General features: G+C 45.0%; 1 protein-coding gene across 1 annotated transcript; it reads left to right on the top strand.

Moving 5' to 3' along the window:
* The first annotated feature begins 805 nt into the window (after window positions 1–805).
* Window positions 806–36873, top strand: CHMP4B (charged multivesicular body protein 4B). The gene is made up of 5 exons (XM_068263783.1): window positions 806–1095; window positions 18586–18763; window positions 21943–22057; window positions 30543–30669; window positions 32061–36873. The coding sequence occupies exons 1-5, from the start codon at window positions 912–914 to the stop codon at window positions 32123–32125; spliced, it is 669 nt and encodes a 222-aa protein (XP_068119884.1). The 5' UTR covers window positions 806–911; the 3' UTR covers window positions 32126–36873.
* Window positions 36874–60948: the final 24075 nt, after the last annotated feature.

Below are 60948 nucleotides of genomic sequence, written 5' to 3'. Positions count from 1 at the left end.
AAAGGTGCCCCAGGACCCCCAACACCTTAATCTCTAGTCATCTGGCTTGCAGTCACTGCCATGTATCCCCTTTTCTTATTTCTCTCTTCTTCAAACACAATAGCGGAATGATAGCTGAGTGAGTTCTGCACCCCCTCCAACGCTGCGCCCTGAGAGTGGAGCCTCTCTCGCCTCTGCCTAGCCCTGCATTTACACATACATTTTCTCTCCCTCACCATCTCATCTTTACTTGAAATCAGACAGATCTTTTTCAAGACATCAGAAAAAGTCAGGCAAGACTAGCACGTGTTAAAAAAATCAATGAAACTTCCTTCTAGCTTGTGACGTTATAACTGCCTGATTTAAACAGCCTGAAAGTATGACTTTCTAGCCTCATGACACTGACTCTCTGCTTCCAGGTGTAGTTATCTCTACGTCACAGCTCATCCTCACACACGCCCTGCCTCCACTGCGCCTGCGCACCACTCTACACGCCTACTATTGCCAAACCCTGCTGTGACGTCACGCACGACAACAAACGCTAACCTGGGACGCGTTCTGGACGTCTACCTGAGGCGGCGGCCATTTTTGATACTGGCAGAACCCTCAAAAGGAACTTGAACGTCATTCAGTAGTTCAGTTACTTCAATTTAACTTGTTATACTTACTATTGCACTAAAAAAATTAAAATAAAAAAGAACTCGCTGCTCGTATTTAATGCAGAAAATAAACCGAGGTGATTTGAGCACAAATACCCAAAGTCAAAATGGCCGCGGCGCCTTCACTCGGCTGACCTGTGACTCAGCCTCACTACGCCGCGTACAGACGCGTGACTCGCTGACGTCAGGTCGCGGGGATTGACGGGAGGAGTTCGGTTCTTGTCGTCTTGTGGAGTCCGTCGCCGTGCGGGGCTCGCTGCGGACACCGGGGAGATGTCGGTATTCGGGAAGTTGTTCGGCACCGGGGGGAAGGGAGGGAAAGGCCCCAGCCCCCAGGAGGCCATCCAGAAGCTGCGGGACACCGAGGAGATGCTAACCAAGAAGCAGGAGTTCCTGGAGAAGAAGATCGAGCAGGAGCTGACCACTGCCAGGAAACATGGCACCAAGAACAAGAGAGGTGAGGAGGGGAGCATGGTGCCAAGAGCAGGAGAGGTGAGGAGGGGGGCATAGTGCCAAGAGCAGGAGAGGTGAGGAGGGGAGCATAGTGCCAAGAGCAGGAGAGGTGAGGAGGGGAGCATAGTGCCAAGAGCAGGAGAGGTGAGGAGGGGAGCATAGTGCCAAGAGCAGGAGAGGTGAGGAGGGGAGCATAGTGTCAAGAGCAGGAGAGGTGAGGAGGGAAGCATAGTGCCAAGAGCAGGAGAGGTGAGGAGGGAAGCATAGTGCCAAGAGCAGGAGAGGTGAGGAGGGAAGCATAGTGCCAAGAGCAGGAGAGGTGAGGAGGGGAGCATAGTGCCAAGAGCAGGAGAGGTGGGGAGGGGGGCATAGTGCCAAGAGCAGGAGAGGTGAGGAGGGGAGCATAGTGCCAAGAGCAGGAGAGGTGGGGAGGGGGGCAGCCAGGGAACATAGTGCCAACAGCAAGAGAGGTGAGAAGGCTACAGCCAGGGAACATAGTGCCAACAGCAAGAGAGGTGAGAAGGCTACAGCCAGGGAACATAGTGCCAACAGCAAGAGAGGTGAGAAGGCTACAGCCAGGGAACATAGTGCCAACAGCAAGAGAGGTGAAAAGGCTACAGCCAGGGAACATAGTGCCAACAGCAAGAGAGGTGAGAAGGCTACAGCCAGGGAATATAATGCCAACAACAAGAGAGGTGAGGAGGGGAGCAGCCAGGGAGTATAGAGAGAGGTGAGGAAGGGAGCAACCGGAAGCATAGTGTTCCAAGAGCACGAGGGGTGAGGAGGGGAGCAACCAGGTAGTAGAGTGGCAAGAGAGGAGATGCACAAGCAGGGAGCATAGTGCCAATAGCAAGAGGGCTGAGGAGGGGCACAGACAGGGAACATAGTGTTAAGAGCAGTGAGAAGGGTACATCCAGGGATCATAGTGCAAAGAGCAAGAATGGAGAGGAGTTGCACAGCTAGGGAACATAGTGTCTAGAGCAGGGGTGCCCATTAGGTAGATCGCGAAGGCCTTCATGGTAGACCCCGGCCCCACTACATTTTCCATTCTGTATATACAAGTGTGCTCCTAAAATTGTACATAGGTAGATCACTTTGACTTGATAATTTTTGAAAGTAGCTCACAAGCCAAAAAAGTGTGGGCACCTCTGGTCTAGAGCAAGAGAAGTGACAAGGGGCACAGCTAGGGAACATGGTGCCAAAAGCAGGAGAGGTGAGGATGGGCACAGCTGGGGAGCATAGTACCAACAGCAAGAGATGTAAGGAGGGGCACAGCCAAGGAATATAGGGCCTGATTCATCAAGCTGTGCTACTAAACCATAGTGCCAAGAGAAAGAGACATGAAGAGGAACACAGCTAGAGAACATGGTACCGAGAATAAGAGAAGTGAGGAGGGGCATGGTACGGAGAGCAAAAGAGGCAAGATGGGCCAACAGTTAACAAAACGCCAAGAGCAAGAAAGGCAAGAAGCACAGCTGGGGAACCTGGCAACTGTAACTTAGAGATGAGAGGCAACTGGAACTTAGAGATGAGAAGGAGCACAGCCACGGAACTTGGCATGAAGAACATGAGTTTAGGAGGTTGCACTGCCAGGAAACTTGGCTCAAAGAACAAGAGAGTTGGAGAGGGATTCTGCTAGGGCACCTAACACCAAAAAAGAGAGGTGGGGGGGAAGGGGGGTCAGGTCATTGACAAGGAACACAGCACCAAGCACAACAGAGGTGAGGAGGGGCATTGCTAGGGAATGTGGTACCAAGAACAAGAAAGATGAAAAGTGGAACTAAAGAAGTGAGAGGGTGCTGCCAGCAAACGTGGCACCAAAACCAAGTGATGTGAGGAGGAACATATACAAGGATCATGAAAAATGGGAAGTTTAGTAGAAACACCGCCAGGAAAATCTATAACCAGTCACAATAGAGATGGAAAGGAGCACTGACAGGGAGCACAAAAGGGTGGAACTTGAGGAGGGGCACTGCCGGGGAACATGGCACTAAGCACAAGAGGATGGCATTTTTAGGGAAAATGGTACCTTAATAAATCCTAAAATAAATCTGAACTGTTTGTATGTATATATATATATATATATATATATATTATCATCCTGTGCTTTTAAACTAGCTTATCTGCCATCTCTGCCATGACAGTCATGTGACAAGGGAGAGGTCAAATTACAACTTGTGATTAGACACAAATGAGGGTGAATTAAACCGGCTCTCTAAATACATACAGGGTGAATTTCTCCTATGTTTTCCTTCTGTCCTGTGCAAGAGTTCAGGTACACTCTAAGAGTGGCCTCAATTCACAGAGATTTATCAAACACTTTATCAAACGTTTGATAATTTTCCTCATGGGTAAAATCTAATTTTGAATTCACTAAGGTGTTATAGATTTATTGAACATTTCATCGATAAAACATTCGATAAATCTATAACACCTTAGTGAATTCAAAACTAGATTTTGCCCATGAGGAAAATTATCAAACGTTTGATAAAGTATTTGATAAAGCTTAGTGAATTATTATTATTAATTTATAAAGCGCCAACATATTCCGTGGCGCTGTACAATGTAAGAAAACAAACAAGGGATACATAATGATACAGACAATGATATACATCAAATATGAACACTGATACAAGATACAGCACTGCTGATTACAATTTGATTTAACATGATGACTAAGATGTATAAATGTCTAACAGTGTGCAAGCAATTAAATTAATAACAGTCCATGACACAAAAGGGTGAGAGCCCTGCCCTTGCGAGCTTACAATCTAAAGGAATGGGGTGGAAACATGAGGTGGGGATGTATACAGTATATGTACAGGCAGTGCGCAATTAGGTTATTTAGTGGGTGCATGGCCTAAGCTAGAGAAGATGCTTGTCGAAAAAGGTGGGTTTTGAGGGAGCGTTTAAAGATTTCAAAGGTGGGAGAGTGGTGGATGTGTTGTGGAAGGGCATTCCAGAGGAGGGATGAGGCACGTGAGAAGTCTTGTACACGTGAATGTGAGGAGGTAATTGTAGAAGAGGATAGAAGAAGCTTGTGTGCAGATCTGAGATTGCGGTTGGGTTGGTATCTCGAGACTAGTGAGGAGATGTACAGGGGAGACAGATTGTGGAGAGCTTTGTAGGTTAGGGTTAAGAGTTTGAACTGAATCCTCTGATTAATTGGTAGCCAGTGAAGAGCTTGACAGAGAGGGTCAGCAGAGGAAGAGCGAATTGAGGCCACTGTATAGCCACTGTTGCCCACATAGATCAGAACTTGATTCCTTGTGCAACAGTTTGCAGTCAAGTCCTATACAGACTAGCGTTCAATGCAGCTTGTGTATGTAGCTGTAGTAGCCCATGCTCATTATGCCCCCTCCCCATCCCCCAATACAGGTCCATCTAGTATTTGGATTGTGGCATCCAGTCTATTAATAGACACAACAGCACAGCAGTTTATGTACAGCAGCTAATGAAGTGGCCAGGGAGATGCTAAGCCATGGTCACTTATGCTTAAGGCTCGTACACACATGTAACCATTCCGCCCAGCTATTGTCCTAATTGTTGGAGGCTAGTTGGGCATGTGAATGTGTAACAAATAACTAGACAAGCGACTGCTAACAGGTGGTCTGCCTGATCCAACAGGCAGTTCGACTTACTCAACTGGCTGATGTCGGGCTGATATCGTTCAGTTGGCTCCGTGTTTTCAATTCGTTTGAGCAATTTGGGAGCCTACTTGTTTTGAATGCCGCCATACCATACAGTCCGCCATTCCCTTGCGTGCTCAGTATGCAAATGAGTTGGTTTAGTTGGTGTGCGGATAATACCAGGGCTGTGGAGTCTGAGTCCAGGAGTCGGAGCAATTTTGGGAACCTAGAGTCTGAATTGGAGTCAGATATTTCATAAATTGAGGAGTCTGAGTCGGGAGTCAGATGATGTTTTTACAAAATCCACAGTCCTGGTAAGTATTAGACAAAGGAGTCTAGGAGTTGGAGCCATTTTGGGTACCTCGAGTTGGTGGTTTCATAAACTGAGGAGTCAGATTTGGAGTCTTAAGATTTTTGTACCGACTCCACAGCCCTAGATAATACAAGTCATGCAGTCGCTTGGTCGTGCGTTCGGTCATGTCGTCAGGTTGATTGTGTGGGAAAAGTTGCACGTGTGTACAAACCTTTTACTACAATCTCTGTGTGTGTTGGACTTGCTGATGCGTCACTCCTGTGTAAAATATATATATATAATTTGGAGCCAGTTTAGATACCGTTAGACTAATGCATTCTATACATTTTCAGTGACGATTAGTCCTTTCCCAGCTTACATCTGTAATACATAATTTCTTCTGGGTGTGGAGTTTATTCTTAGGCTGTCTGCCTCCTGCTGTCTGTTGCAATATATAAAGATTTATCTCCTCATTTAATGCATCCTGGCGTTCCCCTTTACCAGGAAGTCGGTAGTTTTTTATGTATTACACAAAGAAGTGCTGCAGAGGTCATGGAGAGCATAACCAGAATATCTCCTGACAAAGGGAAGGTAATCGCATGAGGAGGCTCAAGGCCTGGCCTCAGATGACTTTTAATGCGGACCTGAACTCAGAACTTCCTCTCTACTCTAAAAGATAAGCAACAGCATAATAACCTTTACAGAAAAACATTTCTGTGCTACAGCTGATATAAATCTGCAGTGTGCCTACTTCCTGCTTTCATGGAAGCAGACATAGGGTTAACATCCAGTGCTTACAAATTAGCTGCTCTGCGAAAGCCAGCTGTCACAGCTGAGATCAAATTACACTTTTAATAAGTCACAGAAGAGGGGGAGTTAGACAGGCTAAACTCTCTGCATACGTACAGGTTGCTTTTCTCTGCGTTTTCCTTCTGTCCTGTGCAAGAGTTCAGCTCCACTTTATAGAAGTTTTGCTTTGTTAAGCTATAAATGGGAGGACGATTGTCAAATTCTATCATTAGAGACACACCACCTACATGGGGAATTCCTAGAGCTGGAGCTATGGGAAGCAATTGCTTCATCGTAGTGGGCACTGTTATCTTATTCCCTGTCATATATGCTTTTGTGGTTACAGATAATAGTAACACATTAACCTTTCCCCACAAGGACGACAATGAGCAGATGAAACTCACAAAGCAAGTTTTGCATTGTGGTTATCTACAACTAATATTAGCACCAATCAGTGGATCGGTAAAACCTTATGAAATGAAAGGTAGATGTACAGGTTTGGCAGTGCCATGAGCAGGTGTTTTGATTTGGAAGCCAGGCAACTGGTATTGTTTAGAAGGAAATAAATATGGCAGCCTCCATATCCCTCTCACTTCAACTACAAACATTTGTAAAGCGCTTTCCTCCTATAGGACTCAAAGCGCCCTTAAATTGTCCTTTAAAGGAAACCTGAACTCAGAACTTCTTCTCTGCTCTTAAAAGATAAGCAACAGCATAATAAACCTTTTAAAGATAAACAATTCATTATTACAGCTGATACAAATCCTGCAACAAATCTGCAGTGTGTCTACCCCCTGGAAGCATACATAGGGTTAACATCCTGTTTACAAATTAGCTGCTCTGCAGAGGCAGCCAGCTGACACAGCTGAGAGATCAATTACGGTGGAGATTAGTCACAGATGAGGTGGAATTAGACAGGCTAAACTCTCTAAACACATACAGGGTGCATTTCTCTGTAATCCTTCTGTGCTGTGCAAGAGTTCAGGTCCACTCCACTTTGCGCCCCGTTTGTGATGGCAGTCAGTGCTTCTGAGGTAGCCTGCCTGTTGTGCAACATTACTTCCAGACCAATACACAGTAAACTACCACATGGTTTTTACTTTAAATAGCACCTCTGTCACAGGAGCCCTAGTGGTCAGACCGCAAATTGCCTTCCAATCGGTTTCAGCACACAGACCATGCAAGCTTTGGTCGCGATCTTTGCGCAGAAACCGACAGAAATTTGGGCAGCAGACCGACCAGAAGGAACCCTGTGGGGTTACGGAAATACAACTTACACACGATTTCAATAAATAATAAATAATTAATATATACAGACGATTATTAAAGAGGAACTGTAACATAAAAATATCCCCTGGGGGGTACTCACCTCGGGTGGGGGAAGCCTCCGGATCCTAATGAGGCTTCCCACGCCGTCCTCCATCCGTCAGGGGTCTCGCTGCAGCCCTCCGTGGAGTCCGGGCAGCGGTGACGTCATTATTTACCTTCCTGGCTCCTGCGCAGGCGCTCTGACGGCTTTCCATTCCGAACTACACGGAAATACCCGATCGCCGTCGGGTCCGCTCTACTGCGCAGGCGCAAGTCTCCTGCGCCTGCGCAGTAGAGCGGACCCGAATGAGATCGGGTATTTCCGTGTAGTTCGGAATGGAAAGCCGCCACAGCGCCCCCGCTGGAGCCAGCAAAGGTAAATATTGAAATGACAGTCGGCACAGTCGCCGGCTGTTCGGAGGGCTGCGGAGAGACCCCCGTGGGACAGAGGACGGCGTGGGAAGCCTCATTAGGATCCGGAGGCTTCCCCCACCCGAGGTGAGTACCCCCCAGGGGATGTTTTTAATGTTACAGAGTCTCTTTAAAATCAACAATTATGAAAACATTAATAGCCAGTATGAAATAAAAAGGAGAAAATACTTAGGGTTTGTGGAAATATGTTCATCTGGGAAAACTTGTAGAGTTCCTTTTGTTCAGTTTCAGCAAAGTTTTTAAAATCCAAGCAAAATGGAAAGTGTCATTTGTTCAGTTCAGACAAGATGGCCGATCAAGATGGCCGATCAGGATGGCCGCTAGCCATGTGTCCTTTGTTTCAGCTCAGACAAGATGGCCGCCAACCACATGGTCCCCTGGCTGGCAGAGTGCTTTCGTGAAGGTGGAATTTGGAGGACTGAAAGCCCGCCTGCCAGCCATGTGGTTTTGATGAAGCTGGTTTGGGGGTGCGGCAATGCTGGCCCCCTCTGAGTTACCCACCAATGACAGTTCATTCCCTCTGAGAGATTTTAGGTTTTAAACTCACAAACTGCCGTACCTCACAAACGATACACGTTATATTTAGGGGGATAACAGATTCATACTTGTCGGAAAATTAATATGACATCAGACATGACTAGGGCAGCAGATCCAGTTCTTGAGAAGGGTCATACCTCAATAACCGGACTGACTATCACAATGAATTTCATAACAGCATGATGGCCAGATTTTACCGAACAATACGATATGAATTCCATAGCTGTGCGATATACGGTTTTCGTGTACCGACAGGAAATCATACCACCCATGCTTTCTTATTCTGTTTATCTGGCTCCGGCCAGTCTGGGGAAAAAGCAGTGCTTTGAATAGCCCCCTGCTGGGATTAGCTTCCTGAACGCCAGGGTTTGTTCCTGCTCATTAGCATATCAAAAGAACCATCCTGCAGTTAAGCTGAGGCTTCTACACAATCAATCCAGATTCTATTGATCTGAAGCGCAATTGATGCAGAGAATCGAGTGCGATCGCTTTTTCTTCACGGGCGGTTCTAGGACGCGTCTGCGGCCCCACAACCGTCCGTGACAACCTCCAATGGCAGAAACATTACAGAACTGATCTCCAGGCCCAGGTGTCTGTGATTAGCCCAATTACCCTTCCCCTCGAGTTTAAATAGCCTGATGACCACTCCCCCGCCTTCCCTCTAGTATATGAAGCCAGATGACCCTCCCTCCCCCTTCCGAATAGACTGAGGACTCCCTCCTTTCAGTATAGCCTGCTGCCAACACCCGCCCTTGATCCTGTGGTGCCCTAGGCCATGGCCTATGTGGCCTTGGCTTAAATCCATCCCTGTCCCCTTGGCTATTCAGTGTACTGCCACCACGGGGAGGGGAAGGAGGACGACGGTGCAGCAGGCAATGGACTGGCTTCTGGTGTGCGGGATAAGAATGGAATTGGCCGTTGCCATTGCCTAGAGATCCGGCGATGGAATTTTCTTACCTTTTCCTTAACAGTGATTCGTGAGTTCCTGTCTACTCCTGCCCAGTGCATACAGAAGACTTTAGATCCCCGGATGGCAGTTTACAAGCGATTGCTCTACAGATGCGCTGCTTGTGTCCTGGCCTGGGGCTGTATTCTTCTCTATGGAGAGGGATGGGGAGGATGTAAGAAAAGTACCATGATGCAACAGCTTCCTTTTGAAGGTTGCTCATGGTACTAATGAGACTGGGGGAGGTGATCTGTCATGGCTGATCGCAGAAGAGGAGGTCAGCGATATTGGGATGATACCTGTACATATTATTTTTAAAGATGACCCGAACTCTTGCACATCACACAATGAAAAGTCTTTGCTCCACATACAGTTGCTGAAGAAATTAACTTCTCTGTGTTCTTTATTTGTTTAGGCAGATTAATGTGTCTAGTTCTCATCAGCAGCTGTGAATAGACTGCAGGAGCATTGCGGAGGCAGATCTCCATATAGTAAACACTGAGACTTAAAGGGCAACTGAAGTGAGGGATATGGAGGCTGCCATATCTATGTTGCTTATAATACGTTTAGCCATAGGCCCCCGAACAAGCATATGCATATCCGGTGTTTCTGACAAAAAAAAAAAAAAAAAAATAGCTGCATGCTTGTTACAGGTGTGTGATTTAGACACTAGTGCGGCCAAAGAGATCAGCAGGCCTGCAACGCAACTGGTATTGTTTAAAAGGAAATGAACATGGCAGCCTCCATACCCCTCTCACTTAAGTTGTCCTGTGTTACAGAGTACCCAGCAAGCTCATGGTGAACCTGAACTCCTAGGAGTATGTAAGGGACTGAAAGAGATCAAAAGGCCTCCTTACTTGCATGGGAACTCCTTAGGAAGGGTAAAGTGTGGCTAATTCTTTCAGTACATGCTAGTGGGGGAGGGGTTGTTCTTAGTATCATGTGACGTTCCGTTCTTATGTGCCTCTGAGTTCTTTGCATGAACACAACCAGCTCCCATTGTTTTACTTCGATAAGAGGCCATACCAGACTATTGGTTTTCTAGGGAAATGAAAGTATATCCGCATAGCCAGCCCTGACCTGTAAATAATACTCTGCTGGGCTTTCCCAGATGTCATTGAGTGTTTGGGAAACGAACAGCCCAGTCCTATAACAAACAGAAATGCTACAAAAGGATTTAAAACAAAAAATGCGCTCACTGCTTAATTAATAAATTAAAGTGGACCTTCTTGCACAGGACAGAAGGAAAACATAGAGAAATGCACCCTGTATGTATTTAGAGAGTTTAGCCTGTCTAATTCCCCTTCATCTGTGACTAATCACATGTTGTAATTTGATCCCTAAGCTGTCAGCCGGCTTTCACAGCAGAGAGGCTAATTTGTAAACACAGGATGTTAACAATATGCCTCCTTCCATGAAAACAGGAAGTAGATACACTGTAGATTTATAGCAGGATTTGTATCAGCTGTAACAAAGAAATGTTTTTCTTTAAATGTTATGCTGTTGCTTATCTATTAGAGCAAAGAGGAAGTTCTGAGTTCAGATCTGCTTTAACTAGCTTATGGTCACCTTCACACAGACACTAGATTACCGTTGCTCGAAATGATCATTAATGTTTGCCTCCAGGTGATCATTTAGGAATAATCGTTATACTGGCGGATTGTGTTCTTTCTGTTCTGTAGAAGAATGATTGAGGGAGTGGGGGACGAGCTGTCCTACTGCCAGAACTGCAGTTGTGGTCGGGTGAATATGATCCAACTCATTGGATCCCTCGGTGGGTTCAGGGACACTATTTTCACCTGAGAGTTTTTCAGATTATCATCTTGTACACACAACATAAAATCCTGTCCGTTTCCAGTGAGTCACGTATAACGATTGTGAGAAGGCTAAGGGTGTGTACACACGCATGAGTACTGTCGCCTACAGAGATCGGGGATTTGATCCCTTGGGTGACAGTTTGGAGCAGAGTGACTGTACTGTATTGTTGCTATATAGTGGGGAGAAGAAGGGCCAGAGCTTGATGGCGTGGAATAGGTAAGGAGGAGAACAATGCACTCAGCCAAGTTTATTTGGCATTTTGGATCTCCTGGGGAGGGTCGGGGGCCACCATACATCAGCAGTCTGCTGTTACTTTATCTGTACCATCTGGATCTCTCTTAAAGGGTACCTGAGGTGACGATAAAATAGACGTGCGTACAGTACCATACAAAGAGATAACTAGGCTGTGTTCCTTTTCTTGTTTTTCTGCCTGAAAGAGTTAACATTCAGGTATGCAAGTGACAATTTCTCTCCAGTCGGGAGCCAATCGGAGCATAGCACAGCCCTCACTGATGAGGTGGATAGATAAATAAAAAGGTCATTCGTTTATATATTTCCTTGGACGCTGAAAGACTGGATCATTCATATGAGACAATACAACATTAAACCTACTTTTATTTCTTGTTAGAAAATAAAACTGGGATTCGAAATAAGGTCATTTTTAGGAGAAGAGGATAGACACAATTGTTTCTCATCAGTTTGTTTTCACTTCAGGTTTTCTTTAAAGAGACTCTGTAACAAATGTTTCAGCCTTAGTTCTTTTATCCTATAAGTTCCTATGCCTGTTCTAATGTGCTCTGGCTTACTGCAGCTTTTCCTATTTGCACTGTCTCTGTAATAAATCTTATCTCCTTTCCTCTGTCGTGTCTGTCGGGCTAAGGCTTGAATGTGTGGAATGTGCAGGGCTGCTTGTGATGGGATAGAAGCGATACACACCCTCTGCAGGCCCCCTGCACACTCTGTATGACTCACACACTCTGCTTATGTGAGCCTATCACAAGCTGGTTAGTTTGTTTGTAAACACTGCCTAAACTGTTAATTACAAGCCAGGATTGCAGCAGAGAGTGGCAAAAACAGCACAGAGGGGCACAGGAGAAAATGAGGAATAGAATGGTATGCTTTTTAGTGTAAGAATATTAGAGTACAGATTCTCTTTAAGCCTCGTACACATGCTAGATGGTCTCTGCCTAGAATCTAGTGTGCATACAGCAGCCTTCAATTCTCCTCAGCAGGACTTCGAGCGATCTATCTGGTAGATTGCCTTGACCGAACAATGGCCAAGGACATTGTTCAGGGCCACTTTGTTGTGCGCTGCTCTGTTGACACTCGTTCTGCTGCATAGCAACAGGGCACATCACTAGCCTGGAGGCTAGCCACACACCTTTACAGCCTTCGCACCTGTATGACAGAATATGAGGCTTCAGAGTTCACAGCAAGTTACAGAAATGCCATGGTTTGGGCTTCCTGCTTCCTGTGTATTTGCGTATCTATGTAGGGGAAGTATGTGTGTAGTTGCGGTTATAAACCAGTATGACAGGTTCTTTTATTGGAGGGCTACCAGTGAGGAGGTAACCGCTTATTATGGCACAAAAGAAAAATGAGTGTGCAGTGGGTCTGATATGTTCATAGTGATGCCCACAGTAACTGGCTGGTAGTACACATTTAGCTAATGGCAATTGTGTAGAAACAGTTAACTGCATAAGTGGATTAGCACTTGGCAACTGTGCAGTAATGATAGACCTTTAACCTGCTGCTCAGCTGTTGTAGTGCAGAACAGGGAGGAAGGCAGAGGATGAGACACTAACCTGATAGAAATCGATCTGCAGCACTAAAGCGAATAGGGCTGTTTTAATAACCTGATTTATCAAGATACTGCATATGGGGGGGGGGGGGGGGGGCATGGCTTTTCAAAGTACACATTCATGTCACTGCCTTGCAAGGGAGCTCACAATCTAATCCCTACCATAGGCATAGTCTAATGCAGTGTTTCTCGTTGGATCTCTGTAAACAAACAGGTACAAGGAATATCATTAAAAGGCAAAATGGTAAAAAAAAAAGACAGACAAATTCCAAAGAACATTAGGACCTCTTATGGCAGAGAAGCCATGCAGCACTGGATCCCAGCCAGCGAGCACTGTTGAAACAGCGCAGGAGACTTCAGCACAGCCGGCGCCACCATAGGCCATTTTTTCTTTTGTGTGTTGCGGTTCAACGTTCCCTGGATCTGTTTATTGTGCACTGCTTGCGTTGCGTGTTTTGAGGAAAGCTAATGTAAAACGCAAGCTCTGGGAAAAGCGAGTTTTATTAAAAACATTTCAACACATGCATAACGCTATAGTTACAGTTGAAAATCAAAAAAATAATACAATCGCCTGCATTTTCCTAATTGAAAATGCATTAAAAACGCATACTCATTGTGGTAAATTGTAGCGTAATGCACCACAACGCATATGAAAATCTACATTAAAACGCATATGTTAGGGCAGCACGGCGGCGTAGTGGTTAGCTCTCTCGCCTTGCAGCGCTTGGTCCCTGGTTCGAATCCCAGCCAGGGCACTATCTGCAAAGAGTTTGTATGTTCTCTCCGTGTCTGCGTGGGTTTCCTCCCACATTCCAAAAACATACGGATAAGTTAATTGGCTCCCCCTAAAATTGGCCCTAGACTACAGTACTTACACTACATAATATAGACATATGGCAATGGTATGGATTAGATTGTGAGCTCCTTTTAGGGACAGTTAGTGACAAGATATATATTATTAATATATATATATATATATATATATATATATAATATTATATAATATGTTGATCTGTCACCAACGCCATTTCTCATGTGATAGCACTAAAGCCTATGCTGTTGTACTACTACCAGTTATTTCCCCAAATGTTTGGACAAAACATGAAAACAATAGTTATTCAGTATTTTTCTATCAAGAGGCTATAAAGTAGTAGCATTAGCATACGTTAAAAAACAAAAAAGGAACCACTTTACCAGTAACAATAGAGGGCAGAGGGGTCTCGCATGTCTGATTGCCTAGTGGTCAGGTGGCATGTAAAGAGGACATACAGGCCTGAAAAGGAGCGTATGTGTTGAGTGCCTTCAGGCCCCCTAAAGTCCCATCAGGCCCTAGGCAGTCACCTTGAGCAATCGAACTCTTGGTATGTCTGAGTTCAGTGTACATCTAACACTTAAAGGACACCTGAATAGATTTAAAAAATACATACAGTATTATGATTATTATGACAAGCTCCTGTGTGCTGGACATGTGTGGCCTCACGAGCTGGGCATACCCAGGGTTTAAATTTAAAAACAATGTATCTGAACTGGGCATGTGCGAGTTCTCTACTGCACATGCCCAAAGATAAAAAGCGCTTGTGCATGCACACTTGTTTTCAAGAGCATACATGGAAGAAAACCAAGCATGCCCAGTTGCTCACTATACACTAACGAGTGAGCTTGGACCGGGGACCCAGGTGGAAACTGACATCTCTCAGGAGGTGTCCATAGGTGACAATACAAACCACAGTTTATTTTTAGATCAGTTCTGGTATCTTAATCTGTATGGGAAATGGGGTGGACCCTTCCTCTATTTCAAATTCTTCTATGTGGCTGTTTCAAAAAAGAAATACAGTTTAGTTATTGGATGCACATGTTTGGCCTTTCCTGTTTTGATAATCTGATCACGTTTGAGTAAAGATGATGACTTTACTATTTTCAAATAATGCTACAGTTTCTTATAGGTGCCATAGCTTTTGTTGAATCAAACACTATCATGGTACCGTAGTAGCAGTAGGGCATGGTTGACACAGTCATGGGGCAAAATTGAGCAATAGCCCAGGGCCATAAACTCCTTAGCGGCTCCCCCAAGTCAGAAATCATGAACGTTGCAACTTAACTCCATTACAGTATTAAAATATAAAGGACCCCACATTCAGATTTGCTCAGCGCTTCATTCACCCTAATACGATCTCTGAACGCGGTTAACATGTGGTCAGGATTCCACAGTAAATATTCTTCTTAAAGGGCCACTATCGCGAAAAAAGTAGGCAGTTAAAATCTGACAGAACCAACAGGATTTGGGATAGTCCATCTTCTCATGGGGGATTCTCAGGGTTTTCTTTGTTTTCAACAGCATTTCCTAAACAGCAGTTTAACTACCAAAATAGTAAGATACCAGCCAGACTCCCCACTCACTTGCACACTATTTTGTCATTTAGACTTTGCAACTGCTCTTCAGGAAATGCTGTTGAAAGCAAAGAAAACCCTGAGAATCCCCCATGAAGAGATGGACTGGCCCAAAACCTGTCGGTTCTGTCAGATTTTAACTGCCTACTTTTTTAGCGATAGTAGTCCTTTAAGGTGCCCAAACGTCTACTGATTTTTGTAGCTTGATCGACCATCTGATTCGATAAATTGTGGAGCTCGTGGGTGACAATGTAGGAGAATGGGAGTCGCAGCAGTGGGAGAGGTAGAGATTTACACAGCAAGGGCACCAGGGGGAGGTGGTGTTGCTGGGCCGATTCCTCTCAGGAGTTGGCCTGCAGTGTATGAGCAGGAAACAGATCAGTCTCCGATCAGAGAGAGATCTGACTCTTGGTCGATCTGTCCATACATCGCTAGATGCACGAGTACCTAGAGCCTTCCTGTGTCAGTGAGGCTACAACCTGTCATGTCTGCAGTAACCAGGCCAGCATTTAGCCGATGTTTGCTGTCACTGCAGTCAGAAGCCCATGTTTATGTGTAAAGGGAGGAGGCGGGCTGTAGTCAGGCAGTTGCTAGGCGTGTGGCAGCTTGCTGGCTTACACACTGCACATTCAGTAACTGGCGAGTTGTGCAGACCTGAGTGGCACGCACAGACCTGTAGCAGTGATATGAATGCAGGAATGATATGAGGGAGAGTGTAAGCGAGGCCTAGTACTGGCTGCAGGCAGGATAAACCTAAGCAAAGCAATCACCACTCATTCTACCGGATGTTTCACTGGAGTCCGTTCAGCCTATTCCTTTTTTGGAAAGCCGCAGAATTTGCTTGTTTTAGCGATGGGTGGGGATTACGGCATTCCTCACTAGGTGCCAGCCAGCAGCACTATTTAAAGCTCTGCCACAATGGGCACACAATAGAGAAACACCACAGCTGCCTCAGATTGTTCAGATAGCAGGAGAACTTTTTTTTGTAAAGAGACATTTTTTTATTTTGAGGAAAACTCAGTGTTTTCAGTTTGTCTCTCTATGTATTGTGAGGATCACTACTGTCTGCTATAACATACAATTAAAAACCTGTCTTCCAACTTTTTATTGGCTATCGTTATCCAACCTGCTTTCATGATGTGTGTAATATATTGCTGAATTATAAGTAAATGAAAACCCCCGTTATCTGGTACAGGTGTGATCTGGCTCATATCAGATTACTGCGCCTGCTGCTTGCTAAAGAGCCCCTCCCCCAGCTCTGTGGAGCAGCGTGGAGAGCCCCTCCCCCAGCTCTGTGGAGCAGCAAGGAGAGCCCCTCCCCCAGCTCTGTAGAGCAGCGAGGAGAGCCCCTCCCCCAGCTCTGCGGAGCAGCGATAGCCCCTCCCCCAGCTCTGCGGAGCAGCGATAGCCCCTCCCCCAGCTCTGCGGAGCAGCGAGAGCCCATCCCCCAGCTCTGCGGAGCAAGGGCAAGAGCCCCTCCCTCAGCTCTGCGGAGCAAGGGCAAGAGCCCCTCCCCCAGCTGTGCGGAGCAAGGGCAAGAGCCCTTCCCCCAGCTGTGCGGAGCAAGGGCGAGAGCCCCTCCCCCAGCTATGCAGAACAGTGATGAGAGCCCTCCCCCGGCAATGCAGAACAGCGAAGACAGCCCCTCCCCCAGCTATGCTGAGCAACGATGAGAGCCCCTCCCCCAGCTATGCAGAACAGCAATGAAAGCCCCTCCCCAGCTATGCGGAGCAGGAAGGAGAGCCTCTGATATGTGTCACGTGACCGATTATGGGAGTCTGCTGGAAGGAAAATAAGCACAGCTATATAAGTATAGGAGTACACATCACATCAGATGCATTTAGAATGGTCTAAAATGTATCCCACTGACCTGCTCATTCAGAAGCTATGGAAAGTGACGTTCAGATCAGACACAAGAATATAGACCTTCTGCACATCAGTTTTCAGGGAACAATTGTAGCATCCAATGTAGTCTTTGTGATAGGCTGTTTATTTACAGCCTGGCCACATTAACATCTTGACGTACAATTTAAAGAGAACCTGTTGCGAGAATCACATGAATTCTAGAAAATAATATAAGCAAATCCTTTATTTAATAGAAAAGGGAAAATGCCTCTTTTTTGAGGCAGATTTCAGAGCGATTCTAGGCATGTATAGAGAGGTTTTCTAAACATGCCTAGCGTTTTTTGGAGCGTTTTTGTGTAGCAGATTTCATATATTGTTACAGTAAAGCTGTTACTGAACAGCTTCTGTAACAAAACCGCCTGGAAAACCGCTCTGACCTAGTGTTTTTCAGAGCTGTTTTCCACTTTCCTATACTTTAACGTTGAGACAGAAACGCCTCAGAAATCTTTAAAAAAATGCTGCAGCCCCCGAGTTTGCGTTTGTGGAAAAAACAAACCGCTGTGGTGTGCACCATCCCATTCACTTTCATTAGCCAAGAGGTTTCCCCCTGCAAGCGTTTTAAAAAACTCTCCAGAACCGCTTTGGTGTGCACCAGCCCTTATTGTGATGTGGTTTGAGCACTAAACATGGAAGCCAGGCAGGTTTGGGGGTGGCTGCCAGAGGGGAAGAAAAAGATAACGGGTAGACAAGTTCATGTTCAGTAAAGGCCCATACACACGGGGTACGGCCGTCGCCACAACCACGTGGCACGCGCGTGCTGCGACGACAGGTCGCCCATGTGTATGACGCGCGCGCCCCGAACCGTCGCCCGTCGGAGTTGTCGCCAGGCGATTGACATGTTCAATCGCCGGCTACAGCTGTCGCCGGAACTGTCGCTAGTCCCGCGTGAGTACGTGGGCTAGCGACAGGAGACCTACGCAAGTGAATGGAGCATCTGGCCGGGGCATGCTCCATTCACAAACAACTTCCGCCGCGTCTCTGCCTTTCTGGCGAGACGTGTGGACAGCTGTCGCTCCCTGTTCGCGTGCGCGCATGCAACGGGGGACAATTGTCCCCATGTGTATGTAGCTTTACTCACCAGGGCTAAGTGTAGCTCCATTTTTGTAACCGCAGCATCTGGGGCAGTAAGTCTTCATAGTGTTTCTCCTAGCTACCAGATAGATACATGTGGTAACTTTAAAGAGTCATTGTAGTAACTTATAGTAGAATGCAGTACATTTATTCAGTATGCCCACCTTACTGTGATTCTCCTGGTTTCCTCATCAGGCACACTTCCTGTATTTATATATTGCTGTACATTGAATGTAGCCCTGACCACCCAGTGATGTTTAGCCTAGGCTGATTAGCTATGTGGAATTCTCATCCCCCCCCCCCCCCCCAGAGCATTCTGGGAGACCAGATATATTTTCTAGGGGCTTCGGAACTCTCAGTATTCAAACATTCCGCAGAACTGCACCTGACAGATGTCACCACCAGTGATACATTTCAGAATGTAAAAACGGCAGTGAGGAAAGATTTGGCATATTTAGATATATATATTGCATACATATCCCTGCGCAGTGGGGACAGACAGAGCCAAGAATAATCACAAAGCGTAACACAGACCTGTGACATGTCCCGGCATCCACTAACTTATACTCTGCCCACAGCTGCCCTGCAGGCCCTGAAGAGAAAGAAGAGGTACGAGAAGCAGTTGGCACAGATCGATGGAACGCTGTCTACGATTGAATTCCAGAGGGAAGCCCTAGAGAACGCCAACACTAACACTGAAGTGCTCAAGAACATGGGCTATGCCGCCAAGGCTATGAAGGCCGCTCATGATAACATGTGAGTATTGTCACTCCTGAAAGGCTTGTCCTCTTATCTGAGGATTACAGAATGAACCACTGAAGCTTGTATATCAGAGACAGTGGGGAGTCATTAGACACTATTTTAGGGGATAGGTGGGAGGAGGCGCCCCAACAGAAACTTGTGGCAGTGTTATATCTTGGATAAGGCAGGGTATCCAAATACAATTTTGTTGGAAACTTAGACTACGCGTTTCGCATGTCTTATCAGCTTCTTCAGGTTAGAGTCTCAGTGCCTGTTTTAGAAAAAGGAGAGAGAAGAGAGTGCTTCTGTGGTGCCATACCTTTAATGCAGATTGCAGAAGAAATGCACATGCAAGAGCGCAAAAGTTTGCAACCGTATCTGCCCAGTGTTCTCAGATGTCGACAGTGGCCAGCAGGGGACATCAACAAGGGTATGTGGTCGGTCTGGAGTCCAGGCAAGCTCCGTGTGTCGGGTGATAATGATGACACGTTTCAACACACCAGTGTGTCTTTGTCAAGTCAGGATCTTTGACAAAGACACACCGGTGTGTCGAAATGCGTCATCATTATCATCTGGCACATGCAGCTTGCCTAGATGTCAGACCTAACATGTACCTTTGTTGATGTCCCCTGCTGGCCACAGTTTCTCCTAGGAGTGGAACATTGTGCATGTGAGATATGCTTGCAAAATGTTGCACTCTTGCACGTGCATTTCTTTTGCAATTAGCAATCTGCTTTAAAGGTATTGTACCATAGAAGCGCTCTCTCCGATACAGACCCTTGCCAAACCCCACCACTGAGAGAGCTACTCTGGATGCTCCCTTTCCTCCTTTTATTGTCTGACACTGGCATTGGAGAACTAGTTCCCTTTGGACATTCTATCTCAGTGGTCCTCAAACTAAGGCCCGCAGGCCGAATGCGGCCCCTTGAGGCTTTTTCACTGGCCCCCACACCAAATGTATTACTTATAGATGTCACCCACTTCATTTTTAAATATTGGTGGCCCACATATTGCATAGCAGTATGAAGAAAGAGGACGGATTCCGGCACTCCAGTTGCAGAGGTAATTAAAGCACGGAAAAAAGGTTACAACAGGGTAGAAACACGCCTGTGTGTATAGCATAGCAGTGCTGGCACAACTCTTCCTCATGGAAGCCAAAAAGCCGTGTTGGGGGGCATACTATCTGCACATGCTGTGTTAGTGGCGTAATATCAGCTCTGGATAAATGGGAGACATGAGGGCTGCCGATGTTAATAGGCACTGTCTACAATACCTAGGTTCAATGTAAAGTTTTTCTACATCACCTTATGTTTTCTCCGTCCCCCCCAGCAGTCTGAAGTATGTTGACCAGGCCCCTTGATCAAAAAAGTGTGGGGAGCCCTGTTCTATCCTTTAGTCCTGGTTGTAACGTGAAGTGCACATATATATGTGTCCGTTAGTCACAGTGTCTGAGTAGAACTCTGCCAGCGCCTAACACTGTTAGATTCTTAATGTCATCATCGTCCCTTTTGGGGTAATTTACTCTCACTACCTGAACTATTGGCAGTGACAGCTGTACGCCATGCATGTACTCTGTATAGTGCCTACTAATTATAATCCCATGGAGAGTCCACAGGGACTGGTGTTAATTCCACAGGTTCCTTAGTAGATACCCTATAGGGATATATGACAGTGGGGCTACATAAAACAAGTGCAGAAAGTACACTCCCCGAACAATATATACAAGTAGTTTAAAGTGAACCTCCGGACTAAAAATTGACTCAACAGCACTGAAAAGACCTGGTGTTTCTTTAACAGTTTCACAGCATCAGAACTTTGTTTCTTTTATACAAGCCTCATTTTTAGCTGCACAGAAGAAAACTGCCCGGGCTTTTTTCCCCTGATGCTGTGCAAAGCATGATGGGATTTCTGATGTTATTGTTCTCGTTCTGCTGTTTTGGTGCAATTTTTTTTTTGTACATTTTGAATTTGACATTTGAAGCCTAGCGTGTGCATCTGGGAGGGGTTATCAGGACACAGGACAGTTGGAACTGTGTCTCCTGCTCCTTGTCACCTCCTTTCAACCAAAAAGATGGCTGCCCCCATGACAAAGATGGCAGCTCCCATGAATCACAAACATTTGCCTGTTCTTTTAAAACAGGGTGGGTAAGAGATTATATTACCTATCTATTCTAATTAACATAACTAATATAACTTGATGACAGTATGTTTGTTTAGGCTGAAGTTCCCCTTTAAAAGCAGACTGGCTTCATTTTTGCATTATGTGATTCCTGCCCTGCACAGTGCAGTGAATGCATTGTCACTGAGCATGGATTCCTTGTTGACCGACTCCATTATGTCCATTACATTGTACATATCATTTCCCGAGATGCCAGAAACATTACTGTAGTAGACTTATAAATTCTCAGGAAACAATGTGCAGGCATCCCTGGTTTTCTGCACCCAGTAAAAGACAAGTGACTAGCATTTGGCTACAGTGATGTTTTCCTAGGGTTTTCTCCCCGGACACTGTGGGGAGCCTCCTGCTTCTCCTCACCCCGACTTTTTTTTTTATGGAACAGCCTTTGATGAATTGACACCGTTGGCCCCATCTTTTGCCCACTGAATCACATAATTTAATTATGCCATAATTACACTGGTGTGCGTGAAAAGGGGCGGAGCTACAGCGCACAATATCCATTTATCATTTAGTCAGTGTTTGCCTATTGTACAATCTTTAATTTCTCGCAGGTGGCGACATCTTCAGTCCTGTCAGGAGCAGTATGTGATTTAAATCTATACCCTGGCAGGAATAACGGGCAGTAAACAGGGTGTAGATTTCAGTTACGTAGGTCCGGATTGGTTTAATAGAAGGTATTTGTACCTTGTCCTCTGTGCATGGTTTATAAAACTACCTTTTAGTCTTTGTGATGCCCCTTATCTTACAGTGCGTAGAATGCACAATTACTGTCACCTGCAGGGATCAGGACTTGGTCCCTCGGGCGACAGTTCGGGGCTGAGTCCTGCGTTTCTTTGCTATGGAGGTGAGAGGAGGGCCCAACAAGGCGCACCAGGGGCGGTCACGGTGAGTGGGGGAACAGTGGGCCTGCATGCCATGCAGATTCAGGTGCTGACCCTTTTCTCAATCCCCCCCCATAAAGGCAACATCAAGTTGTGTGTACTGTTCTTTAATGATGCCGTGTGTTTCTCTGCAGGGATATCGATAAGGTTGACGAGCTAATGCAGGACATTGCTGACCAGCAGGAGCTGGCCCAGGAAATCTCAGATGCCATTTCCAAGCCTGTTGGGTTTGGAGAGGAATTTGATGAGGTGAGTAGAACTGCAACACAACATTTGAAACGACACTCATTTCATCTTTGTGTTACTTTCCGACTATGTTTTGAGTGTAGGGAGTGTATTTTTCCAAGGTTGCAACTTAGAGCACACCTGACCCGAGGCAAAGCTACCTGAGGTAAGCACAGATGTATGTTCACGCTGGATCCACAAACCTCTGTGCATTGTCAGTTCCTCTTACCATTTTTATCTGATCCCTGTAATCACTTTTTTTTTAAATGTGACTTTTAGCTTTTCAGAGAGGAAGAGACAGTGTTGCCGTGTGGTGTTCCTTCCTATTCCCCGCCCCATTCACTCCCCTTAAAGAGAGTCTGAAGCGAGAATAGATCTCGCTTCAGACCTCATATATAGCAGGGGCACGTGTGCCCCTGCTAAAACGCCGCTATCCCGCGGCTTAACGGGGGACCCTGTCCCCCCAAATCCCCTCCGTAATGCGGGGGAGCGCTTCCGCATTGGGGCAGGGCTAACCCCTGCAGCCCTGCCCCACGCGCGTCTGTCAGCGTGTATCTCCGCCTCTCCCCCGCCCTTCTCAGTCTTCCTTCACTGAGAGGCGGCGATGCGCGTCTGATAGACGCACTGGGAGGCAGGGCTGCAGCCGTTAGCCCTTGCCTCCAAGAAGCAGAATCTGCGACCAAGAAGACGACCAAGGTTTGCGGGGGGTGGGTTGGGAGATCAGGGACCCTCGTGCAGCTGCAGGATAGCGGCGTTTTAGCAGGGGCACACATGCCCCTGCTATATATGAGAGCTGAACCGAGATTTAGTCTCGCTTCAGTGTCTCTTTAAGAGGAGGGGATGGGAGGGTGATAGGAGGGAACATCGCAGCAAGCCTGCCTCTTCCTGTCTGAAAATTTGACTTGGCAAAATGTCAGATTTTTCAAGGCGTGATTACATGGACAGGGGGAACAAGGAGAGGAATGGACAACACAGAGGTATGTGGAACCAGCATGAACATACTTCTCTACTTGCCTTAGGTAGCTTTGCCTTAGGTCAGGTATGCTTTAAAACAGGGGTCCCCCACCTTTTTGAGCCCGGGGCCCACTATCCCGACCAAAATTTTCTCCGGGGCCCCCCTGGGGGCGGGGTGGGGGGGGGGTGGGAGGGGTGAGTGGGCGTGGCTAGTGTTAGCGGCAGCAGCCCCCCCTTTTTTCTTAGATTCCACAGTATAGCAAGTACAGTTTCCACAGTATAGCAAGTACAGTTAGCCTAGTATAGCAAGTATAGTTACCCCAGTATAGCAAGTACAGTTACCACAGTATAGCCAGTACAGTTAGCCTAGTATAGCAAGTACAGTTAGCCCAGTATAGCAAGTACAGTTACCACACTATAGCAAGTGCAGTTAGCCTAGTATAGCAAGTATAGCTACCCCAGTATAGCCAGTAGTTACCCCAGTATAGCAAGTACAGTTAGCCCAGTATAGCAAGTATAGCTACCCCAGTATAGCAAGTACAGTTAGCCTAGTATAGCAAGTATAGTTACCCCAGTATAGCAAGTACAGTTACCACACTATAGCAAGTACAGTTAGCCTAGTATAGCAAGTATAGTTACCCCAGTATAGCTAGTACAGTTACCACAGTATAGCAAGTATAGTTACCCCAGTATAGCAAGTACAGTTAGCCTAGTATAGCAAGTATAGCTACCCCAGTATAGCCAGTAGTTACCCCAGTATAGCAAGTACAGTTAGCCTAGTATAGCAAGTATAGTTACCCCAGTATAGCAAGTACAGTTAGCCTAGTATAGCAAGTACAGTTAGCCTAGTATAGCAAGTATAGTTAACCCAGTATAGCAAGTATAGTTAGCCCAGTATAGCAAGTATAGTTAGCCCAGTATAGCCAGTAGTTATTCCAGTATAGCAAGTATAGTTAGCCCAGAATAGCAAGTATAGTTAGCCCAGAATAGCAAGTACAGTTACCACACTATAGCAAGTATAGTTAGCCTAGTATAGCAAGTATAGTTAGCCCAGAATAGCAAGTATAGTTAGCCCAGTATAGCAAGTATAGTTAACCCAGAATAGCAAGTATAGTTAGCCCAGTATAGCAAGGATAGTTAGCCCAGTATAGCAAGTATAGTTAACCCAGAATAGCAAGTATAGTTAGCCCAGTATAGCAAGTATAGTTAGCCCAGTATAGCAAGTATAGTTAACCCAGTATAGCAAGTATAGTTAACCCAGAATAGCAAGTATAGTTAGCCCAGTATAGCAAGGATAGTTAGCCCAGTATAGCAAGTATAGTTAACCCAGAATAGCAAGTATAGTTAACCCAGAATAGCAAGTATAGTTAACCCAGAATAGCAAGTATAGTTAGCCCAGTATAGCAAGTATAGTTAGCCCAGTATAGCAAGTATAGTTAGCCCAGTATAGCAAGTATAGTTAACCCAGAATAGCAAGTATAGTTAGCCCAGTATAGCAAGTATAGTTAGCCCAGTATAGCAAGTATAGTTAGCCCGCAAACAAGCCAGCAAGAGGTGGATCAAAAACTGCACATAACTATGATCACTGCATACTTGTTAAATTGCATGTGTAACAATCCCAGGCCTAAGGCCTGACCTATGCAGCACAGAAGTATCGGAACAGGTAGTGAGGCTAGATTCAAAGGTGGAAAAACGCTGGTATATAGACAGCCGCCTTACCGAGAAGAGAATGTATTTTGAATACGGTCCACCACGGCCACGCTATCACGGCACGCTATCCCCCTCTCTCGCTGCCTCACACTGCCCGGGAAAAGCGCAGCTGCATAGGCTACACACGCTGACGCCGAGAAAGATGGGCTGGGCTGGGCGTCACTTCCGGCTTCCGCGGCTGCGCTCTAATGCGTGCAGGCGGAGATGTAGCCGCATGCACTCGCGGCTAATGAAGGAGGGGGCGGGACGGTAGTCACCAGCAAAAAAATCATTGTGAGGCAGGGGATTTGCCGCGGCCCGGTGCGAAACGCCCCGCGGCCCGGTATTGGGTCGCGGACCGGGGGTTGGGGACCCCTGCTTTAAAAGACAACTTAAGTTAGAGGGATATGGGGGCTGCCATATCTATTCCTTTTAAAATTAACCTCTACTCATAACTGCCTCTCTGCTCTAAAAGATATGCAACAGCATAATAACTTTAAAGAAAAAATATTTCTTTGTTATAGCCCACAGAACTCCTGCAGTTTGTCTACTTCCTGTTTCATGGAAGCAGGCAAAGGGTTAGCATCCTGTGTTTACAAATTAGCTGCTCTGCTGAGATTTCTGTGCTGACACAGCTGAGAGCTCAAAGTACAATGTGATTACTAGCAGCTGAGGCAGAATTAGACAGGCTCTTCACTCTAACATGGTGCATTAATCTGTGTTCACCTTGTGTCCCATGCATGAGTTCAGGTTCACTTTAAGCAATACCAGTTGCCTGGCTATCCTGCTGATTCTCTGCATCCAATCCAATAGCCCCCAGAATCAGAAATATTTTAACCACTTTACGACCAGCGGTGCGGATATCTCCGTCCCTTTTGCCACCCTGTCAACACCAGGGATGGAGATATCCGCCGCTGTCCACGCTCCCATTCGCCTAATGCGCGCGCACGCCGCCGCCCGCTTGCCCGGAGATCAATGAACGGGAAAAACCGTTCCTGTTCGTTGATCTAAGCCCCCCGCAATGATCAGCTGCTTCTATGAGAAGCAGTGTGATCATTGTAAAAAAAAAGTGTTTCCCAGCCTCATACCACTTCCTGCAAGCTTACTTCGCATAAACAAAAAGTTACTGTGGCCAAATAGTAAAACTACAGCCTAAAGCATTTTTCATATACAAATACATTAGTTTTACACTAAAAATTAACTCCTTACCTCCCACACTCTCCAATTTTTATTTTATTTTTTGTAATTAAAAAAAGAAAAAAAATTACAATTAAAAAAAAAATATAGTTACCTTAGGGACTGAACTTTTTAAATATGTATGTCAAGAGGGTATAACACTGTTACTTTATAAACTGTGGGCTTGTAATTCGGGATGGACGCAAAACTGAAAAAAATGCACCTTTATTTCCATTAACCTCCTCGGCGTTCTATTGAGATCGCCAGGGAGGCTGCGGGAGGGTTTTTTTTTTAATTAAAAAAAAACTATTTCATGCAGCCAACTGAAAGTTGGCTGCATGAAAGCCCACTAGAGGGCGCTCCGGAGGCGTTCTTCCGATCGCCTCCGGCGCCCATAATAAACAAGGAAGGCCGCAATGAGCGGCCTTCCTTGTTTTGCTTAGATCGTCGCCATGGCGACGAGCGGAGTGACGTCATGGACGTCAGCTGACGTCAGCCGCCTCCGATCCAGCCCTTAGCGCTGGCCGGAACTTTTTGTTCCGGCTGCGCAGGGCTCAGGCGGCTAGGGGGGCCCTCTTTCGCCGCTGCTCGCGGCGAATCGCCGCAGAGCGGCGGCGATCAGGCAGCACACGCGGCTGGCAAAGTGCCGGCTGCGTGTGCTGCACTTTATTTGATAAAAATCGGCCCAGCAGGGCCTGAGCGGCAGCCTCCGGCGGTGATGGACGAGCTGAGCTCGTCCATACCGCTCAGGAGGTTAAAATATTGGCGCCAAACATTGTGATAGGGACATAATTTAAACAGTTTTATAACTGGGACAAATGGGCAAATACATTTCATGGGTTTTAATTGCAGTAGCATGCATTATTTAAAAACTAATGGCTGAAAACGGAAAAATAATGAATTTTTTCCCATTAACACACATTTAGAATAAAATAATTCTTGGCATAATGTCCCACCAAAAGAAAGCCTAATTGGTGGCGGAAAAAAAAAGATAGTTCATTTAATTGGGATAAGTAATGACAAAGTTATAGATGAATGAATGAAAGGAGCGCTGAAAGGTGAAAATTGCTCTGGTGCTCAAGGAGTAAAACCCATCAGTGGTGAAGTGGTTAATCACCAAGCATGACTGGGTTGTGCCCGGAATTGGGTTTGGCACAAACTAGAGATAAGAAATATAGATAATAGAACAGGCATAACAGGAGTACAAATTAATAAACAGGAGTACAAAAAAAGGAGACCTGCGGGGTACAGTTTTGAACACAGTGTTATGCTGGATAGTGTATTCATCTGATGGGAGGGGGGTAAAAAGTGATGATGGGGGTGAGCACTGCCGGAGGGATGGCCTAGACCCTGAACAAGCATGCAGCAGATCATGTGTTTCTGACATTGTCAGATTTGACAAGATTAGCTACATGCTTGTTCCTTGTGTGATTCAGACACTACTGAAGCTAAAAAGATCAGCAGGGCTGCCAGGCAACTGGTATTGTTTAAAAGGAAATAAATACAGCAGAGCCTCCATAAACTTCTCACTTTAGGTGTCCTTCAAAAAGAGCACTGTCAAAAAAATATTCAGAAGCTGCAACAAAGCAGTAACACATCAGACCAGGCAAAGTGTTAAATGTTGTTATAAACATCAATAAGCATTTGTGGAGTCAATTAAAGTAACTCCACAGTCAGTACACTACTTCCAAACAGATTAGTCAAAGAGAAAAACAATTAAGCATAAAACCAAGTTTTATGAATAAACAATGGGGGGGGGGTGAATTTATTGCGATACGTGCTTCCGCTAGATCCCCTCCCCACTTATCTTCATTGTTTATGCATAACATTTGGCCATGCATTTCATTATTGCTCTTGTTAAGTAAGGTATTCTAAAGCAGCGTGGAGTTAGTTTAATTGACTTGCATCGTAAACAGTCAGCGTTGTTTATTCTGTTAATGCATCCTAAGTGGAAGCAAATGTAGCTGCTTAGTTAGGCACTGGCTTTATATGTGGTTTATACCACTTTTATTAGGATACAATATATGTAAAGGTTGCCAACATTTGGCAGGGTTTAAAAACAAACAAACGACAGTGGTGATAATTGGATCAGTACACTTTAATGCTGATGATCCTTCAAAGGTCACTGTGTGCTTTTTGAGATTTTCATCCCCCCCCCCCCCCTTCTTCCTCAATTCCAAAAATGTAAACATTAAAGATGATCTGTGTTCCCCCCCGAAGGGAACACATATGCTTGTATATCCCAAAACATAGCAGTATTCATAATACATATTAAGTGTTTTTGGTTTGATCATAGACTTTTTCTAGTTATTCCCCATAAAGCTGAAAGGTGGCGCTGTGGCATTTCATCTTAAAGCGGACCTGAACTCTTTCACAGGAGCAAAGGAGAACAGGGAAATCCACCCTATGCCCACCCTGCATGTGTTTATAGAGAACAGCCTCTCTCATTCTCCTTTATCTGCACTTAATGAGTAATTTGAGTTGTCAGCTCTGTGCCAAGTCTGCAGAGTTGTGAGCTAACATGTAAACACGGGAGGTTAACCCTTTCTGTGCTCCCAGAATACCAGGAAGAAACCGGGCAGCATCTCTAAAGGAGCCGTATAAGCTGTAGCAAGAAAATGTATTTCTTTAAAGGTTATTATGCTGTTGCTTATCTTTTAGAGCTGAGAGTAAGTTCTTAGTTCCGGTCTGCTTTAAGAGGATTGTTTCGTACTCTAATCTCAGGGAGTAACCAATAACATATGCCACAGAGATAACACATGCAGAGCTGAATCTAGAGGAGGTTTCCTCAGACTTGCTCTATTCAGAGGATATGCAGGCAGGGAAAGGGGTCAGACCACAGAGATTTGTACAGTATTTGGGGATCACTAGTTTCAGGACACAATCAAAACCATATCTAGTCATAATAGCTTACATGCCTGGCTACATTTATCGCAATGCTGGCCTGTATAATTGGAGTTACACTTTAGCCAGCACTTGAAGTAAAACCCATTTGTGACTCTCAGTGGCTTGCGTTCTGGACACATTGTAACTGCAGGCAGGCTGCTGATTGTGTTGTCAGGGCTGCTGTAACGCTGTGTGAGCACACTGCTCCAGAAAGCCCATTTAGTGAGCAGCCATTTGTCATGTCCAATTTATATGCTGAGGTCAGCCCAGGATAACCCTGCACTGGGCTGACACTGATGAGCTCAGCGACAACTACAGCTGTGTAATCCAGGCTGCGGCCTAGTCACACAAAGATGCCCAAGAAGAGAAAGTCTCTGGATCCTGCAGAGGTTTCCCACGTCCTCTTGTCCCCACCATTGCTGCGACGGGGCCTCCCGAAAGTAATCTTGCAAGAATTTGTCAGATTACTGGCTGCAAGATAGTTTCTCTTCTTGCTGGAGCACAGCCGCACTGCTCCTATGCGAGTATGCCTGCGCAGTAAGCCAGAGCTGCTCATTGAGTGGCTGTGAGATACTGCCCAGGCATGGTTGTGCTCACGCGTGTGCAGCATAACCACGCTCGTGCATGAAGAGATACATGAGGGGCTCTTAGATACTGCCCAGGCATGGTTGTGCTCACGCGTGTGCAGCATAACCACACTCGTGCATGAAGAGATACATGAGTGGCTCTGAGGTTCTGCCCAGGCATGGTCGTGCTCACGCGTGTGCAGCATAACAACCACACTCGTGCATGAAGAGAAGCATGGTCACAATCGTTAGGAGGGTCCTGGTGAGCCGCGCTAGGAGTGAAGAGGATGTGGGAAGCTGCTGCAGGATCCAGAGGCTTCCCTCTTAGGTATCTGTTTTTTACACATAGCTTCACCACAGGCTCACTTAAAGGACAACTGAAGTGAGAAGAATGAGGGCTGACATTTATTTCCTGTTAAACAATACCAGTGGCCCCGCTGGTCTATTTGGCTGCAGTAGACTCTGCATAACACCAGAAACAAGCATGCAGCTAATCTTGTTAGATCTGACAATAATGTCAAACACCTGATCTGCCGCATGCTTGTTCAGGGACTTTGGCTAAAAATATTAGAGGCAGATGATCAGCAGGGCTGCCAGGCAACTGGTGTTATTTAAAAGGAAATAAACATGGCAGCCTCCATATCCCTCTCACTGCAGGTGTCCTTTAAGGGCTATTTGCATGAAAAATGTAAAATGAAATGACCTGCGTGATAGAGTACCTACTACAAAAGAGCATATTGCTGCTCATTGTCTTCAGTGTCATTCCCGATCCCATTCTACATAACGTTAATATATACCTGCCCATTTAGTTGAATATTGATGAGCAGAAGCGCCAATTGCCATGCACAACTACATAGACACTGGGCATGTGCAAATCCCAATCCGTGCACACTCTGTAACAGGACAAGTTTAGATGACCTGTTTAGTTGGGCTTCTTCACAACCTCAGTGAGTTTCCAGGAGGAAATGGAATTGGGGGACCCTTGAGGCAATGAGCAGCACAAAGAGGTTTTGTTGTAAGTACCGTACTTTATCCCACAAGTTAATTATAATTTTAGTTCAGATTTGCTTGGAATGTTAGACTTTGGTATTTTTTCTCTAATAGAAAATTTTATGAATTGATTCATGCACTGAAAGACATTGCACATCCTTTGATAGATGAGTTGGTTTGATTTGTGGTAAATAAGCAGCTATTTCTGTGTTGGCCCTTCCTGATGACTCTCCCGCTTGTCTTTCCAGGATGAACTGATGGCTGAGTTGGAAGAACTTGAACAGGAAGAATTAGACAAGAATCTTCTGGAGGTCCATGGTCCAGAAACCGTGCCGCTCCCCAATGTGCCTGCAGCTTCTCTACCCGCAAAGCCAGGTGAGTGTCTCGTGTGCCGGAGATCCCACCGGCTTCCTGATGTTAGGATGTTGTATGGCTAGTGCTCACATAATCAGCCAGAGTAAAATGGAGGAAATGCCCTCCACTCTCATTCCTGATAGGGCCACTGCTGGCACCGCCTCTGGGTACACTGCATAGGAGAAGCGCCGCTATACATATCAGAAGCCTGACAGATGCATGGGGCACACCATTGGATTACCACAGACCAATGGGAATCCTCTTTTCCAAGGGAGGTACCTCATTGGTTCACTGAGTGGTGTACCAATTGAGGTACCTCCCATGTGGAGGAAGGATTCCCATTGGTCTGTTGCACTGCAGTGCCCCATATGCCTCTGCCGGGGCTCAGATCTGTATACCAGCGTTTCTCCCCTGCGGTCGTGGAACTAGGGGCAGGTTAACAGAGCAGGTGACGGCAGCAGCAGCAGCAGACCGGATAAAGCCCCCCAAAGTTAATTACATGCTTGCTGTCCCTTTTCCAACAGCCCACAGCGTTACCAAACCTCAATGGGAGATTTGTGTGTATACACTTTACTGTTATGGTGCTTAGTTTACTTTGACAGAGTTGCAATTATTTTCACACACTTGTACCGTCTTTCCCTGAAAATAGTACCTCCTCCGAAAATAAGACCTAGCTTATATTTCAAGCAAGCTTGAAATATAAGACATCCCCTGAAAATAAGACCTAATGGCCGGCCAAAGTCCCCCACTTCGCTCCCTCCCTCTGCAGAGTGTCGAGCGGAGCATTGCAGATAAAGCAAAAAAAAAACTCACCAGCTTCCGACGTGCCAGCGTTAACATCTCTCCTCGGCAGCGCCCGCCTTCCTCTCCTTGACAACGACTGTTCTTGTCATGCGATGCACGCATGTCACCTCACGCGCCTGGACGTGCGTGTGTCACATGACAAGAGCCGCCGTTGTCAGAGAGGAAGCCGGGCGCTGCTGAGGAGAGATGTTTATGCTGGTACGTCGGAAGCCGGTGGGTTTTTCTTTTGCTTTATCGGTAATGCTCCGATCGCCACTCTGCAGAGGGAGGGAATGGCTATACTGGCCTGGAGTGCCACTGGGGATCGTGGAGGTGTGTTACATGCTGGGGACACATCTGACTATGGGGGGGGGGGGGGGGCACATCTGACTACAGGGGGGGCACATACAGTAGTGTCACCCCTCAGAATTATAAGCCCTCCTCGAAAATAAGACCTAGTATATCTTTTGGGAGAAAAATGAATATAAGACAGTGTCTTATTTTTGGGGAAACACTGTAGTTTGTAAAGCTGATCATGTGTTTCCAATATTGACCGTGTTGATCTATGGTATAAGTTTAATGTGAAAGTGATATCTAAAGTAATTCCTCTTTGTTTTGTTTTTTTACAGTCAAGAAAAAGCAAGAGGAGGATGACGACGATATGCGAGAACTAGAAAACTGGGCTGCTGTGTAGATTGCCCGCTAGCTGCAGAGACTGATCACCTGTCTGAGTTGGGTGTACATATGCGGGGGGTGTGAAGGGGGAGGGGACACAGGAATGGACTCGGCATATCTCTCTCTCTTTCTCTTCCCCTGATTATCTCTCTGCCTGGAACGTGCATTTGGATTAACGGACTGAAAACGGTCAGAGCTCCAGTTTGCCCGATCTTACAATACGGCTACAACTCGTTCCCTTTTCACTCCAATATCAGATCTGTCACCCTCCCCCCAGCGTCTGGCTGGCCTGCGTGCAATTGTGAGACGCTCTTCATCAAGGGACGCCGGATTGTAGCTTCGCACGCTCGCGCTGTCTACGAATATCGGACTCCATTGCTTCTTTCTGCAGTGGTTCGCATTCATTCTCCTGTTTTCTCTATTGGATGCCTTGTGACTTTGCAGCATAGCAGGCTTTTAGTGCTGTGTACCTGAGATCCCACCACTATCACCTGTACTAGCCTGTTAATGCCAAACAGCTCCCCCTAGTGGCACAGTTAGCTCAGCTAGCCTAAAGTGTGGCAAATATAGCAGACTCCATATATATCTCTATTTTTCTTTTTCTCTTGAATGGGGCTGAAATGTTAGCTTGCTGTATCCAAACGAGAGAATGAATGCAACGATTCTTATGAATTGGAGTGATATTTATGTATAAATACGTAGTCAGTATGTCATGTGGCTATATTTATACAGATTCTGAAATATACAGTGCATACAATTCGTACACAGATTCACTATGTGTGTTCACTTCTGTATTCCTCTGTCGGTAAATATGTACATAAAGCAGTTCTATTAAGTGACGGCACGGGCTTGTGCTATGTGGGTTATTGGTTTCTTATTGGCAGCGCACACTTCCAGTCATTGAATCTGTTAATCTTGTATTTAATTGTGTCAACCAATCAGATTCATTTTTAGGTTTGTGACATGCTAGAAATTAAATGGCACAGCTTTGGTTACCCTTATTTTTGTATTTCTTATTCGTGGAAGGGAGACAAATCTAACCAATCACAGTCACTAGCTGATTGCAGGTCAGTTAAAAGACCACTATTGCGGAAAATTGTAAAAGTTGAAATGTATGTGTATAAGAGGTACATGTCTCCCAGAGTAAAATGCACCATAAATTACTTTTCTCCTATGTTGCTATCACTTACAGTAAGCATTTAAAATCTGACAGACTCGACAGGTTTTGGACAAGACCATTTCCACTTAGGGGGATTCTCAGTATCTTCTTTATTTTCTACAAAAGCATTCCCTAAAAAGGATCTTTACAAAGATGCCAGCCTGCCTCCCTTCTCGCTTGCACAATATTTGGCAGTTTGACTGAGCAATTACCATAAATTAAGTGCTTTGGAAAATAAAGTTGCCTCTGAAAACTCCCCATGATTAGTTCAAAACCTGTCAGATCTGACAGAGTTTTATAAGCTATTATAAGTGATAACGGAGTAGGAAAAAAACAAATTTATAATGCATTTTAGGTTTGGTTCACACATAAATCTGTATGTTTCCGGTTCAGTCCTGTTCTGTTGGTTTTGCATCAGTTTTACCTGACTGGACCGGACATGTACACCTTTTTTGTGTGAACACAGCCATAGGCGTGTGTTCACACATAAAAGCTGTACATCTCCTGTCCAGTCAGGTAAAAGAGAACTGATACAAAACTGACAGGACTGGGCTGTACTAGAAATGTACAGATTTAGGCTTGGTTCACACATAAAAATGTGCCCTGTCCTGTCAGTTTTTGACAGTTGGTATTAGTTTTGTTTGTGTTTCTATGGCTGTGTTCACACATAAAAGGTGTACAATTCTAGACCTGTCAGTTTTGTATCCGTTTTCTTATAGAAACACATGCAAAACTGATGCCATCTGTCCAAACTGACAGGACTGGACACCTTTTTATGCATGAACCAAGCTTTTCTCTGGAACAAAAGTACATTTATACACATGAAGTTTACGTTTTTCGTGACAGTGGTCCTTTAATTATCCTGCAGCTGACTGGTTACATTTCTATCCCTTCCTCAGTGAGTGGAGAATCTTCTGCTCCATGCTAAAAATTGTAAGTCTCTGCCGAGTTCCAAGGATGATTTTTACTGTAGTTTTGAAATGATGGAAAGGAGTTGGGCGCACTTTGGTTTGTCTGTAACGCCATGTACAAAAACTTACCTCACTTCCTATCCTGACAGGAAGTAAGAAAATATCTACTACATAAGTAAAGACAGCATCATCTACATTCTTTTTTTTGTAGAATGGGAAAAGAAAACCACACCAAGCAAGTTTTATTGCTGTTTCTGAATTGGAATCTTAAGGAAGCGTGATGCGTATAAAAGCCCAGGTCAACTCAAAACTGATCAAGGCAAATTCTAACAGCAGTCAGGATAATAAGCAACTATAAACCGTAGAAGCATATCTGTGGACTGAATGCATTTTCATGGGCCAAATGTATCTGAAACTGCAATGTAAACTGCTGCTTCTCCTATCTGAATTCAGTTGCAGGAAGGGACTATGAGGTGTGACCATGTGACGCCCAAAGTAGGAAGTACAATAGGTGTCAGATTACATATCACATGAAGAGGTGGCACTTGTAGCTCACAGGAAGTGAGTACCTTTAAAGTGAACCAAGCACCATTTTAAGCACCCAGAGCATCTCAATAGCACATGAAATACACATGCCAACAATGTGACTCGTTAATGAAAAAAAAAAACTTCAATTTTACATTTTTTTCTTTACATTTTAAGGTTTAGCAGAAGGTTTTATTACCTTTCTTCTGAGGCCTGTCAGACCTGCAGAAGTTTTGGGCAGATAAGGAAAAGGAAAGGATTTTATTGCACACATTAGGAGACGGATAACAAAAGTTTTGGGGTGGGGACATAGGACACTGTGCTTCAAAGAGTTTAGAGAAGTCACAGATGCTATCTTCATAACTTCCCCTGGATAAATAATGGGCAGCTAGAAGGGGATGGGGGTAACATGGCAGCTCCTATAGCCATTAGAAACCAGGGAAAAAAGTGGTGCTTGGTTCCCTTCAAGACCTCCATGTGCTAATCGGAAACTACCTAGGTATTGGAGGTCTTCATTTGTTCAGATAGATAGGCAAGTAATCTACATAATGGGTGTCTGAAATTGGAAAGTTCAGTCTCAAAAGGTTATACAATTTAAGCTAACCAACATGATTAGTTGGATAATTTGCTTTGTTCTTTTTTGACATGTTAACTTGGGCTTTATAAACCTGGAGATCTCGGGAATTATGTCACCATTAGGGACATAAATAGCAGTAAAACTTCAAGAGTGGGATTAACTCCCTCCTGCACTACTCAAAGTCAAATGAACCTGAATTGCTCTCCTTGTAGGCACTCTGTTATTCTCACCGCACTTGGAGAAATGTCCGCTCCTTTCTGCCATAGAAGCCACCACAGCTGAGGTCCTATGCCAAGTTATGCTTTTGGCGCTGTGAAAGTGGATTGGTTTTGGCATCACTACCCATAACCTGCTTTCCTTGGGTTTAATATCCCTGGGAGGGAGCAATTGTCCTCTGTTCCATTCTTTCTCTCACTTCTATGACCGGTCTCCTTTTAATTTACATGGGTGCTGATTTACTTTGCACAGCTGTTCAGTAAAGGCCGCATTAAATCAGTTGTATTTTACATGTAAAACCTGAAGGAAAACTTGTTGCTGATAGCAGCTGGTCAGAATCCATCTGTCCTTTTTTATATCAGGTAAGACATTGAGCGTAAAGCATCTGCTGGTTACTTTGACAACACACAGAGGCCTGCAGTGATCTTGGAGCAGGTAGATAGTTACCATGACAACACAGTTGGACTTGACGCTGGTCCAGGCTGCCTCTTGAACCTACATACTTTGTTTACAAGCATTTGGGAGCCTTCATTCAATCACTGCACTCCATCATAAGCTTGTCCCTGCCATGGAGTAGCAGTACGATGGGCCATAATTATCAGTGGGCTGGAGGGAAATTCTCAGTGGTTGATGCCTACAGCATCATGCTCCCATTGTACAAATGAAAGAAACGGGAAGCTTTACAAAGACGTGTGCAGTTACCCTGGAGCAGCCAATAGAATTCTTGCATTTTTGTTGCCCTTGGCAACTGTATACTTCCTGCTCCCATTAACATGAGGCTTACTGAGAATTGACTAGTCCCTGTGGGTCTTCCCATTCTCTCTGTGCAAGTGTACAACGGGAACATGAACGGAGGAATCTCATTGGTTGATTACGGCAAAACCCGCCTGGGAAGTCTTACCTTAGAAACACTGATGAATGGGTGTCTGTATAGAATGCCTGGTAGGGAGATGGAGAACAATGAACACATATATAATTTTTTTCAGGCTGTTTGTTACTTTTTTTTCTTTCACATTGGTGAGGTTAATGTTTAGCTGAAATAATGTTTCTGTATTTCTCTTTTATGTCTACAGTCGGTAATAGATTGCACTTTCTAATCTAAAATGTGTCTATATGCCTGTTTATTTTTATGGAAACGTTTCCCCTTTTAGCTTAACCGAGAAGCCCTTTTAACAATTGAATTGGTAGGATGCGAGCAGGAGGGGGCTGTGAGTAACCTATAGACCTACAATATAGTGACTGGCCAAACAGCTCCTAGCTATATCCATAGAGTGAATGTATTTTGCAATTCCTTCTTTGTCCCGTTTATAACATTTCTGATTTTACTTTGATATTGCATTTGCTCTTACTCATGAAATAAAATATATTTCCAAAAGTGATTCTTAAAAATATTTTATTTATAGATCTCTAAGATATTGAAAATGTATGTTACTTTGCAGCAGGCCTGGAGCAAAACATTTAAAGAACCACTAGCGTGAAAAATTTTAACATTTAAAATACCAACATACAAAATGTACATTTCTCCCAAAGTAAAACGCACTATAAATGTATTTTTTCCCTATGTTGCTGTCACTTAAAATAGGTAGCAAAAAGCTGACCGGTTTTGGACTAGCCCATTTCCTCATAGGGGATTCTCAATATTATCTTTGGTCTCCACAAAAGCGCTCTCTGGAAAGTATCTATACAAAGATGTCAGCCTGCTTCCCTACTGGTTTGTACACTAGTTTGGCAGTTGGACTGAGCAACTGCAGCGTAAATAAATTACTGAGAATCCCCCATGAGGAGATGGACTAGTCCAAAACCTGACCGATCTGTTAGATTTTCATTGCCATCTGTGACAGCGACATAGGAAAAAAATAAATGCTTGTGTTTGTATTTCCCAGAACGTCATTTCGGACAGCACCCCTGGATGAGACCTGTCTCCCTCCCCACTGTGGACAGGAAACTGTTAAAAGAAGAATTTGCATAAGCAATAGGCAGCCACATATAAGATACTACACCTGACACAGTACCTCAGTTTAGTTTCCTGTCCCGGACGGGATGCATGGGAGAGGTCTCCAGGAGTGCCATCCATGTCAGGCGGCAGGGGCAGCGTTTTCCAGGGCTCCAAGCAGCGCTGTTCAGTGAACAGTCAGGAGCCCTGCAGCGTGGAGGAGGCTTCTCCATCGGAGGCAGCAACTTTATGCGCGCATGTGCGTGCATTGGAGAGAGTTCACTTCCGGTTGAACCGGAGGTAGTCACGCGCTGGCGTCCCGCGTGATCTGAAGTCTGAGCCGGGCGGCGGTGATTAGGAATCGGCATACAGCTGATTCCTTAAGGTAAGAAGCTGATTAAGCATATGCTTAGCCGGCAGGGGCCGCATACATAATTGGATCAGCTGCATCAAATCAGCAGCACAGCTATAAGTTTGTAGAGTCCATGATGCACTTTGGTTTGTGGCTGGGATCATGGAGGACGCCTCTGGGTCAGCTCCTGCACAATCTGCTGAATCTGCCCAGGATCCCTCTCTGGCAAGTAGATGTGATTATGTTTCTTCTGCTTGGCTGGATGTACGTTATGTATAGAGGGATTTGTCTAATGGCTAGCTATCGTTTATTATGTTTTATACCCAAAAGACATAAGACTGAGAAGGTTGAAAAGTCTGAAAAATCTTCTACTCAGTCCAGTCAGCATGGATTGGCAACTCTGAATGGAAATGGTGCCAGTATTGTACAGAGAAGGTCCACAGCAATAGGAAATTATAGATTCTGCTATTGCTTCTACCGCCTCAGCTGCTTCAGATGGGCCTGGGACTAGTACTGCTATGGCTTATCTACCTGTTATAGCTAATCCATCATCTCCTATGTTGTCTGCACCTCTAACTATGCCTCCTGCTTCCAAGAGACATAGGCCTCTATTTATTGAGCATTCCTGCATGCGGTAATGCTCAAAACAGCTGACTTTACCCACCATTTAGTGTGCATTCATAAAACCTGTGTCCGCATGAAAATCTATAATTCCTGAGCAGGTGCGGGAAATTAACACCTTGTGTGGAGATTATCACACAGGTCACTGAAGGTTAATTCATAAAAATTAAAGCAGGCAAATGTGAGCAGAGAAACCCTGGCTGTTTAGAGAAGGCAATAAGCCAGCAATAACAGGCAAGCTAATAGAGAGACAGTCCTCCTGGGCAGCTGCAGTGAGAGCAGAACAAACTGCATCCCAGAATACCCAGGCTGTGTTTTTAACCCCTTAGGTACCTGTTTTCAGATAAATTTCACATCAGAAAGCCTGCATGTGTAACATTCTTGAAGTTCTTCTAAGCTGCAGCAATTAAATAGATTGTTTAAAAGAACTAGACAGATTCAGGGCAAGAAGAGGCAATTTAAACAAAAATGCACATGTAAAGGAATGCTGGGGCTGCCTCCTTTATAGTAACTCTCTCTGCACAGAGAAAATGTATCAAACTAGGAGGAGTAAAACTGACTAAGGGCCTTTTTTTCATTACCCTGCGAGTTAAGATTTGATTCTGATCACGAGGTACGTTAAACTAATGGAAACTGCAGCAACAATTTCCATTAGTGCAATCTGATTGCGATGCGATTTGGACAAAGCACAATCGTCATCCTCCTGCATTGTATGCAATTGAGCTGTACTAGAAGTATAGTAGCGCAATCGCATAGTGGAAATTGAAGTACGATTGGGATCGCAAATGTTGTTGCGATCGCATTTCATAGTGGAAAAGAGCCCTAACCGCAATGTTTTTTCCTGAATTAATGAAAGACTTACTAATAGGTATTAAGTCTGAGCAGAAATCTTTGACACCTTTGGATCAAATGTATGAGAGTTTGGCGGATCCTCATTCTCGGTTTATTCCAGTCCATTCTACTTTTAAGATTAGGATTAAGGAGTGGGATAATCCTAGGAAAAGGTTTTTTTTTGGCCCAGATCATTATCTAAATGTTGTTTTTCTCCTGAAGATCAGGGTTTTTGGGAACCCCACCTAAATTAGATCCATATTTTTCAAGGGTATCAAACAAAACTGACCTACTTTTTTGAGGATTTCTGGGAAATTTTGAATGATTTCCCTAAAGTTTGTAATGCTTCCAATTATCTAGTGGACGCTTCAGATGATACGGTTAAACTTATGGCCAGAACTACGGCATTAGTTAATTCAGCCAGAAGAGATGTATGGGTAAAAACTTGGAATGATGACAATTCTTCAAAATCAAGTTATGTGGTGTACCTTGTGAAGGGGGTCTGCTGTTTGAGTCAGTTAGACAACCCTCTAGACAGAACGGCAGACACACATGTTAAAAAAAAAAAAAAAAAAAAAAAGGAATTCTATCGATTCACATATTTTCAATTGACACAGGAATTGTTTGGGAAGTGTTGCTAAGTACTGGTGTATACATTTTTAGTAGCAACCTCTTTGTTTACTGTTATCAAAATGCTTTCAGAGTTTGTTTATTTGCTTTCTGTAGTCCGATATGCAACTCTGGCTGTGCATTGAAGCAGACACCCCTTCTGCAATTGATTTGTCCCAATATAGCTAATCCTACCCTCAGTAAATTACAGCTTTTGCCTCTGATATTTAACATGAAAGGTAGGGAAATGTTTACACAGCTACTTAGACATTATTTGTACATTGTCATTTTAGAACACTTGGGTATTGATAGTATTCCTTTAAGAAAGGACCTTTTCAAAAGAATAAGTCAGATCCCTAGTCCTCTAAGGGCAGGAGATGGGCTCTCTACAAGTCACAGAAGCCTAAGGGCCTGTTCAGACTGCACACGTTTCCAGCTGCGTTTTGGAAACGCGTGCAGAAGGCCAACACACGCGACATCAGACAGTGCATAGAGTGCACTGTCTGATGTTCACACTGCATGCGTTCCGGACCTGTGCGGTCCGGGAACGCATGCTGCACGCAGATTTAGCAAAAACCGCGCGGCTGTCCCATTCACTTTTCAGTGATAGGATCAGCCACGCAACGTCGTACGCGTTGCGTTCCGCATGCGTGGCCGTCCGCGTTTGTAATGTGAACCGGCCCTAAGTCCAACTTCACTTTTACTAAGAAGTCAGATAAGCAATGACGCTAGTATTCCAGTGAGATGGAGAATTGCAAATTTCAAAACATGGCAACTACAGTGCACAAAATATTGGTTATTTAGGCTTCTTTCACAGTGGGACGTTACAGGCGCAGGTTAGAGCAGCTTGTAACGCAGCCCAGCTCACAGTAATGAAAAATCAATGGGCTGTTCACAGTGCCCACATTGTGTTACACTGTAACGCTGGACGTCTAAAGAAAGTGCATCATGCTGTGCGTTATACACGGTTTTAGCCGCATTAGACTGTTTGCATATGCTCAATAATGTGTGTTTTTTGTTTTTTCTTGCAGGAGAGGAGGGGAGAGTCCGCTGTTGTGGCCATCCACATGACTTATTAATATGCACTGCAGTGTTAACTTCCTGGAGCGACCGCTTATTGGCTGGCAGGACCACGTGATGCGGAGTTTTCCGATCACGTGGTCTCCACAGTCTTTGCCGCATCTGCCGTTTTCGTCCGATAGTATGCGTCAAAAAGTACGCATCACAGACCCATCAGGAGACGCATAACGTGGCTCTAAATAGCATCCACCTTCAAAGCTCACATGCGTTGCGCTGGGGGCACGTTATGTGACCTTACCGTCGCATCTAACGCAACGTCTTAGTGGGAAAGAGCCTTTAAGGTGGTTTTTTTGGAGGGATACAGAATAGAGTGCAGCCAGCCTCCTTTTAAGAGCTTTTGCATTACTCCCCGCTTGCAGGACCAATTAAAGTTTTCAGCCCTACAATCGAAAGTCCTTTCCCTGTTTAGAAAGAAAAAAAAAAAAAAAAAAAAAGGGTAATTCGAGAAGTACCGAAATGTCAGAGGACAGGGATTCTATTGCCCTGTGTTTTTTCTAGTAAAGGAGCTACAGGGAAATTATCAGTTCATACTAAATTTAAAGAGTCTAAACCAGAAGGTAAAATACAGAAAATTCAGGATGGATTTGATCTATTATTCATCTTTTACAGAAGGACGATTTCCTAGCCTTTCTAGACTGAAAACATGCGTATCTTCAATTACCTGTCTTCTCAATAATGCTTAAGGTTTGCCATCCAGATGGAGGAAGAGGTAAGAATGTATCAGTTTAATGCTTTGCCCTTCGGATTATCCTCAGCTCCAGGGTTGTTTATGAAGGTAATGTCTGGGGTTCTGGCTACACTTAGACAGAGAAAGGTTAACATTTTGGGTTACCTTGATTTTCTGTTTTGGTGGACATCTCCCAATTCGGTAAGAGATCAGATTGTTACGACAAGTCTTACTACAAGATCTAGGTTGGATCATTAATTGGGAGAAATCTTCCTTAATTAAATCCTACACAGATTATAAATTTGTTTGGGCTATTTCATTAGCATATTAGACACAGGGGAAGCAATTCAATTCTATCATGGCTCATTCCACAAGAGGAATTTCGACTTCCTGGGCAGAGAGGGCAGGGGCCTCTATAGATCAGATCTGCAGAGCTGCGACCTGGTCAAGTCACAATACGTTTGTAAAGCACTATCGCCTTAATGTATCTGCCTCTGCAGGGTTATCCTTCAGAAGGAAAGTTTTGCAAGCTGTGGTCCCACCCTAAGGTTTTAACTCTTGTATATCGTCTCATCCAGGGGTGCTGTCCGAAATGACGTTCTGGGAAAGACCACTTTACTTACGGTAAAGTCTTTTCCAGTAGTCATGAGGACAGCACCCCTGCAACCCGCCCTTATTTGGGTAGGAAAGAGAAATAAGTTTGTGTAAGCATCATTAAATGTCCGTGTCATCTTTTTATTAACTGAGGTACTGTGTCAGGTGTAGTATCTTATATGTGGCTGCCTATTGCTTATGCAAATTCTTCTTTTAACAGTTTCCTGTCCACAGTGGGGAGGGAGACAGGTCTCATCCAGGGGTGCTGTCCTCATGACTACTGGAAAAGACTTTACCGTAAGTAAAGTGGTCTTTTTTCATTTTAAAAAATATTTGCAGTGATTGTTCTTAAAAATGTACCTGAGACAAAAAAAATGTACATTTGTTCCAGAGAAAAGCTTGGTTCATGCATAAAAGCCCCCTCAGGCTGATGGGTCCCTCACCATTGTCCGCCGCTGCCTGGATTCACCTCTAGATGGCCTGGTAATATTGGAAGTTAGCACAGTCTGGTCGTATGCACTCCCCCATTGTGCTCCCGTGGCCAGGCCGCACATGCACAGTATGCCCTGACTTCCCAAATTATCGGGCCACCTAGTGCAGGGGTCCCCAACCCCTGGACCGCAGACTTTTCTGAGCTGGGCCTTGCTGTCATCACACAGTGCAGAGAGAAGTGTCACTGAAGTTTGCCGGAAGCCATAGAGAAGAGCCGTCTGCAACCATTGTTACTGCTGCCACCTAGTGTCTGTTATTTGTAATGCAGCATGCTTTCTGTCTGTACAGACACCAGGTGGCAGCAGTGAGGATGACTGGGACGCTCTGGTCTCTTGCCAGCCACATAAATCAGTCTGCACAGAGGTGAGCAGCTGATGCTGGAAGCTAGATTGGGAAGAAGAATGGAAGGGTAAAAGTGAGTGTGGGAAGGGGGGAAGTGGGTGTAGTGAGGAGGAACGAGTGAAGTGGCTGAGGGGAGGAGGGAAGGGTAAAAGTGAGGGGAGGCAGATGAGGATAGGAAATGACTGGCAGTAGATAAGGAAGCTCGGGTAGTGCCCCCCTTCACACCAAATGTACCTTGTGCTGGTGGCTTATGCAGCAGCCCCAATGCAGTGCAAAGACTTATTTTCCAAAGTGCTGAGGGTGATGAAGACAGTGGTTAGGTAGGGCTGGTGTTGCCAGGACTTTTTATGTAATGATCTCCCCCCCCACACTGCGCAATTACACCCCCGCCCACCGCATACGCCCGGTCCTTAGAAAAATTGCCTGATGCTGAAGCGGTCCTTGGGTCAAAAAAGGTTGGGGACCACTGACCTAGTGGATTATCCAGGCAGCGGAGAATGGAGAGGGACCCATCAGCCTGAGAGGGCTTTTTTTTTTTTTTAAATCCGTCTTGGGTTTCCCTAAACCTCCCTGGTGTTCAATTTCCCCAGGATTTCTGTGCAAAAAGTGATCCGATTAATTTTCATAACCTTTTTGTCCTGTAACTTGCCAAAATGTGTCACGCAAAGGTCTAGTATACAGTGCAGGAGAGTGTTGACGTGTATGCACGTCAATACCGTTTGCAGAATGTTTTGTATTGACGTGCATAACTGTCAGTACGGCCAGGGAGGTTCTAGCAGATCCGAGATGAAAAACTAACTATAACAAGTAACTTGTCTATATATCTTATGTAAAGTTTAGATAGATAACGCAGCAAATCTAGCTGCAAACAGCTTCAGCAGTAGATGATTATTTCTTCCTGTGATACAATAATAGCAGCCATATTCTGCTTGTGATCATTGCACAGGCAAGCTGCTCTGCATCTCCACTCAGCCTGTGAAAACTCTACTCCTCTCTCTCTTCCCCTCTGCCTCTGAAATCTCTGGCTAGTAACCTCCTGCCCAGACTGAGCTCCCATAAGCCCTTGCCACATGGGTCTCAGAGTGCCTAGGCGCTGGAGGAGCTGTGGGCGAGGCTTGTTAATTTATAGGGAATTTGGATATTAAAACCATAAAATAAAAAGTATTTTGCTTGAGGAATGCCCTATAAACTATGTATAAGCAACACAATTATGCAATGAGTAAGTTTATCTCAGATCCACTTTAAGGCAAGATTTTCACTTGCTTTTGCAGAAAATGCACACCTATTTGTGTGTGTCTTTTACCAGACCCACAGCAACCAATATAAAACAAAGAACATGCAGGCTGTTTCTGAACTGGTGCAACAAACTGCCTTTCCACACGCGAAAATTTGCTTGCTAGGGATTGTTTACACTTGATTGTACAGAAGAAGGAACACATTTTCTACACACTGAGCATTCGTCTGCATTCAAATGCGCATGTTTTTCCAGTAGCTAATGATTCTCAATGAGGACAGCAAGGTGTGTGTAATTAAACTGCACTGCTGTGGGGTTTTTATGCGTGTGTAATTTAGTTTTTTTTTCTCCAGTGTGAACAATCCCTTTGACTTACACTGGTTTTAAAGCGGATCCGAGATGAAAAACTAACTATAACAAGTATATATATATATATATATATATATATATATATATATATATATATATATATGTATATGTATATGTATATATATATATATGTATATATATATATATATGTATATATATATATATATATTTATTATCTAAAGTTTAGATAGTTTACACAGCAAATCTGGCTGCAAACAGCTTCAACAGTTTCATGTTTATTTATTTCTGTGATACAATGAGAGCGGCCATGTTCTGTTTGTCGTCCTTACACAGGTAATCTGCAACTGCATCTCCACCTCTCAGCCTGTTAAAAATGAACTCCCCCCTCCCCTCTGTCTCTGAAATCTCTGCCTAGTAACCTCCTCCTGCCCAGACTGAGCTCCCATGAACCCCTGCTACATGGGTCTCAGAGTTCCTAGGCGCTGGAGGAGCTTGAGGCGAGGCTTGTTTAGTTTATAGGGAATTAGGGTATTAAAACAAAAGTATTTGGCTTGAGGAATGCCTTATAACCTATATGTAAGGAACACAATTATGCAAGGAGTAAAAGTTCATCTCGGATCCACTTTAAATTGTAATGGGAAAATGCATACGACTTTGACAAGTGTGAACCCTTCCTCAGATGTGAACAAGCCCATTGATTTATATGGGCTGTCAGTTCTAATATGTTTTTGCTTTGTGGAAAATTGCATTTTAATTGGGGCGTATGAACCTTGCATATTTTGATGCATACATCACCTCTTCCTTGTACAACATAATACAGGGTATAACAATGCAAAATAAACAATACAGCTTTTACCAATACAAGACAATGGTGGGTTACAGCTGATGCAATGAAGAAATCAACTACAGATTTTTACACCTATATGGAAGATATGTGCACATAATACACAGCATTGAGAGACAGAAGGGTTAAAAGAGCCCTGGCCAAAAGGTCTTAGGGCCCTTTTCCACTACAGCGTTTGCGATTGCTTAATCGCAAAACCGCAAACCGCTAGTGATTTTAAAATCGCTACGGTTTGCTTTTTAACAGGAATCGTGGTAGGTAATTTCCACTACCGCGATTCATTTTTTACTTAATCGCGATCGCGCCGCGGAGCGATTTTTGCCTCGATTTTGCTATGCAGTGCATAGCATAGCAAACATCGGGAAATGGCCGGGAATTTTTTTCCTTTTGCTGAATCGCAATCGCTAGCTTTCAGAGCGAACACTAGCGATTGCTAGTGGAAAAGGGCCCTCACAGTGTATTAGGACAGTAGGCGAAGAGAAGCTGTGTATGATATGGTAGAAATGGTGGGTAGTGGCCAAAATGTCCTAGGTAGGAGAGTATGCTTGTCTGAAGAGGTGAGTGTTTAGTTTGCACCTGAAAAGGGTACGTGTGGGTAAATGGAATTTGATTTTATGGCTGACAATCCTGCTTTAACAGCAAAAATTAATTTGGCAGCCGTTTGCTGCTTAAAGAAACATTATCAACAAGATCAAAGAAACAGTTCTATAAACCCCCACAAACCTATAGAGTTTTTAGCCAGCAACACCAGAATGCTTTTCAGAGGTCTCTCATCACAGCCTGTGTGAAAAAATGCCTTGTTTACCAGTTGTAACAATTTGTGTCGGTGTGGAGGCTAGAGCTATACCATGTAGATAGGTTCCACTTCTCTGACACTATTCACAGAGGAATAATTTACTGTTTGTTTCTGCCCTGCCTGCTTTCTCACAGATCATATGAGAACAGCTGAGGGACTTTTAGATACAGGACCTGTACTTTTTCCTTACTTGGATGCTTCTCTCACCCCCCCCCCCCCCCCCTCAGAATAAGATCACCCAGGCTGTAAACCTTATACTGCACGGCAGAAAGAGAGAGACACATAGAATCAGGGACACAGAGCTTCAGCTGATGATTATTTACTCACATTTGAAGCTATATTTCTGCTTTCTATCATTCTGAACAGATTCCAGTCACAGATTACTGCTAAGGAAGATTGTTTCTGTATGGGTGTGCTGGACGCAGTCCTCCATCCCTATTGCCCACAGTGAAAACTGTTCTCTATAAATGTAATTTTCTTCAGATAAAACATGAAAAGATGAAAAAAAATCCTTTGTATTGCTATTTGCTAGTAATTGCTGGAAATATATGTGGCATTTAGAATTTTAGTTAACTTTTATAGTTGTCCTTTAAGTTTAAAAAAAAAGTTAAATACCCACATAGAGGGAAGTATCTGGATGGTCCAGAGCCTTCCCATGCCTCTGGCCAGGACCTCCTTCTTGTTTGTGGGATAGAATACTCATTTCATGCATTACAATGCGCACCAAGCTCTGGCTTTGGGGAACAGGGTTTTGGAGTGTTCATTTTGTAATATATATATATTGTTGGTTGCTATGGGCAACAACACTACACCTTTGTTCAGCACCCTATCACAGAAAGTGTGATAACTTGGCACTCATCACAGAAACCGCACCGGAAGTAGAACTGCTTAGGCGTCTTCAAAGGTTCAGGAGTTTATGCAGAAAACAGATATACAAATGTGATCAGCAGCAATCTTATCTCTTCTTTACATGTTACCGCAGCAAAACAATCGGTCTGTAGAATCTTAAGCGTTCCATGCAGACTTGGCCCATTCCTGGTGAATGGTCCAGGCTTTATCTTATAATCTATGATACGTTGCACTTAGAGTATATACAGCATACATATAATGTAAGTTATAAGAAGGAAAGAAGAAAGTCAGAATTCAGCAGTCAGAAAGTTCTCTCTCTGGAGCCCAACGGCTGTTTTAAACTAGCCTCTAAAGAGTTAAATGTGACATCATCCAGCAGGGATGGATCAATAACTCATCGCCTGCTATTGGCTGATAAGAACACATGATATCATGACAAGCACAGTCTTTACTGCGCATGCACTGGAAAATTCCATTTTCCAAAGACCTGTCCCCTTGTTCTGAGAAGAACATAGTTTCATGTACTTGGCTATTTTTTACCTTTAGGAAATATGAAAACACTCAATGTTTATCCCTTACAAGGCTAGAAGTCTGTCTACAGCCTTAGGGAGTCAGGAGCACAATGTTCTCCAGTGCTTCTGGAAATACCTTTTAAAGGGAGACTCTGCTGAGCAAGTCCTTTTACTAGGCCTCCGAATTCAAGCATATCATACTTAAATTCTAACACATTTGTTGTTATTCTCTCTTGTATAGCTACAATAAACCTACCATAACAATTATAGACTGGTCATTTTCTTGGTCAGAGGGAAGTAAAGTAAAATTAGCAGGGGATCAAAAAAATTCATCACTGTACATTGCTAAAGAAGGCGGAGTGGAAGTGTTTATAATAGGCAAAGAATACAGGGAAATATGTTTATTTTCACATTAGAACTGCCAAATTATGAAAAACTGCCTGTTCCACTTGAGTAGATTCCATCTAATCACATGCAAAGTAGGCTTGATTTCTTTTATTTCTAATTAACCAAAGGGTCTTTATTTGTGCTTTCCAGAATGTGCACTTTTCAAAATGGTAAATAATTAGAAAAATACATCAATGCATTACATACAAAGTGTACATTTTGCTTTAACCATCTTGGGAACCCCAGATGTAGGATTCTACGCTGCACTTGTGGTTCTCCATCTCTGATGTGGCGTAGAATGTATGCCGGTGGTTTTCTCTGCTCCCGGTTGCTCGCTGCGCCCGTTGATTCAGCTGTGATGTGACAGCCGGGCTTCCTATTGGTAAGAAGCCAGTTTCTTTGGCTCCTTACCAAGTGATCACTGTGAGCCAATCACCGTGATCGCACACAAACACAAGAATGAAATGGGGTCAGACCCTTCCGGTCCTAAATGGGTTAACTACAGCTTAGAAACAATAGGCTCTCTTGCCAGTGCGGCTGTCCGGCGCCGTCCTGTTTCTACCTATAGGGTCCTCTCTGTGAGGTTTCCCTGCAAATCATTTCCTCATGTACCCTGCATGGGTTAGTGATAATGGTGGTGATCAGCGTGCCACTTGGGCCAGAGAATGTACCACCTACACAGGTATGGAGAACTTCTTTTGTGTATATACACTGTATAAAAACACACGATTGGTTCGCACGATGGCCAGGGGCCCCGGACCTCTCTCACTGGCCGGGGCCCCAAGGCCAATGCGCGATACCTGGAGGGGAGTGTAGGTGGGCCTGGACCTCTCACACCCAGGCTCTGGACCTCTCACATCCAGAAAACCCACCAACACTGCCTCCATACTGAATGCTAAATTCGTCACACACAAGCAATAGAACACAGCAATACATGCATGCAGCTACATTTAAGTCGTCAGCAGGTGCTCGTCAGCCAATCAGGATGCACTGTCATACACCCTTTACCTGCCATACCACATCTAGCAGCCATTAGCATTCAGGTGGGAGGCTTCAGTTGGACGCAAATCGCAAGATTGCGTCGCTAGCAGGACCGCCCCGTGCAGGCATCCCTCCCACAGGGGTCCCTCCCTAACCGCTCACCTGTCCGCTATGTCCTAGAGCTGAAAAAAAAAACGTTTAAAAACACACGATTGGTTCGCACGATGGCCAGGGGCCCCGGACCTCTCTCACTGGCCGGGGCCCCAAGGCCAATGTGCGATACCTGGAGGGGAGTGCAGGTGGGCCTGGACCTCTCACACCCAGGCTCTGGACCTCTCACATCCAGAAAACCCACCAACACTGCCTCCATACTGAATGCTAAATTCGACACACACAAGCAATAGAACACAGCAATACATGCATCCAGCTACATTTAAGTCGTCAGCAGGTGCTCGTCAGCCAATCAGGATGCACTGTCATACACCCTTTACCTGCCATACCACATCTAGCAGCCATTAGCATTCAGGTGGGAGGCTTCAGTTGGACGCAAATCGCAAGATTGCGTCGCTAGCAGGACCGCCCCGTGCAGGCATCCCTCTTGCGATTTGCGTCCAACTGAAGCCTCCCACCTGAATGCTAATGGCTGCTAGATGTGGTATGGCAGGTAAAGGGTGTATGACAGTGCATCCTGATTGGCTGACGAGCACCTGCTGACGACTTAAATGTAGCTGGATGCATGTATTGCTGTGTTCTATTGCTTGTGTGTGTCGAATTTAGCATTCAGTATGGAGGCAGTGTTGGTGGGTTTTCTGGATGTGAGAGGTCCAGAGCCTGGGTGTGAGAGGTCCAGGCCCACCTGCACTCCCCTCCAGGTATCGCACATTGGCCTTGGGGCCCCGGCCAGTGAGAGAGGTCCAGGGCCCCTGGCCATCGTGCGAACCAGTCGTGTGTTTTTAAATGTTTTTTTTTCAGCTCTAGGACATAGCGGACAGGTGAGCGGTTAGGGAGGGACCCCTGTGGGAGGGATGCCTGCACGGGGCGGTCCTGCTAGTGACGCAATCTTGCGATTTGCGTCCAACTGAAGCCTTCCACCTGAATGCTAATGGCTGCTAGATGTGGTATGGCAGGTAAAGGGTGTATGACAGTGCATCCTGATTGGCTGACGAGCACCTGCTGACGACTTAAATGTAGCTGGATGCATGTATTGCTGTGTTCTATTGCTTGTGTGTGTCGAATTTAGCATTCAGTATGGAGGCAGTGTTGGTGGGTTTTCTGGATGTGAGAGGTCCAGAGCCTGGGTGTGAGAGGTCCAGGCCCACCTGCACTCCCCTCCAGGTATCGCACATTGGCCTTGGGGCCCCGGCCAGTGAGAGAGGTCCGGGGCCCCTGGCCATCGTGCGAACCAATTGTGTGTTTTTAAACGTTTTTTTTTTCAGCTCTAGGACATAGCGGACAGGTGAGCGGTTAGGGAGGGACCCCTGTGGGAGGGATGCCTGCACGGGGCGGTCCTGCTAGCGACGCAATCTTGCGATTTGCGTCCAACTGAAGCCTCCCACCTGAATGCTAATGGCTGCTAGATGTGGTATGGCAGGTAAAGGGTGTATGACAGTGCATCCTGATTGGCTGACGAGCACCTGCTGACGACTTAAATGTAGCTGGATGCATGTATTGCTGTGTTCTATTGCTTGTGTGTGTCGAATTTAGCATTCAGTATGGAGGCAGTGTTGGTGGGTTTTCTGGATGTGAGAGGTCCAGAGCCTGGGTGTGAGAGGTCCAGGCCCACCTGCACTCCCCTCCAGGTATCGCACATTGGCCTTGGGGCCCCGGCCAGTGAGAGAGGTCCGGGGCCCCTGGCCATCGTGCGAACCAATCGTGTGTTTTTTAACGTTTTTTTTCAGCTCTAGGACATAGCGGACAGGTGAGCGGTTAGGGAGGGACCCCTGTGGGAGGGATGCCTGCACGGGGCGGTCCTGCTAGCGACGCAATCTTGCGATTTGCGTCCAACTGAAGCCTCCCACCTGAATGCTAATGGCTGCTAGATGTGGTATGGCAGGTAAAGGGTGTATGACAGTGCATCCTGATTGGCTGACGAGCACCTGCTGACGACTTAAATGTAGCTGGATGCATGTACTGCTGTGTTCTATTGCTTGTGTGTGTCGTGTATATACACTGCTCAAAAAAATAAAGGGAACACAAAAATAAGACATCCAAGATCTGAATTAATGAAATACTCTTGTTAAATACTTAGTTCTTTACATAGTTTAATGTGCTGACAACAAAATCACACAAAAATGATCAATGGAAATCAAATTTAGCGACCCATGAAGGTCTGAATTTGGTGTCACTCTCAAAGTTAAAGTGGAAAAAAACACTACAGGCTGATACAACTTTGATGTAATGTCCTTAAAACAAGACAAAATGAGGCTCCGTAGTGTGTGCGGCCTCCATGTGCCTGTATGACCTCCCTACAACACCTGGGCATGCTCCGGATGAGGTTGCGGATGCTCTCCTGAGGGATCTCCTCCCAGACCTGGAACCAACTTCTGGACAGTCTGAGGTGCAATGTGACGTTGGTGGTTGGAGCGAGACATTGTGTCCCAGACGTGCTCAGTTGCATTCAGGTTTAGGGAATGGGCGGGCCAGTCCATAGCATTAATGCCTTCGTCTTGCAGGAACTGCTGACACACTCCAGCCACATGAGGTCTAGCACTGTCTTGCATTAGAAGGAACCTAGGACCAACTGCACCAGCATATAGTCTCACCAGGGGTCTGAGGATCTCATTTCGGTACCTAATGGCAGCCTGGCTACCTCTGGTGAGCACATGGAAGACTGACCCACTACCAAACCGGTCATGCTGGAGGATGTTGCAGACTCTCTCCCGTCTGTCATGTGCTCAGTGTGAACCTGCTTTCATCTGTGAGGAGTAGGGATGATCAATGAGATGCAAATACTTCTGAAATTATGCAAATATATGCAGCTTGGAAAAGGGCCAATCAATTTAAACCTGGCTTTAAACGGATTGGTCCATTTTCAAACTGTATACATTTGCATAAAGTTGCATTAACTTGGAAGAGTTTGCATATCTTCGATCATCCCTAGTAAGGAGCACGGGGGCCAGTGGCGAATTTGCCAATCTTGTTATATAATTACCGTAGGGACTGAACTTTTTTTAATATGTATGTCAAGAGGGTATATTACTGTTAAATTTTAAAATCTGGGCTTGTAATTAGTGACAGATGCATTACTGAAAAAATGCACATTTATTCCCAAATAAAATATTGACACCATACATTGTACTAGGGAAATTTTGTAAGCGTTTCAATAACCGGAACAAATGTGTGGCTTTTATCCACAGTAGAACGTTTTATTTTAAAACTATAATGGCTGCAAACTGAGAAATAATGATTTTTTTTTTTTTACATTTTTTTCTTATTATTCCAATTAAAATGCAATTAGAATAAAATAATTCTTAGCATAATGAACCACCCAAAGAAAGCCTAATTGGTGGCGAAAGAAACAAGATATAGATCATTTTGTTGTGATTAGTAGTGATTAAGTTATTGGCGAAAGACAAAGAGGAGCGCTGAAAGGTGAAAATTGCTCCGGTCCTAAAGAGGAAAAAACCCTCAGTGGTCAAGTGGTTAACTATATTAAAATTTAATAATAACCATTCAGTGTTTTTTATTTTATTCACACTTCTCTTTTTTATTTTATTTACACTTTTCTTTATAACATTTTTTTACTATTTATATTATCTACTTCATTTTTGTACCATTTTTCGTGCCTGATGCCCATTAAGGGTGGCTTTAATCTACAGTGCTTCCTGTGTGGTTTGTTCTGTGCTGCACTTTCATCTCTTGTCATACAGATATAATGGTCCCGGCTGTATTACCACTTCAAACGTTTGCTTGTATCAACTCACGTTTGAAAGAGCGAGCTATAATTATTGTAAAATCCAAAGTGTATAAAATTCCAAAATGTCTAATATTGATCCGACTTCAAACAGTACAAGATCGACCACAGCAGGTCGCTTTGTTTAAACTTTCTGACATCTGAATAAATGTTTCATTGACATTTTCTTTGCTAGGAGCGCAGTGGTCTTGTTTAGCTGAGTGAAGGAACCACTTGTCATCAGTGTTCTTACTTGTTATTGGGAGATAACAAGGCAGGTGTCAGACACACCGGGCAGGAATGTAGAAGTGAGAAGGATGTGATGACGTCATTGCAATAACCAGGAACACATCGTCACCTCAACCTGTAGTTGAGCTGATGTCAAAGCTGATGTCCATATAAATGTTCTTTCCCTCACCCCCTCCCACCCCTTCTATTTCGATCTAACACAGGATCCTTAAACATGAGTACTATCATTAAAAATTGTGAAATTTAAAGGACCACTGTCACGAAAATCTTAAAATTTAAAATATTTGTTAACCCTCCTGGCGGTAAGCCCGAGCTGAGCTCGGGCTATGCCGCGCAGGAGGATTTCTCAGGCCTTGCTGGGCCGATTTGCTCACTTTTTTTTTTTTTGCAACACGCAGCTAGCACTTTGCTAGCTGCGTGTGCATTCCGATCGCCGCTGCTCCGCGCTTGATCGCCGCGCCGTGCCGCCCCCCCAGACCCCGTGCAATGCCTGGCCAATCAGTGCCAGGCAGCGCTGAGGGGTGGATCAGGACTCCCTTAGACGTCACGACGTCCATGACGTCGGTGACATCATCCCGCCCCTTCGCCATGGCGACGGGGGAAGCCCTTCAGGAAATCTCATTCTTTGAACGAGATTTCCTGATCAAAGATCGCCGGAGGCGATCGAAGGGGGCGGAGGGATGCCGCTGTACAGCGGCTATCATGTAGCGAGCCCTAAGCTCGCTACATGATTTAAAAAAAAAAATTAAAAAATAGTGCTGCGCTGCCCCCTGGCGGTTTCTAATAGACCACCAGGAGGGTTAATGAGTATCTAAAGCCTTAAAAAATATCTCTTTTTACTTGCCAGTCCTCTTCATCAATAGGATCATAGCTGAAAGGACACACTCCCCCGGCAGAACGATGCCTTTATACCCACCAAATCCCGGGGCAAAATTCGGGGATCACTTCCTGCCAGAGGCAGATAAGAAGAACATTTCTTCCAGAGTAAAATGAGCCATAAATTACTGTTCTCCAATGTTGCTTTCACTTACAGCAAGCTGAAGAAATCTGACATTACCGACCGGGGATTCTCAGGGCTTTGTTTATTTTTAAAAGCACTTAGTGATTGGCAGTTGCTCCGTCCAACTGCCAAAAAAGTGTGAAATGAGCACAGAGGCTGACAGCATCTTTGTATAAATCTGTTTCAAGGAGTTTTTTTATAAAGAATGAAAGCCATGCTGAGAATCCCCTATGGAGAGATGGAATAGCCCAAAACTTGTCGGTGATGTCAGATTTCTACTACCTACTATGTATGTATACTAAGTGACAGCAACATAGAAGAAAAGTAACTTATGGCTCATTTTACTCTGAAAGAAACTTGCTTCTTATTTGTATGTTTTTACATATAATTTGAAATTTTAAGATTTTTTTGCGACAGTGGGCCTTTAAAGAAGACCTGTAACCAAGGATTGAACCTCATAACAATCAGTAGCTGATACCCCCTTTCCCATGAGAAATCTTTACCTTTCTCAAATAAATCATCAGAAGTCGTCCGTATGGCTGATATTGTGGTGAAACCCCTCCCACAGTGTGATGTCAGGACCTAGGTCCTGACAGTTTCCTGTCTTTGAGCCTTGTTGCTTTGTGGGAAATAACAGCTATTTCAAACTGCCAAGCAACCAGTATCTCCCTCTGTGCATATTTATATCTATAAAAAAAAAACAACCTTTTAGCCTACCGCAATGTTAGGGGGTGTGGTTATAAATAATTGCATATGTACACATACTTATAACAAGTAAATGTTTCCCACAGTTAAATGCACTATATTTAACTTTTCTCCTATGTTGCTGTCGCTTACAGTAAGCAGTAAGAAGCTGACAGCTCTGACAGGATTTGAAATAGTCCATCTCCTTATGGGGGCTTCTCAGTATTCTTTATAAAAGAAGGGGGCACATATGCTACCCATATCAATGAGACTACCAAACACTGGAGCAAATCCAGCTACCTAGGCTGGGTGGGGGGAACGTCACCGCCGGATTTGTACTACCAATTGCCCTAGGCCAGCTGTCCCCAACCGCCACCCCCCCCCCTCCCCCCAATCAAATTCTGTCCAACCCTCTGAGTACCCATAACTGGTTTGAATGGGCTCCCCTCCATTTTGCTGCTCTGCCCCTCATTTGGCAAAGAAGCAGTGCATGCCCTGTCCACTCCCTGTAATTTTGCACTCCTGCCTGAATGCACAACACCCGAATTACGCTCATGTATAAGCAGCACTTATATACTCATGCCCAAAACATTCTCGGCCTCGGCTGCTGTGCACATCTGGGCAGGAGCGAGAAATTGCAAGGAGCGTGAGTAGACAGAGCATGTGCTGCTTCTTTGTCCTCTGTGTGACTGGCTACAGTAAGAGCCACAAACAGGTGACAGGGCAACGCTATTGAAAGAAGCTCATCCAAAACAGAGAACATGTAAGTAGAAGATCTAAAACTATACATGCTGACATAGATGTGCTCTAAACAGTGACAATATAGTACTTAGGGCAAGGCAAGGAAGGACAGATCTTAATGAGTCAGTAGGAAGTTTTTAAACAGAATGATAACATTTATTAGCTAACTGAAAATAAAAACAGTGAGCCTTTGGCTTCTTCAGACTTTGTATATTTTTGTAGACATTATACTAACAAGATGTTAGAGCACACAACTATATATACATTCAGCATCAGAAGGAGATACATAGTTTGTTTTGTAAATATAAATAAATGTAATATAATTGCCATCCTGTTTCACTGATAGCTAGCAAATTGCAATTCCCTTCTAAAATGAGTCAGGAAAGAGTTAAACTGTAGCAGCGAGAATGCTGTGTTCATTCCCTAGGAAAAACAAAACAAAACATAAATTTAACAGGTCTCAGGTCTTTAAGAGCTGACCAGACCAGTAATAAATCTGACAGCTCAGAGGGAGAAGATTCCTGTTTGTGATTCTGAATGTGTGCATGAAAAAAAAACTTACGGAACTCAAGAGTTCTGCTACTAAACCCAGGCTGGCACTTCTCACAGCAGCTTGTATGTCCCCACCATCATACAGAGGACATAATAATCAGGTGACAACACATACTGACTGTCCTCAAACACACTCTACACAAGTGAAAGAGATGCAGGGATCTCTGGAATTCAGGCAGACCAGAGCAAAGCAGGAGAGATGATTTACTTTGACTTGTGACCTCTTATCTCTCAAAATCCTTCGCCCTATCAAAATCCTTCGCCCTACTGATTTTTATCGCCCTAGGCCATGGCCTCTTTGGCCTTCCCAGAAATCCGGCCCTGGGGAACATACCTATCAGGAGCATCTGCCACCTATACTGGGGGGGGGGGCTATGTACTACTGAGGGAGCACATGTTTCCAGCTATCTATACTGGCAAAGGGTAGGGGGACGGGGCATCTGCTACCTACACTTGGGGCCTAGCTAATACTAGGACCTGCAATTTCCTTCCTCTCCAAAATCCACCCCTTCCTAACCCCAGACACTGCCAAACTTGTCTTCATCCATGCCCTCATCATTTATTGCCTGTACTACTGCAACACCCTCCTGTCAGGCCTCCCTCTGAACTGCATCGCCCCCCCTGCAGACCCATTTACTCCCACTGTTCTGTCTCCATGACTCCCTTCACTGGCTCCCAATCCACTTCAGAATAAGCTTCATAATCCTATGTTTGGCCTACAAATCTATACACAAGTCTTGCCCAAGCTACATCTCTGACCTGGTCAGCAGATACACACCTGGCCGCCTGCTCCTCTCCTCCAATGACCTCCACCTAACCACTCCACGCATATCACACTCCCATCTGTTCCGCGGCCAGGTTTGTTCTGTCTGTTACTCTGTCGGCTTGAGGTATAATAAAGACTTATTTTATCCGGATTCCGGTGCCTGCCTGGAGATGTGTACAGATTTATATCTGTGATTAGAGGTGTACCGAACGGTTCGCCGGCGAACGGTTCCAGGCGAACATTGGGGGTTTGCGTTCGCCTGCGCCAGGCGAACTTTTCCGGAAGTTCGATTCGCCCCATAATGCACTATGAGGGTCAACTTTGACTCTCTGCATCACAGTCAGCAGGCACATTGTAGCCATTCAGGCTACAGTAAGCCCTGGAGCCCCACCCCCCCTTATATAAGGCAGCCTCCGGCGGCCATTACAGTCACTCGTGTGCCTGCTAGAGAGAGGAAAGGGACAGCTGCTGCAGACTTTTTCTCTTAGGGACAGATTAGTTAGGTTCTAGGCTGCTTTGCTTGTTCCTGACTGATTAATATTGCTTTTAAAGCACCCAGCAACAGCTCTTTTCAGAGCTCAACCTGTACATTTTTTTTTTCTGACACTTTTGTTGCATGCACAGCCTTGCTAATTGATAGTGTGTGTGCCACTGCCAGCAGCCCAGCACATTCAGTGACTGACTGCCTGTGTGTGTGACAGGGAGCTGCACATTGTACTACCCAGTACTGCATATACCCCAGTACCTGTTGTGTTTACTTAACCCACCTCATCACTGCATATACCTAGCGTTGTGTTGAGTAAACCCAGCTCACTGCATCTAAGTCTAACTACCTGTTGTGTTAAGTGAGAACCCACCTCACTGCATCTTAAGTACCTTTACTGACTTGGTTTGTCTTCCGCTGGCTCAAGGGTCCATCTGACCACAGATGCCTGGTCTGCAAAGCACGGTCAGGGCAGCTACAGCATGGGTCTCAGCAGGCTCCCACTTCGGGCCGCAATCCAACCTTCATTCCCCGCGGTGACAATGGCAGACTTGCCCTCCATAACGGATTCCCGTTAAAGGATTTAAAGTTAATTCATTTCAAATACACAGCAGGGCCTCGAAAGTCCGCCTCCTGTATTGTTATTTTTGATCACTACCTCGGGGCGGGCGTGCATGCCTACCTGCTGCCCTCCTTGGATGTGTAGTGGTAGCCGTTTCTCAGGCTCCACACCGGATTCCATCCCTCATTTCCCGGCCATTACCCGGGGTCACAAATGACAGACTTGCCCGCCTCCATATGATTCTCGTGAAAGGAATGTGGTGTCATCTTTGCCCGCCATAACTGGTTCTCGTTAAAGGATTTAAAGTACATTCATTTCAAATACACAGCAGGGCCTCGAAAGTCCTCCTCCTGTATTGTTATTTTTGGTCACTACCTCGGGGCGGGCGGGCGTGCATGCCTGCCCGCTGCCCTCCTTGGATGTGTAGTGGTAGCCGTTTCTCAGGCTCCACACCGGATTCAAACCTCTCATTCCCCGGCCATTACCCGGGGTCACAATGGCAGACTTGCCCGCCTCCACAGGATTCTCATTGTAGAAAATGTAAATTAAAAACAAAACGTAAGCTTTTTAACAATGCCATGGAAAGTTGAGAAGGAAGTCACACATTACCTGACATCACTGAGTGAGGAAGAGCAATCACGCCATGTTGCGCAGTAGTCCAGCATGGCCGTCACTACACAAACAGCTGTTTGCGGTGCGTTACACAGTGAGTTTGGTGTGTCAGTGTGAAGCAGTACTCTAATTACACTCCCTGTTTGATGTATACACATGCAAGATGTTTGAAAGCACGTTAGGCCTGCAATTTAGCATTCAATGTGATTTCTGCCCTTAAAACGCTGCTTTGCGTCACATCCAGATTTTTCACCGGGACTTTTGGCATGTATCCCACTCCGCCATGCCCCCCTCCAGGTGTTAGACCCCTTGAAACATCTTTTCCATCACTTTTGTGGCCAGCATAATTTTTTCTATTTTTCAAAGTTCGCCTCCCCATTGAAGTCTATTGCGGTTCGCGAATTTTTCCGCGAACCGAACCTTCTGCGGAAGTTCGCGAACCCGGTTCGCGAACCGAAAATCGGAGGTTCGCGACATCTCTATCTGTGATACGCAGTGTGCAAGAAATATTCCAGTGAGTGGACTCACGAGGGGGGACTGTTGCCCTGTGTCTGTCAGGTGGTGGCACGTACCTGTGAAGTGCAGCACGTGGTGGAATTTGTGTTTTAAACATACAGTATTGGGCACTATGTGCGCCTTTTTATTAAATTTTTTAGGGTACTGTCCATATTACTGGGAGTAAGCTGGACTATTGGAAGCGCAGCTGCCCCTTTTAATCTATGCATATCTGAAGAGTCCATATTACTGGGAGTAAGCTGGACTATTGGAAGCGCAGCTGCCCCTTTTAATCTATGCATATCTGAAGAGTGATTTGACTCTTCCTTTCCGACTGCGATCCCCTGATCTATATTTTGTTGGTGTTTGTGGAGCGCAGTATCCCTCCCCCCTAATGTCAAATGTGCTCCCCCCCCCCCAGGTGCTACCGTGTTTCCCCTAAAGTAAGACATCCCCTGAGAATAAGCCCTAGCAGGAATTCCTAGCATACTTGAAATATAAGACCTCCCCCGAATGTAAGCCCCAGTGGCAGCCCACATGACACCAGCAAGTCACGCTCAATACAAAGCCTGGATACAGGGGAGCAGCAGTATAATGTGAGTTCTATAGTCCTGTATATGTGTGTCAGGTAATTTGTGTGTTTGTTGGAGCCAGCCCTCCTGATCTGTCGAGATAAGCATCAGCAGCACTTCACCTCTTCACTTTTCCCAGAACACACAGCTTATCCTATCAGAGCTCTGGGGAGCCAGACTCAAAGTTCTCTGCCTGCAAGAAATAGACTCTTACCCGCATGATCAGCAGAATCCATTTCTTGTAGGTGAGAGCCAATATCTGCAAACCACAAGCTCTGTGCATGCTGCTTGTGTTTCAGCATGGCATGCAGTATATACATTTTGTATAGGAAAACTACCAGTGTTTCCCATAAAAACAAGACATCCTCTGAAAATAAGCCCTAGCACATGTTTTGGAGCAACAATTAATATAAGACAGTGTATTATTTTTGGGGAAACACGGGTAAATGCAGTATACTTTACCAACCAGTATCCGCCGCTGGCTACGGGCTCCATCCATGCACACGCCCCATGTGGTTGCCGGAGTAACGTGAGCCAGATAAAGCTGATTCTGATTATATCACTGATGGGCATGTTAATTGTCTAGGTATCTCCTTCACTTCTCTGCACTGAATCCACTTGTACAGTACTAGTTTTCTTTTTCCTTTGGCACTACCATGGCCTTAATAAGTGCTTACATTACACATTTCTTATTGCATTCTGTTTTCTGAGCTTTCTCGTAGCATCGCTTTATTCTGCCATTTATCTACAAATCATGCATAGCGATTTATCCAGTATTTCTTGAAATAATAACAAAAAACAGATTCAGTGCGTATTTTTTTCTCCTGAAGAGGACATTACCAAAATGTCGGCTCTTAGATTGAAGAGACGTGTTGGATTCCTGCAGAAGAGTCGCCACTTCCCCTTGTCTGTAACCCCTGTTGCTTTCCAGATTGACAGGCAGGAATAACATCATATGTTTAGTGTCACCGGCTGTCCCTGGTGATTTTAACATGACAGGCTGAGATTTCTGTGCTTGCTGCCGGCCTGCCACAAGGAGGTGCTGTTGCACCACCACAGTAGCTGGTAAAAAGGTTTAGCAGCATCTGCTGGTGTGATGGATTTGATTTAATGAAGATGTATTACATAGTATAAGGGCTGTGTGAACAATAGTCAAAAGATGCGCTGCTAATCTGTATACCCGTTAGCGGTGGCTTTCAAAGATTTCTGGACAACAAGGCTAGTTTACACCAAGGCAAAGATCCTGAAGGCTGCCTAGGCCTGCATCCTAACTACTAGCCTATAATAACATACAGTATGGGGCCAAAATTCAGCACAGACCTAATGTAGTCTGGCAATATGGACACAATGGGCCTGATTTACAAAAGGTGCATCTAGATTGCAGTACAGAA

Source organism: Hyperolius riggenbachi, chromosome 12 (genome assembly GCF_040937935.1).
Source record: "Hyperolius riggenbachi isolate aHypRig1 chromosome 12, aHypRig1.pri, whole genome shotgun sequence".
Classification (NCBI taxonomy): Eukaryota; Metazoa; Chordata; class Amphibia; order Anura; family Hyperoliidae; genus Hyperolius; species Hyperolius riggenbachi.
The sequence above is the reverse complement of the archived record's forward strand: the minus strand, read 5'-3'. Positions and strand labels throughout refer to the sequence as shown.

What these genes read in the sequence shown, in the direction of transcription:
- CHMP4B (XM_068263783.1), top strand. Translation starts at nt 912, where the DNA reads ATGTCGGTATTCGGGAAGTTGTTCGGCACCGGGGGGAAGGGAGGGAAA. An exon ending in TTGGAGAGGAATTTGATGAG is followed by an intron (nt 22,058 to 30,542) that starts GTGAGTAGAACT and finishes TTGTCTTTCCAG; the next exon opens with GATGAACTGATGGCTGAGTT. An exon ending in TTCTCTACCCGCAAAGCCAG is followed by an intron (nt 30,670 to 32,060) that starts GTGAGTGTCTCG and finishes GTTTTTTTACAG; the next exon opens with TCAAGAAAAAGCAAGAGGAG.